Below are 72,089 nucleotides of genomic sequence, written 5' to 3' on the forward strand. Positions count from 1 at the left end.
CCCAATACAGAGATCTGGACCTAAATTCATCGTTTTTTTGCTCGCCATTCCAGTTTGGACACAGCCATATGCAAATCAGTTTTGACCCTGTGCCCAATGGGAACAGTCCAGCCTGAACTGCCAGGCCAGGTCCCCCCTGGACTGGAAACAAGCATCCTAGGACCGGTTTCGGGGTTTCACCCCTCTCCAGCCAGGGTTAGCAATTGGTGCCAACAGAGGATTGAAAATGGCTTTAAGGGGCTAGGTACACAAGGTCTAGCCTCCAGGAAGTACATGAACTATCTTGGAGCTAGATCATAACAAAATAGCCAAGCAAATGTAATTTCAAAAGGTAGGTTATGTGTCAAAAGAGTGTGTTGACACATACTACCTGGCAGTGTGTTGGTCAGAAAAGCAATTGCTAAATGGCTGACGCCAGAGGAAACAAGCCATGATGTTGATAGTCATTGGGTACCTCTTCATGTTAACGCCAGCCAGGGTATTTCATCATTTAAACCTACATTTGCAGTGTTCAAACGAAACACCCAGCGTTGCTCAATCCGGAGCAATTTTAGGGTGAGGCCAGATGTAGTAGCAGTCACAGGTTTATCAAGGACCACCCAATGCAGGGAGTCTGCTTGATGTAGCATCTCCAGAAAATGTCTGGTCAAGCGTGTATTCTGTTTTGCGCACCTGAGGGTGCTTTTGTGTTCCTGTATACGGGTTCGTACCTTCTGTGTTGTCATCCCTATGTATCTTAAGCCGCAGGGGCAAGTAATGAGATAGATGACACATTCATTGTTGCAATTAGTGTGGTGTGTTAATACCCACGGTCTGGCAGTGTCCATATCTATTGTTTTAGTGGTGCATGTCTGGGCACAAACAGAACATGTGCCACAGGGATAATGACCTTGTACAGGTGGTAGGTCCCAAAGTGTTCCCTGTTTCTCTATGTTTTGTACCCTAGGTCTTGTGTGAACTAGGGTATCTTTGATGTTGCCACTGCGCTTAAAGGCAAAAACGGTTTCTGTAGTGTTAGATTGCCTTTATTGAGAATATGCCAGTTCTTTAGAACAGACTTCTTTACCACATTGGACAATGTGCTAAATGTGTTGACACATACTAGTCGAGATTGTGATGGTACTTGATTTTTATGTTCATTGTCTAGTAAGGCATCGCGATTGTTATTGAGAACTCGCTTGTTAGATTTCTTAACTAACACCTTCGGGTAATATCTGTCTAGGAGATTATTCCTAAGGATGTTAGCATGTTCGTGAAATTTATCAATGTTAGAGCAGTTCCGTTGTACCCTAAGGAACTGCCCGAAAGGAAGGTTCTCACAAAGTGATTTAGGGGCATATGTATCAAGTTCCGTTTTTGCAATTCTCAAATAGCGATTTTTAGGGAATCGCTATTTGAGAATTGCAAAACGGGATGTAATGAAAAATTCGCAAATGTTTTGCGATTTCTTAGCATTCCTTAATTGCGATTAGCAAATTGCTAATCGCAATTAAGGAATACCTTCCCATTCATTCCTATGGGCCAGGAGGCCCATAGGAATGAATGAGAAGACATTCTCAATTAGCGATTCGCAATTAGAGAATCGCAAATTGAGAATAATTTCAAGGGTGCAAGGGTGTCATAAGGACACCCTGATGCACCCCTGAAATGAGCATGTGTGCGCATGTGGCGCACATACATGCCCTAAGGGCATGTATGTGCACCACATGGCACTTTGAAAGATACCAAAAAGTGCATCTTTCAAAGAAATCGCAAATTACCACCAACTTGAAGTTGGTGGTAATTTGCGATTTCTTAAGGAGAAATCGCACAACTTGGGTGCTTGTTACATTGCATTTAAGGAATCGCAATTTGCAATTTCTTAAATGCAATCGCAAAATAGAGAATCGCAAATTTGTGATTCTCTAATTTGCGATGCCCTTTTGGGATGATACATCCCAAAAGGCCTTTTCCCGTTCGCAAACGGGCCGATTCTGAGAATCGGCCCGTTTGCGACCGGGAAAAGGGCTTGATACATATGCCCCTTAGGATGATAACTCCCGTAGTGGAGTAATGCATTCCGGGCCATCGGTTTTTTATATAGTTCGGTCTCCAACCTCCCTTCTGATGGATATATCAAAAGATCTAAAAAAGCCAGTTTCTCCTTGCTGAATTCGCAAGTAAACTTCATGCTCATTTCTGGTATTTAACCAATTGTGAAATTCCTGCATGGTTGGCAAATCACCCCTCCAAATCACCAAGATGTCGTCAATGTATCTTTTCCACAGTAAGATGTGGGCTGAAACGGATTTGATGTGGATAGGACGACATCTTCCTCAAACATATGCATGAACAAATTCGCCAGACTCGGCGCGAAAGTGCTCCCCATTGAAGTTCCGGACACTTGTAGGTACATCTGGGTCTCGAATAAAAAGAAATTCTCTTTCATGGCCAAGGTGGCACATTTCATAATGAAAGAAAGGGGAGTGATGGTATCAGGTGGATGGAGAGTCAATAAATGTTCAATTGTAGCCAGAGTCTGGTCTTGGGGAATGCATGTGTAAAGTAACTCTACGTCAAAAGATGCCAGATAGTCAGTGGCAGGATCAAATTCTAACCTTCTAAGTAGTTGTAAACCATCCTTAGTGTCTTGCAAGTATGTTGGCATTTTATTAACTAAAGGACGTAGGAAACAGTTAACAAACTGAGACAATGGCTCGAGCACTGAGCCAATGCCTGAAATGATAGGTCTTCCAGGAGGAGGTCACTGCGGCTTGTTTATTTTTGGGAGGACATAGAAATAAGGGATCACTGGATCTTTAGTCTGGAGAAAATCAGCTTCTCTTTGTGTGATCCATCCCTCATCAGCTGCCTCTTTAGTCATCAGAGTGATAGTGGCAGTTAGTCTCCCTGTGGGATCTTGGCTCAACGGCAAGTACGATGTGACAACACTTAATTGGCATAGGCATTCTGTCCTGTATATTGTTGTATCCATCAAAACAGTGGCCCGCCTTTGTCAGCCGGCTTGATCGTAATCAGTCGGTAATCCTTGAGGGTACTTAGAGCTGTTTGTTCACGTTTAGGGGTATTTCGATAAGTCTTCACTGATGTAAATGTGTTAGCCTCAAGTTCTTTGAAAACAGCCTTCTCAAAAGTCGCCACTTCAACTGGAACCATCCCAAGTGAAGGATTGAAAGTAGATTTGGTGAGTAGATTGATATTGTGTACATTGTGTACCTAGCCCCTTAAAGTAATTTTCACTCCTCTGTTAGCATCAATTTCCATACCGGCATGGGGAGCTGTATAGACATCCTCAGTTCGGTGTCATTCCATCTATTTAGGTTCAGACGCGTGATGCACCTCTGTTACACAGCAGCTTTTGCAACACGTTTGTTAAAATGGCTTACTTTAGGCCATTGTTCTTTCACTGTACAGCTTTCTGCATGCGATAATTCGGTAGGCACGTTCGTTTCTCCAAGCTTTATGCTCGGATAAAAACTATGCCACTGAACTTTTCCCAACCTATGTCCCAGCGATGATCTGTTTTTCAACACATTGATAGCGATACCGTATCGCATTTTAATACGGCTGATTTACGCTACTAATTGCTTTGGCCCTTTATTGCACAGCCTTGTACCTGTGATTTGGTAGGCGTGATTGTCATTCCAGCCTTTTGCCTGGATACGAATCACACCGAACTACCTTTCCCATCATACTTTGGGCCAATACTACGAATCCCAGGTTATGTCGAGTTCCGGCAATGACCCGTTTTAAACGCCTCACCAGCGATAGTACACTGCTCCTGCCGGTCTGGACGCCCGCCATCGGAGACAACATTCTCTGCAACAAGTGAGCTTTTTCTTCAATTGATTCCTTTTAATCGATACATTCTGGTCGAGACGAGTGCGCGTTAGTTCCATGTATTTTACCTGATGTTGTGGCGTGGCTAACCCGCATGCTGATTTGTATTCTACTCTCCCGAGCACGCCGGCCTAGCCGGACACGCTCCTATGGTTCTAGGCTCGCATTCAGCGCGTTTAATAATATGCGCTTTTGAACTCCTAAGAGCGAGTTCCACTTACAACTTTGCTTTGCAACGTCAAACCTATTTCTTTTTTATTCTGTACTTTTGTTTGACCACTGTAGACAGACAAGGGACCTTGTTTCATGTACCAAGTTTACCCCTGCTGTCAGATGTGAAAACACTACTGTTCTTTACCTTACTGTTTCAGTGTTCAACCGACACTTCTAAGTACAATTAACATACGTAGCAGTCTCTTGAGGTTTTCTGCCCCTTTCTCCCCTTTCTTCTCCTGTGTAGTTCATGTTTGTTCTACTCTATGTTGTTGTTAATCTGACGCCACCACCTTTCTCATACAGGTTGGGTGGCGCGTGAACCTATGGCTTAATACAGCCCTGGACAGAAGAGGTAACATATTCACCTGAATGTGGTGAGTACCCACTTTTCAGTGTGCCACAATAAAACACTCAAGTGACATACATGTGGAGTTAAGCTAACTCCATTACTGATTGGATGTAATAGGACCCATAATTGATGTCTCTTTATTTTCTTTTTGACTCGCTTGTCTAGGTCCCATCGATGAAGTCAACTGGACACAACTCCTGGTTCAGTATAACATACAGATGCACCACTGCTTTCTATTTAAAATTCATTATTTTTATTATTATTTTTCTGACACACTTCACCTTTATTGCAGTAGCTTTATTTCCAACTGATCCTGATGAAAGCCTGAGGGCTGAAACATGTTGATCACTTATATGCCCCACCTCTAATGGTGGTTAGCGGCATAGATCAGCTTATTGCTTTTTAATCCTGTTGCAGGGTAGCTTAATAAAATTTGTTGTTAGCTAGCCTTGCAGGCAGTTTTAACTCACTTGCACTTGTTATAGCACTGCACCTTTTCGTATGTTCTCTTGCATACACCATGCTCACATAGGGTTTTAGTACAACCCAACCGCCAATATTCAAAACATCCCTGAGCTCCTCCCCCGTAGAGAGGGGGTAGTAGCCCGCGTAAGGACTAGGTCCTGTCGCGAGGAGGCCCCCTATGATGAAGCATGACACCATTGGTGTGTGAGGGGAAACCGTCCTAATAAGGGATATCCCTTATGTTCGATTTTGGTTTCCTAAATTAACGTCCCTTTCAGCTATTTCTGCAGGACCCGTGGGCCCGTGGTGTAGCCTGATAACGTGTACCCATTCTGCAGGTGATAGCTCATCCTTCTGTGCCTCCTTTGTTCAGTTTTCTGCCCAAGCAGTATTTTTCCATCAGGGGCAGGATTTGGAAAGGTATTGGTAGGCTTATTTTGTGTTACCAAGTGTTCTGAAGCCAGTCCCTTGACAGCTATCCCATGAGGCTGGCCAAACTGAGCTCCGCTGCACTGTATTTACTAGTATTTACTAATAAAGGTGTCAGATTGTATTCTCCACTGTTATCTTGACCATTCATTTTTGGGATGGCTGAGAGGTGGTTGCGAGTGACCCCGTGGCCCATTTTGGTTCACTTCCTTCATTGCCCCATTGGATGGGGTCACAGGGTAAAATCGGCCCAGGTGGGGGGCCTCATAACCACCCTCCCTTTCTAAATAATAAATAAATAAAAAAGGGACAGGCCCTGGGGGATGGAGTCCCTGTTGCTGAAATAGGCCTGGAGAGGGACCACGCAGCCCCCTCTCCATTTAATAAAAAAATAATTTTAAAAAAAGGCCAGGCCACGGGGGATAGGGCCCCAGGGGCCAAAATTGGGCCAGTAAGAGGGAATACACAGCGCCCTTCCCTAAAAACGAAATAAGTTTTTTTTTTTTGTTAAAAAGCCTGGGAAGCACTGCCACCTTTCTCTACCACTCTGCAAAAGCGCCATCAGTGATGACATTGGAGATATCATTAGTGATGTCATCAGTGATGTCACTGACCATGTCATGAGTGATGTGATATGTGAGGTCATAAGTAGTGCATTGTGGGGGTGCAATTTATAGTTAGCTCAGCTAACTATAACTGCTGAATTTCACTGGTTTTGTATGAGTGAAACCTGAGCCTAACTATAACGTCCCTCTAACCTTTGTTTTTTTCAGCGAATATATATATATATATATATATATATATATATATATATATATATATATATATATATCAGCAGAACGCTCGCTCTACTTCTCCTTGCTGAGCTGCTAGAAAAAGCGAGAATGGACCCAACTTGGTGCTTAGTAGATTTTATTATGCAAGCACACCTTCCACCATGACGCGTTTCGGCAGCTCCTCTGCCTTGATCACATGACCGCAGGTAAAGTAACTCCCTTTATTTAAGAAAGCAGGCAGCTTTCCATCCCGTTTGGCGTCCTCTAGGCCTGACGCGTTTCAGAGATTTCTTTCTCCTTCCTCAGAGGCCCAATGTCAAACCGGAAAGTATTTGCAAACCCACAGTACCCTGCGCGCTTTTCAAGTTCTCAAAATTGGCCTCAGGTGTGCCTTTCATTATAGTTACTGTTCCAACGCACGCTGGTATCTGTAGTTTAAATTTAGCATCAATTTAAGCTCAATATGGGCTTAGAATTATCCTCGTAAATAAAGTGTTTTAAACCGGAACCCACTGGAGGGTGAAATTGATGCTTAATTTTAACTACAGATACCAGCGTGCATTGGAACATTAACTATAATGAAAGGCACACCTGAGGCCAATTTTGAGAACTTGAAAAGCGCGCAGGGTACTGTGGGTTTGCAAATACTTTCCGGTTTGACATTGGGCCTCTGAGAAAGGAGAAAGAAATCTCTGAAACGCGTCAGGCCTAGAGGACGCCAAACGGGATGGAAAGCTGCCTGTTTTCTTAAATAAAGGGAGTTACCTTACCTGCAGCAGGAGTGCGGCCTTAATTTTGCTGGTGCATTTGTTGGGATTATATGACACAGCAGCTCCAGGCCGTGAAGGTGACGCACCCCCCATCAAGCCATCAAGGGGCCACTCGAGGGGAACATTCTTCTTGGTTGTGGCACTGCAGGAGATTTAAATTCAGCAGGCAGAGTCCCATCCGGGGGCTCAATATGGGCTTTGAATTAACCTCGTCAAATAAAGTGTTTTAAACCGGAACCCACTGGAGGGCGAAATTGATGCTTAATTTTAACTACAGATACCAGCGTGCATTGGAACAGTAACTATAATGAAAGGCACACCTGAAGCCAATTTTGAGAACATGAAAAGCGTGCAGGGTACTGTGGGTTTGCAAATACTTTCCGGTTTGACATTGGGCCTCTGAGGAAGGAGAAAGAAATCTCTGAAACGCGTCAGGCCTAGAGGACGCCAAACGGGATGGAAAGCTGCCTGTTTTCTTAAATAAAGGGAGTTACCTTACCTGCAGCAGGAGTGCGGCCTTAATTTTGCTGGTGCATTTGTTGGGATTATATGACACGGCAGCTCCAGGCCGTGAAGGCGACGCACCCCCCATCAAGCCATCAAGGGGCCACTCGAGGGGAACATTCTTCTTGGTTGTGGCACTGCAGGAGATTTAAATTCAGCAGGCAGAGTCCCATCCGGGGACTCAATATGGGCTTTGAATTATCCTCGTAAATAAAGTGTTTTAAACCGGAACCCACTGGAGGGTGAAATTGATGCTTAATTTTAACTACAGATACCAGCGTGCATTGGAACAGTAACTATAATGAAAGGCACACCTGAGGCCAATTTTGAGAACTTGAAAAGCGCGCAGGGTACTGTGGGTTTGCAAATACTTTCCGGTTTGACATTGGGCCTCTGAGGAAGGAGAAAGAAATCTCTGAAACGCGTCAGGCCTAGAGGACACCAAACGGAATGGAAAGCTGCCTGTTTTCTTAAATAAAAGGAGATACCTTACCTGCAGCAGGAGTGCGGCCTTAATTTTGCTGGTGCATTTGTTGGGATTATATGACACGGCAGCTCCAGGCCGTGAAGGCGACGCACCCCCCATCAAGCCATCAAGGGGCCACTCGAGGGGAACATTCTTCTTGGTTGTGGCACTGCAGGAGATTTAAATTCAGCAGGCAGAGTCCCATCTGGGGGCTCAATATGGGCTTTGAATTATCCTCGTAAATAAAGTGTTTTAAACCGGAACCCACTGGAGGGAGAAATTGATGCTTAATTTTAACTACAGATACCAGCGTGCATTGGAACAGTAACTATAATGAAAGGCACACCTGAGGCCAATTTTGAGAACTTGAAAAGCGCGCAGGGTACTGTGGGTTTGCAAATACTTTCCGGTTTGACATTGGGCCTCTGAGGAAGGAGAAAGAAATCTCTGAAACGCGTCAGGCCTAGAGGACGCCAAACGGGATGGAAAGCTGCCTGTTTTCTTAAATAAAGGGAGTTACCTTACCTGCAGCAGGAGTGCGGCCTTAATTTTGCTGGTGCATTTGTTGGGATTATATGACACGGCAGCTCCAGGCCGTGAAGGCGACGCACCCCCCATCAAGCCATCAAGGGGCCACTCGAGGGGAACATTCTTCTTGGTTGTGGCACTGCAGGAGATTTAAATTCAGCAGACAGAGTCCCATCCGGGGGCTCAATATGGGCTTTGAATTATCTTCGTAAATAAAGTGTTTTAAACCGGAACCCACTGGAGGGCGAAATTGATGCTTAATTTTAACTACAGATACCAGCGTGCATTGGAACAGTAACTATAATGAAAGGCACACCTGAGGCCAATTTTGAGAACTTGAAAAGCGCGCAGGGTACTGTGGGTTTGCAAATACTTTCCGGTTTGACATTGGGCCTCTGAGGAAGGAGAAAGAAATCTCTGAAACGCGTCAGGCCTAGAGGACGCCAAACGGGATGGAAAGCTGCCTGTTTTCTTAAATAAAGGGAGTTACCTTACCTGCAGCAGGAGTGCGGCCTTAATTTTGCTGGTGCATTTGTTGGGATTATATGACACGGCAGCTCCAGGCCGTGAAGGCGACGCACCCCCCATCAAGCCATCAAGGGGCCACTCGAGGGGAACATTCTTCTTGGTTGTGGCACTGCAGGAGATTTAAATTCAGCAGGCAGAGTCCCATCCGGGGGCTCAATATGGGCTTTGAATTATCCTCGTAAATAAAGTGTTTTAAACCGGAACCCACTGGAGGGCGAAATTGATGCTTAATTTTAACTACAGATACTAGCGTGCATTGGAACAGTAACTATAATGAAAGGCACACCTGAGGCCAATTTTGAGAACTTGAAAAACGCCCAGGGTACTGTGGGTTTGCAAATACTTTCCGGTTTGACATTGGGCCTCTGAGGAAGGAGAAAGAAATCTCTGAAACGCGTCAGGCCTAGAGGACGCCAAACGGGATGGAAAGCTGCCTGTTTTCTTAAATAAAGGGAGTTACCTTACCTGCAGCAGGAGTGCGGCCTTAATTTTGCTGGTGCATTTGTTGGGATTATATGACACGGCAGCTCCAGGCCGTGAAGGCGACGCACCCCCCATCAAGCCATCAAGGGGCCACTCGAGGGGAACATTCTTCTTGGTTGTGGCACTGCAGGAGATTTAAATTTAGCAGGCAGAGTCCCATCCGGGGGCTCAATATGGGCTTTGAATTATCCTCGTAAATAAAGTGTTTTAAACCGGAACCCACTGGAGGGTGAAGTTGATGCTTAATTTTAACTACAGATACAAGCGTGCATTGGAACAGTAACTATAATGAAAGGCACACCTGAGGCCAATTTTGAGAACTTGAAAAACGCGCAGGGTACTGTGGGTTTGCAAATACTTTCCGGTTTGACATTGGGCCTCTGAGGAAGGAGAAAGAAATCTCTGAAACGCGTCAGGCCTAGAGGACGCCAAACGGGATGGAAAGCTGCCTGTTTTCTTAAATAAAGGGAGTTACCTTACCTGCAGCAGGAGTGCGGCCTTAATTTTGCTGGTGCATTTGTTGGGATTATATGACACGGCAGCTCCAGGCCGTGAAGGCGACGCACCCCCCATCAAGCCATCAAGGGGCCACTCGAGGGGAACATTCTTCTTGGTTGTGGCACTGCAGGAGATTTATATTCAGCAGGCAGAGTCCCATCCGGGGACTCAATATGGGCTTTGAATTATCCTCGTAAATAAAGTGTTTTAAACCGGAACCCACTGGAGGGAGAAATTGATGCTTAATTTTAACTACAGATACCAGCGTGCATTGGAACAGTAACTATAATGAAAGGCACACCTGAGGCCAATTTTGAGAACTTGAAAAGCGCGCAGGGTACTGTGGGTTTGCAAATACTTTCCGGTTTGACATTGGGCCTCTGAGGAAGGAGAAAGAAATCTCTGAAACGCGTCAGGCCTAGAGGACGCCAAACGGGATGGAAAGCTGCCTGTTTTCTTAAATAAAGGGAGTTACCTTACCTGCAGCAGGAGTGCGGCCTTAATTTTGCTGGTGCATTTGTTGGGATTATATGACACGGCAGCTCCAGGCCGTGAAGGCGACGCACCCCACATCAAGCCATCAAGGGGCCACTCGAGGGGAACATTCTTCTTGGTTGTGGCACTGCAGGAGATTTAAATTTAGCAGGCAGAGTCCCATCCGGGGGCTCAATATGGGCTTTGAATTATCCTCGTAAATAAAGTGTTTTAAACCGGAACCCACTGGAGGGTGAAATTGATGCTTAATTTTAACTACAGATACAAGCGTGCATTGGAACAGTAACTATAATGAAAGGCACACCTGAGGCCAATTTTGAGAACTTGAAAAGCGCGCAGGGTACTGTGGGTTTGCAAATACTTTCCGGTTTGACATTGGGCCTCTGAGGAAGGAGAAAGAAATCTCTGAAACGCGTCAGGCCTAGAGGACGCCAAACGGGATGGAAAGCTGCCTGTTTTCTTAAATAAAGGGAATTACCTTACCTGCAGCAGGAGTGCGGCCTTAATTTTGCTGGTGCATTTGTTGGGATTATATGACACGGCAGCTCCAGGCCGTGAAGGCGACGCACCCCCCATCAAGCCATCAAGGGGCCACTCGAGGGGAACATTCTTCTTGGTTGTGGCACTGCAGGAGATTTAAATTCAGCAGGCAGAGTCCCATCCGGGGGCTCAATATGGGCTTTGAATTATCCTCGTAAATAAAGTGTTTTAAACCGGAACCCACTGGAGGGTGAAATTGATGCTTAATTTTAACTACAGATACCAGCGTGCATTGGAACAGTAACTATAATGAAAGGCACACCTGAGGCCAATTTTGAGAACTTGAAAAGCGCGCAGGGTACTGTGGGTTTGCAAATACTTTCCGGTTTGACATTGGGCCTCTGAGGAAGGAGAAAGAAATCTCTGAAACGCGTCAGGCCTAGAGGACGCCAAACGGGATGGAAAGCTGCCTGTTTTCTTAAATAAAGGGAGTTACCTTACCTGCAGCAGGAGTGCGGCCTTAATTTTGCTGGTGCATTTGTTGGGAATATATATATATATATATATATATATATATATATATATATATATATATATATATATTCACGCTCCAAGTTGCCCACAAGAGAACAGCACTCGAACTCGGTTGGAGGTGGCAAACCTTTTATTCACAGGGTACAAGCAGGCTCTGGTGGCAGTTTCAATCAGACAGTCACTGGTGCGAAAGCCTGACGCGTTTCGAAAATTTCTTCCTCAGAGGCAAACGCAGAGTGACAGAAATTAGTGCCACCATCTAAGGTTTTACTTCCTGGACTACGATTCCCATAGTGCTGAGCTGTCAGTGGGCAGGCCCATCAGAGGGCGGATTTCAGCGCTATGTAAAGAGACCAGGTGCACGCATTCACTCTGCGTTTGCCTCTGAGGAAGAAATTTTCGAAACGCGTCAGGCTTTCGCACCAGTGACTGTCTGATTGAAACTGCCACCAGAGCCTGCTTGTACCCTGTGAATAAAAGGTTTGCCACCTCCAACCGAGTTCGAGTGCTGTTCTCTTGTGGGCAACTTGGAGCGTGAATATATATATATATATATATATATATATATATTACCTACTGGCGGTCGCCAGTAGGTAGTTATAGTTAGGACCCCTTTTCCATAGGAAAACCTCAACATTCTATTTTGAATAACTTTGGCGCCGGTCGATGAATCCTCGCGAATTTCTCAAAATAGGTGGGGCGCTACGCTCCGCTCCTACCCTGAAAGTCTCGGGGGGATTCGTCAAGCGGGGGCTGAGATAAAAGGGGGGTCCCAAAACGCGTTTTTCCCATGCATTTTTCCATAGGACCTTTAGAACGAGCTACAGCCCGAACGGCTGAACAGAATTACTAGAAATTTGGCAGAGAGGTAGTCCCTAGGTCAAGGAAGTGCCTTTTGTAGGTTTGGTGTAAATCTGTTCAGTAGATTCTGAGAAAATAGCCTTTAAATCAATATATATATCTGAGCCCGCTTACGGTACGCTTACCGTACGCTTACCGTAAGCGTACGGTGGCGTGCGCGAGCGCGATTCTGATTGGCTCTTAGATCTTAGTAAACATTCGAATCGGCCGAAACCAGGAAGCGGCGGCAGCCATTTTGTCTCTCGCACTGAGTGTTGTTTATCAAACAAGATGGCCAAAAACATGTTACGGGGCTGTTTTGACAACTCCCTCCCACATAGTCATGTTGAGGGAGTCCCCAAACATCCCCCAAGAGCAAAAACGGTTTTATTTTTTTTTCGGCAATTTCGCCGAGTACGCTTACCGTACGCTTACCGTAAGCGTACGGTAAAAAAAAAAAAAAAAAAAACACTATCCACACTTACCCCACCCCCTGTGCTTTTGGTGGCCGTAGGCCACCAAATGTACAGGGCTTATTAATAGGTAAAAAAAACTAAATTTTGGCAACATGAAATTATAAAATCGAAATAAAAAAAACACTATCCACATTGACCCCACCCCCTGTGCTTTTGGTGGCCGAAGGCCACCAAATGTACAGGGCTTATTAAAGTTGATAAAAACCGTGCACGGAACGAACTGCGTTAAGTGGGCGCGCACGCCTCGAATGGCGTAAAGTAACTTAGCATTTAAAAAACCGTACAAATTCACTGAAAAAACCATAGGTTTCACACACGTTATAGTTAGGAATTAGCATTTAAAAAACCTTGCAAATTCACTGAAAAAACCATAGGTTTCACACATGTTATAGTTAGCGGAAATTTTACTGATAAAAAACCAGTGAAATTGCCCCGTTATAGTTAGTGCTGGCAACTATAACTCACGCGACCGCAATCTTCTGCTGATGACATATGTGTCTTTATGAAAAAAAAATATTTGTAATATATGTATAGCTAAAAATGTATGGAAGAAGACATGGGCAAATAAGTGTCTAAATACAGTATTAGCATCAGCAGAGGATTGCGGTCGCGTGAGTTATAGTTGCCAGCACTAACTATAACGGGGCAATTTCACTGGTTTTTTATCAGTAAAATTTCCGCTAACTATAACATGTGTGAAACCTATGGTTTTTTCAGTGAATATATATATATATATGGATATATATCTATATATCTATATCTATATATATCTATATATCTATATATCTATTTATCAACTTTAATAAGCCCTGTACATTTGGTGGCCTTCGGCCACCAAAAGCACAGGGGGTGGGGTCAATGTGGATAGTGTTTTTTTTATTTCGATTTTATAATTTCATGTTGCCAAAATTTAGTTTTTTTTACCTATTAATAAGCCCTGTACATTTGGTGCTTACTGTGCTTATAAGCCATGCACAAATGGTGCCCTTTGGGCACCATTTGCACACGGGGTGGAGAGAGTGTGGATAATTTTTTCTTTTATGATTTTTGTTAAAAATATTATGGTTTTTCACAGCGACCGCAATCCTCTGCTGATGACGTCAGATATTACATCACTGTATTTAGACACTTATTTACCCATGTCTTCTTCCATTAATCTTTAGCTATACATATATTACAAATATTTATTTTTCAGAAAGACACATATATCATCAGTGATGTAATATCTGACGTCATCAGCAGAGGATTGCGGTCGCGTGAGTTATAGTTGCCTGCAGTAACTATAACGGGGGAATTTCATTGGTTTTTTATGAGTGAAATGTCCAGCTAACTATAACATGTGTGAAACCTATGGTTTTTTAAGTGAATTTGCAAGGTTTTTTAAATGCTAATTCCTAACTATAACGTGTGTGAAACCTATGGTTTTTTCAGTGAATTTGTACGGTTTTTTAAATGCTAATTTATTTATGTAATATTTTTTTAATATATTTATTTTACAATAAACTACGTATTAAAAATTATTATTTTTATTTTTTTTGGTTTTCACCCTGCGAATTTTTTTTTTTTTTTTTTGTGTTTTTCAGGGTGCGCGCACTGTGCGCGCACCCCCGCGATTTTTTTAAAAAAAATTATTTTTTTTTGCCTTTGGGGTCCTTCAGGGACCCCCTGACAAAGGCTAGGGGGTCAGGAACTCTCTACCCTGCCCCCTTTTCACGTTTGCCACCTTCCTTTTTCACTCTCGCACTGAAAACAAACAAAATGGCGGCCGACACTTCCTGATTTCGACCGATTCGAACGTTGACTAACATGTAACCACCAATCAGAATTACGCTCGCGCACGTTAGGGTGCTCGCACGGTGCGCGCACCCTGCGCGCATATAGATATATATATGCTTTTAAATGCTATTTTCTCCGGAAATACTGAACAGATTTACACCAGACCTGCAAAAGGCACTTCCTTGACCTTATGGCTACCTCTCTGCCAAATTTCAAGTAATTCTGTTCAGCCGTTCGGGCTGTAGCTGCGACTAAAGGTCCTATGGAAAAATGCATGGGGAAAACGCGGTTTGGGACCCCCCTTTTTTCTCGGCCCCCGCTTGACGAATCACCTCGAGACTTTCAGGGTAGGAGCTGAACAGAGCGCCCCATTAGTTTTGAAAATTTCGCGAGGATTCGTCAACCGGCGCCAAAGTTATTCAAAATAGAATTTTGAGATTTCCTATGGAAACACGGTCCTAACTATAACTATCTACTGGCGACCGCCAGTAGATAATATATATATATATATATATATATATATATATATATATATATATATATATATATATATACATGTATATATGTATATATACATATATATATCCAGCTCCATAGACCACCTAAGGGGCGCTTGTCTGAACTCACGGCGGGTGCCTGTAGATGGTGGGGGTGAAAACCCGCCGTGTTCCACAACAACTCACAAAAAATGTTGCACACTCAAGGTGGATTTCATTCGCTTTAATTCCGCATACGCGTTTCAGCGATTATGCCTTCGTCAGTGCGGTTAAAAGCAAAAATATGGGAAAACAGGATAAGAGTCCTTTCTTTGTTTTTAAATACATCAAAGAGTCACTTGATTGGTCAATGTTACAGCCAATGGAAAGGTTTCATTTCATAAACACTGGTGTAGGAGCACCGTGCACTGTAATTTAGTAAATGACATGATTTGATTTGTTGAATTAAAAAAATTACGATGTAAATACTTGTCACGATGCTTTCCTCCAGATGCGTGCTTGTTACTCTTTCTCCTCATTCGAACACCTCTCGCCTGTCGCTGGATCACACAGAGGTTCCGTGGGTGTCAATCTTATTGAGGGACATCCCCGCCTTTGTATAAGCCGCGGCCACCATCGGTCGACAGATCCTCGCAGCAACTGTTCAGGCCGCCCATTTAAATCCAGCTCCATAGACCACCTAAGGGGCGCTTGTCCGAACTCATGGTGGGTGCATGCAGACGGCGGGGGTGGAAACCCGCCATGTTCCACAACAACTCACAAAAAATGCTGCACTCTCTAGGTGGATTTCATTAGCTTTAATTCGGCATAATCGTTTCAGCGATTATGCCTTCCTCAGTGCGGTTAAAAGCAAAAATATGGGAAAACGGGAGAAGAGTCCTTTCTTTGTTTTTAAATACACCAAATAGTCACTTGATTGGTCAATGTTACAGCCATATATATGTATATATATGTGTGTGTGTGTATATATCTATATGTATATATATACATCCATACCCACCCTAAAACACATCAAAAGAACCAACAGGGGACCCTGTGGAACACCACACCAGTACGGGGACACTACCCATGTGGCCACTGTGGGGTATGCGACCTGACAAAACATACCAAAGAACTGATCTTGGAAGAAGGCAAAGTTTGGACCCAATGCACCCACACAAACTGCAACACAAAGAATTGTGTTTACTTGATTGAATGTCCATGCCATTTGAAGTATATCCAGAAATGCAATGGTATAAAGGAATTAATACACACTTTAATTTTGAAAAGAGCACATTTAATTACTCTCTCTCTAGTTTGTCAATCTAACTGAAGTATATCAAAACATTTTTAGCAATCTACATAAATAATGACATCTAATCAGGAGGAAAACAACATGACATATATACAAATATTTGTACTAAGATTAAAGGAGAAAACCTAACACACAACACCTTGTACACATACGCTAACCCCACAAGTACATTCCACTAGTGTACTCCCACTGATTCAGGACGGATCACTAGGAGGTAGTCCAAGCAGTATACTGGAAATCTATCCGTCAATGTAGACCTTCTCAGAATACTGTCGCGCTGTATCCAATCATAACTTCATATCTGCGACTCCTCCTTCAAAAAATGTGTCTACGCAATTGCGTTTCGGCCTTAATCTTTCCTTGGCCTCCTCAGGACAGGGTTAATACAGGGTCCTGCTCAAAGCTCGGAACTGCCGCAAACGCCAACCGTGAGCGACGGTTGGCGTTTGCGGCAGTTCCGAGCTTTGAGCAGGACCCTTGACAATTTAGAAATTTTGGATAAAGTCAGACGGGGAAGTAAGGAGAGCTTTCCTGACACAGGGGTGTGTCTCTAAGGACAAGCCCGTTCATTGGGCCAGTAAGGTGCCCAGATTATTGCACCGAGGCAATTTGAATTGGGCCACTTCTATTATTCGTGTGGCAGGAGTGATCATATACGGAAGTTGTGGGCACAGTCATGTATTAACCCTGTCCTGAATCAGTGGGAGGACACTAGTGGAATGTACTTGTGGGGTTAGCGTATGTGTACAAGGTGTTGTGTGTTAGGTTTTCTCCTTTAATCTTAGTACAAATATTTGTATATATGTCATGTTATTTTCCTCCTGATTAGATGTCATTATTTATGTAGATTGCTAAAAATGTTTTGATATACTTCAGTTAGATTGACAAACTAGAGATAGAGTAATTAAATGTGCTCTTTTAAAAAATAAAGTGTGTATTAATTCCTTTATACCATTGCATTTCTATATATAATTACGTCCCATACCCAGGTATATTAAGGGTCAATTGGGTATTACCCTGTTGTTTTGGAATTTGAAGTATATCGGCATGACCACCCGCCCCGTTAAAACAAGAATCATGGAACACCGCAGCGACATAAGGTGTGGTAGAACAACAACAAAAATGAGTGCGCACTATCTCTCTCACCCACACAGATCGGAGGAAATGAATTGGACAGTGATTGAAAGCAACAATATGTGGGCTACACAAAAACTGTTTGAAACTGAGCAACGTTGGATCTTTCGCCTGTCTACTCAGACTAGAGGTCTCAACGACTAAATTCCTTGGACTGAACTGTAGACAATTCCGCTGGCTTCCAAGTATTCATATTATCCATTTCCAGGGTGTGTATTTAGACTGGACACCTGATTGCCTGGGGTATATGCACGAATAGACATCACGAGCTTTAGACACCAACACAGGGTGGTCTCTTACAACTATATGGGAGGCCTACTGACAAAGAGATATCCCTAGCACTAAGTGCTAATACCACCAGGCACGCTCCCGTTTACATCATATACATTACTTAGACACAGTTCCTGCACGTGATAACTCTCACACTATGAGGTCGACACACTATATGTGGCAAGTATTCCTATTTCTAATCTGGAATCCCCTCTTCCAACATGAGGGATCATAGTCACGATTCCCTACATTCACCAGTGTTTGTCCCCCACTCTTATTACTTTTTCAAATATAGCACCGCACCACTTTGAGGGAGAGTCAGGCTTTTTAGGTCTCGCCTGACCCAGCGCATGCGCTGGCCTGGCGAGACTTATTGAGAGGGCTCCAAAAAGTGCTACCAGGCCAGCCTAGAGCTACAGTGCATGTGTGTGGGCGCGCGCACCGCGCTTTACCGCGATTACTTTCGGTTTTGCAGCCACACGGCCGCATTGCATAGCCAATAGGTCTCGCTTTTGGGACCTTATAAGTATTTAGTTATGCAACTGTTGCATGGCTAAACACTTATAAGGTCCCAAAGGCGAGACCTATTGGCTATGCCAATGCTTGTTTAGATAGTCAGGCAGTGGTAGTTCAGGACAAGATGGCGGCAATGTTTTGAGCTGCGCTATCGCGAGACTTACAACTTCCGCATCACGTGGGCAGTACCTTTAAGATGGCGGCCTTCCTGCTATGCCGGTAATATCCAGAATTCGGGAAGACACATAGGTGTACTGGCAGTGCCCGTGCCCCTTATTCGGTAAGTGTAGACCGCCTTAGCGATCACTGCGCCTCACACGTGTTATGTATGGAAACAGTTAAGCTTATGCGCTCACGTTAGGTTTACCGCGTGATACTTTTAGCGGTGCCTCCATGCCTGTTTTGGGTTTCAGCCCGCTTGGGGCACACTCTTCCATAGGCGCGGCTTCTTATCTTATTTTAAAGGTCTATACCCATACACGCGGTATGCGGGTGTAGGCGTCTCTGTCCGATACCTGCAGCCCGGGATGGCTAATGTACCCGTGAGTTGCCTAGTGCCTAAGTCCAGGACAGAGTTCCTTCCGTTTAACTGCCCAGGCTTATTTGGGTTCCACTATGCGTGCCCCCCCACTCCCCATGCTTAGAAATTATCAATTTTGTGTTTTGTACTATAGAGAGTTGTGAATGGGGCATTATGAATCTTACATCGGTCCGAGTGACACACTCTCCGTATTCACATGCCTCCAGTTTTGTACAAGCGGGGCCTGTGCCCATACCTTTCTGTACGTTTGGCCATAATACATTGCTATCCTGGATACGTGCAGTCATTGCTATGTTTCATGTTGGCCTACCATGATTGTTTTTACTTCTCACATGTTTGCCCTAAGGTGGTCCCTCCAGTGGTCGGGTCCCTCCCCTACATCTATGAAGTAACACCCCTCCTCAATTAAGTTAAGATCTGCTATGCGACACTCCCCTCCCTCGTGGTAGGGGAGTGGATATTTGTCTGTTCTTTGTAGGCGATCCCAACTATGGGATCATATTACATGTGCGCCATGTTTTTAAACCCTCACTTTATGTCTGATTAACCTATACATTCCAGACAGCAATATATGATCTGTGTATCTGGGTCAGGTATGGCAGCCTGTCCTAGGACCTTCACCTCTCCCACAAGTTGGGGTTGAGGCCGTTTAATATGCCATTGCACAGCATTGATAGTTTTCCAAATGTTTCATGTTGCGATTTTTCTCCCACCTTTTGTCTCCCTCATTTTAGGTGGAGACGCACCGCTGGTTCCTTATACAGGATCAGACATACACCATTTGGACATCCCCACTTTACAGGGAGTCCCCCCGCGGTCCTCATCCTTTGGGACCCCATCTGTTCATTTTATGGTCCTAAAGAAGTGCCGCTCGACTTTTGAGCTCTGAAGGCACGAAAAATTTTGAACATATGTACATAACAGCTACCCGGTACCTTAGACCTCCTGGTAGCCCCACTGTTTTTACCTAGTCCTGGTCCCAATTTTTTTATTAAAACGTTTGTGGGTCCGGTACCTATTTTAAGTCCTCCAGTCACTTTGCACACACTATTGATCACTTATTTTTAACCCACATACACCCTTCACATATGGCGTCCTCAGATCAAAAGAACTCCGCCAAAGAAGCCACCAGGCCCGTCAGACATTGCAGCGCCGGTCTGACGAGGAGCGCCCTATGATGAAGCATGACACCCTAACAGGTGTGTGAGGGCATTACGATCTGAAATTGAGATCTCCTAGCGACTTGAACACAAGTCAGATAGCAACCTGAAGTGCATCTGCCCATTGGAGGAACTGACTCCTTTCTGTGATTTAAATATATATGCATACATACATATATATGTGTGTGTGTGTATATATACCTCTGTTGATTTTATTAATTCCAGGTTGGCTTAGGTGATATTTTACCAACCCAAAGCTGTAATACTATGCCTGGAGTGGTAAAAGGCTTTTGTCATTTTACAGCTTGGCATAGAGAGCACTGTGCTAATCCTATGCTTAAAGACTTTGCTGTAGACGTTGCAAAATACGTTGTCCCTTTCTATCTAAGAATGGATGGCAGTGTGCTAATTCTATGCTTACAAACTTTGATAGAAAAGCAGACATTTGAGGTTAACAAATCTAGGGTGTCACTGGTGTTTTAGGGTGCTCTATATAGGAGATGCTCTCCTCCTAAACTTGGGAACTACCCAGAGTTCTCTGATTCTTTTTTGCATACCTTATGTGGCACTTTACGCCTGAAAGGGTATTGTTTTGACTTATAGTCCCTACCATGGTGGATGGACCTAGCACAGCTTCCTGTTTGCAGCCAGTGTCCTTCCACTGGCCACTTGCTCCTCAAGATACATTTTTCTTCCACTTTTCACCATGCACTCTATAAAGCATTGCACTGTAAGGCTTCTCCCCCACCCCCGCACAACTCCAGCTGTCCATTGTTGCTTCTCCCTCCCTCTTCCCTGCAACGCCTTTGTGTTGCTTTCCCCACTCAACTTCCCTACACTTTCCATTGCTCCCTTCTCCCATGTTCTTCCTTGCTGTCCGTTGTTACTGTTCCCTCTCTCCTTCCCTGCACCTCCCTTGTGTTGCTTGTCACCAACTCCTGCGCCTTTTCAAACATATTGTACAGCAGCAAGGACTGCTCTGCAACATGACATACAGGGAAAAAGCACTATGACGCGGGCAGCACTGGCCACATCATAGCACTTTTTTTCTTTACTAGAAGCCATGTTGCACAGCATCCCGCGCTGCGGTGCAAAATGTATAAAAAAACTGACAAAGCCGATGGATCTCGCCTAGGTAAAACCTAGTGGCTCTGCCAATGCTTGTTTCTTTTGTTTTTATCAATGCATTCGATGTTTTTGTTTCTCTGCCTGTCTTCCCATCACTCTTTTTCCACTGCTATATGGTTTCCATGAATGCGTATTTCCCCTTGTTCCCTGTTTGAATTTTTCCATTCCTATCTCCATCTGTCTTTTATCCGTTGTTCTTCCTCATCCGTGTTTTCACAAACAACTCTTTGGCAATGCGAAGAAGTCATGCTGTTTCTACGTGTTGATACATGAAAAGCAGGCGTTTTGGTTTTGCCAATGCTCATTTGAGAAGGTCCACCCTTAATATAGTTGTGTTTTTAATGAAAATCAACGTAGTTAATGAGTGGATACAACGAGGAGAGAAGCGAAGCGCAAGCTGTAAGAAGAACACGTCCTCTGGAGGTCAAAGTGGGGCGCCGTTGTAAAAACTCCCCACCGTGAGGACGTAAGTCACGCACACGCACCGCGCAGCAGACGTGGCGCAAAGGGTATGACCTTACAGACACGCGCGGGTCCTGTGTCCTATAAAGGCAACCTGAGGGCCGCCCACGCTTGTAATCGAGTGGATACCGTTCGTGGCAGGCAGGATCCCGCGCTCTTGTCGCCCCCGCCCCTCAAGCACTTCACTCCTATCGCACTATCTATCGGTAATAGGAACAGAAGCAGTGTTAATGGTTTTCAATTTGTGTTCTTTCTGGCATTAAATATTTATGGCGATCGATCGCCGGGTTCAGGGTTTTACAGGCGTCTTAACACATCTCAAGGCGGGAGTCCTCGCTGGGTTATTTAGATAGCTAACTTCTGAGCCTTTGTGTGCGGTTTATCGACCCCTCCGCCCAGAATTCGTGTCCAGGACGCGAGGCTAATAGATTTTCATTAAACATACTCTTTTAATACTCACTAAAGTATTATTAAAAGCCATTAGCATGAGAAGTGCTGCGCTCTTTCCTCGACCTGCGCTCTGTCTCTGTGTAGCCTGAACCTTAGGGGGGTGGAGGCGGGGGCTGGGCGGAGGTACGAGTCCGTCCCCAACACGTATTTATAGCTAGTGAATGTACAGTGCCATATAAAATTGTATTACAGAAATCAACGCCCTTTATTTAACTTGCCTTCTTGTACAAAAGTAGTGTGTGAAACCATTTTTAAAAGTTTCGCGTAAAAATTAGCATGCTGGCCGAGATGTGCTTCGTGTACCACAGCAATGAGGATGAAAGTGCCCTGAAGCTGGACAACCACCGAACTGAGCCAGTGAAAAGGAAACCGCATCCTGTGGGCAGGCATGCATTCTTTCACCCGCCCATACATACATACAATCATCCATCCGTACACCAGTCCATCCGTCTGTCCATGCATTCTGCCCGTTCATCCATACAACAAACATGAATTCATCCACACAGGCATCCATTCAGTCACCTATCCATTTCAATATATCTAATCATACATCCACGCGTCCAGTTACCAACCTACGCACCCACCCACCTACCCATCCATCCATACCATCAAGTTCATCCAGCCATACATACATTCATTCACACATCCATTCCCCCTCCATTTCTTTTGTGTATACGAATATATAATGTATACCCTGTATTTTGACCCTACCATTCCTCCCAGAGGCACTGTTTACACCACAAAGGAGAAGACACCTGGCCCACGTGGGTACATTTCCCTAGAACCTGGAGGTGTTTTTAGGGAACAAAAGATTCGCTCGCCTGACCTTGTGTATTTTATACTGAATTAAACATCTTAAGGGTCTCTTTTTAATTTGCAAGTCACTGATTTGCTAAAGTTATTGTGAATTATGGAAAACAACTGCCCGGTGTGATATTGTTCCTGTGAATTTTAGGTACTGGGTACGGTGCTGTGCGCGCGCAATGATAAATGTTAGAAGAAATGACGTAATCATGGGCCGCCTTTAACAGACAGTGTCCATCTGGTGCAGTCGGGGAGGCCATCACTAGAAAAATGAAAACATTCCAAGAGTGTGCGTTGTGTACGTCACCCACGCGCAAAAACGCGCACACAGATACAAATCCACGCTGACACACGTACGCATAAACACACATATAAACAGTCATTCACATACATACAATGACGTACAGACACAAAGCATATGTCAATTTACATACACACAAAAATACACACAAGCAAATATGCACGCACACGGTCACAGGCACATATACATACACAGATAATACACACACACATGGAAACGCTCAAACACGCATATATCTATAAAGGGCAAGATACACACTTGAGTCATTGAGAAATAACTTAGTATATGTTGAGTTATCCGCAATACAAATTCTTACTCTGGTACACTCGGAAAAGCTAAAAGAAAAAGGGGCCATAATTATTTGGAAAAGGACTCATCTGTTTGTGTATACCGACTTCAGGTGAAACAAACATAGGTTTGGGTCAGTCCCCCTTGTTTCCTTTCATCCTGATATTAAACTTAGAGACGCAGGAAAGTCGACCAAAACATAGGCCTGACGTGCGTTAACTTCAGCAAGTAATAACAGTTTTTCATTTAAATAACAACGGCGCGGTGGGAGGTGGCGGTTTCTACAAACAAATACAAGCTGTAGCCGGGGACAGGACGTGCTGCCAGACACTGCAATTTTAAATGGCATGTAACTAACACAACATAAAATTTAGACTAATTGTTTTACTTCCGTCCTTTTTAGAAATTATGCAGCTTTGAAATAGTAAAACATTCGTGCCGGCCACTGACCCGAGGTGAAGGCGTCTTTAGAACCCGGGCGCCTGGCCTAAGTCCACAGGTATTAAACATGGACAAGAACAGAGCGGCCTGAAACCAGCACGGGTGTTATGCCGCTAAACGGGCCATGAGGATCGGGCAGAGGTCGCACTTCAAGCTACCCGGACCGAGGCCACAAACCGAGCAACACGGACCGGCCAGAGGTTCCTAACCGAGGAACCAGGACCGGACACAGGTCGCGAACCAAGGCCGTGTGCAGGTGAGAACCCACCCACAGCACTGGGAAATCGGAGACTGTGACAGAGTGGAAAGGGGTATAGGGGGGGGGGGGGAGGATGGCGGTGCATAGGCCGCGCACCGCCATAGTGGATCCGGCACTGCTGGGTGGCAGACACCGTGCACACTGAAGCTCTTATCCCACGGGTCGGGGCACAGACTCCAGAGCAGAAGCAAGGTTATATGCAGTCTCAAGGTGCATTATACATTACTGGAAATTAGCATTGTCCACTCACCGTCTAAAAAAGGGGCTTTCATACTTGAGGCAGGACGTGTTCCATTACTTTCACATTCCGGTCACAAAAACATATTCCCAAAAGAAAACACACTTTCCTTTTTCTTTTGTTTCAACAATTACAATTATTTAATGTTAAAGCGCTAAGGGTGTCGTATCAACTAAATGGCCAGACTCCCTTTGTAGTGAAAATTAACTCTACATTTTTTTACTTTTCTAGAATTTTCGCATTCGAGTTCAATACAAAGTATTTTCTACTTTAATGGCTACAACAAACTTGGTATGTCGAAAGAGCCGGCGGCATTTTGAAACTGTTTTCTTGGTCTCCACATCTCGCTGTTTGGATTGGGGATCGAGAAAGGGGCAAAGACAGCGCAAGTATTTTTTCGAAAATCTCCTCTTGGGAAAGAAACAGAAGTTTGCATCGCATGTTATTTCCATCTTACCCTGCCATGCGGGTTTGTCGCGGCTTGCCATGCCAGGGGCACAGGCAGTGCAATACGATGATATTTCCAGACACTATCAAGAGGGGGACAGCATCTATTTTTGGTAGCAGGCCCACTGGGCTGGTCAGCGCATGAGATTGATGTAGCAATGCATTTCAAAATACAGTTCACAAATCCGTAATTGCTAATTTAAAGAAGGGAAAAAGTGGCGTTGCTGCTTAAAAGTACAGTCCCACTCAGCCAAACATTTTGTAGACATCATATCTATCTATCTATCAATATATCTATATCTATATCTATATATATCTATATATATATATATATATATATATATATATATATATATAGATATATAGATAGATATATAGATATAGATATTAAATCTAAGATTTATATATGTGTGTTTGTGTATAGCATCTTTGCAGATGTCCAGAGTGCAATATGTTATGACTGAGGAGAGAGAGAAGCTTTGAGAAACTCACGATGCCCCCTCCCCCATAAAAGGGTAATGTATAGAATATTATCCATCTGCTTATCTACATATAAAGCAGAATTTTTTCCCCTGTGACGTGATTGTTACATGTAATCTGTGAGCCAGTGAAAAGTGTTTGTCTCAGTTAATTTTGCTGTACTGTAGTTATAAATTATAAACATTAATTATTAGAGGTATTCTCTCTCTCTCTCTATCTATATATATATATATAGATATATATATATATATATATATATATATATATACACACACACACACACACACAATCCTCCTAGGGCGCATGGGCAGCAGAGAAGAGCCCGCTGAAAGCCATAACAATAATGACATTTGACTGGAGCAGAGGCACGTCCAACATGTACATAGATCATGGTACATAAGAACAGAAAATTACAGAAAATCAAAGTTAAGAAGACTTTTAAATAAACAAGTAAGATTGTGAGTGAGGGAAGATGCAGCGTTGGGAAATTGTATCGCGAAGTAGAGACACCAGACCAAAACACTATAGTTCCCTTTTGCATTAAACTATTAACCACTTTTTTTCATTGCACTTTTTTGCTTTTGAGGCGCAAGGACAAACGCCGATTGGCCGAGGAACACATAGTTGCGCCAGTCTCGAAGCTGGTATCAGAATCCTAGTTTGATATTCTGAGGGGGGCAGTTTGGCCAGTCTTCGGTCACTTCGACTGTTGTAAAAGAAGCCGTGATGCATGTAAACTGCGCCACGTTTCTGACGCACACGGGTGCTGTTGAGGGAGGACGGCTATTATTCTAACAATTCCGCTGCACGAACAGCTGTCGTGTTGTATATGCGGCTCTGCTGGCACACGTGGGACCCAAGACAACGTTTCACAAGTAGTGATGCTGTGTGACAGACTGCCCTCACTCACTGGAGCGGTTATGTTTACTGATGTTCTAGAAACATATATGCTGCGTGGACAAATTTTGCACACACGTTTGCACAAACGTGCACAAGCGTTCACACGCTGTGCTTTGTTTGCAAGAAGAAGGCCTCCCCTCTGCATGCGCACTCAGTTGGGTGGGGGGTCGTGTGCTGAAAGTCAAGCTTCTGACCCGTCTCTGCTGACATACATAGGTGCCTGAAAGGTTGTATCACGTGCAGGGGGTGCAGCCACCCTGTGTGCACATGCTCTCTTCTCCGCCCCTGGTGATACACATGGGTGCACTGACTCTGCCATGCGGCGTGGACATGCTGTCACGCATGGGTGCCCAAACAGGCTACATCATGTGCAGTCATATGAACTGTCTGCTCCCTCTGTGCTTGCACACATGAATTCACTAGCAAGCTGCACGACAAGCAGCCGTGCTGTGTACACATGCTCTGCCCCTCTCCCCCTCTGCTGACACTTGCAGGTGTACACCCGTGCTTTATCATGCGCACATGCTCTGACACATCTCTGCTGCGGCCATGCATGGCTGCACAGAGTGGCCGTATAACATTCAGGATTGGACCGTCTTCACACACTCTCTGCCCCCCATCGCCCCCCCCCCCCCCCCAATACTTACATATATGGTGGAACTGCCAGGCCATATCACAAGCAGCCATACTGTGTGGATATGCTCTGCTGACACACATAGGTCCACAGACAAGTTGAATGAGGTGCAGCCATGTTGCGTGGGAGTGCTCTATCCCCACACACGTGTCCACATCTCAGCTGTATCACAAGCAGCCATACTGTGCGGATATGCTGACGCACATACGTCCACAGACAAGTTGTGTGACGTGCAGCCATGCTGCGTGGGCGTGCTCCGTCCCCACACAGCACACACACGTGTCCACATCCCAGCTGTATTACAAGCAGCCATACTGTGTGGATATGCGCTGTCCTTTGGTGTCACACATATGTCCACAGACAAGTTGTATGACGTGCAATCGTGCTGCGCGGTCGTGCTCGGTCCCCACACTGCCGGCAGAGACGGGTCCACAAAGAAAGTGTATCACGTGTAACCAGACTGTGCGGTCATGCTCTGTCTGCTGCTGACCCCACAGGGGCACACAGGTTGTATCACAGGCAGCAAAGCGTGTCCTTTCTCCACCTCTACTAACACCCCTGGATGCTGGCAGGAGGGACCCGTTACCGGTCGGTGCCTCTAATTGTCCGGCCAGAACTGCACTGCCGGTGGTGGGGGGAGTAAGAGGGGTCGCAGAGCGCGAGGAGGAGCCCCACCCCCTGCTTAGCTCCCTGCCCTCGGGCAAGGCTAGAGGCCAGAGAGACAGCTCTCCGGCTGAGCAGACACCAGCCTCCCACCTCGCAGCCAGAGAAGGCCTCCAAACACCGCGTGCGCGGACAGCATGGGGGTCTGACTTTAATTAAATAGGCCTTGGTACCCCTCGATTCGAATTACGAGGCTCGTCTTATCTATAGAAGTGATGTGTTTAAGTTTCAACATCCGTAGGTCCGTTAGTGACTCTCTGTAAATGCAGGTTGCTCATGCTAATATATGGTAATTATGTGTTAGTAATGTTGAGAAAGGGGCGGGGCCACGACTCAGAAGAGAAACGAAAACTCCTGTGTATCATGATGCTTTCCACCTCCCCCAAAATCCGCAATCCATAATGTTGCTTTATGCAGATCTGCATGCGTGGTTAATTCCACTGTGCTTTCAAGTGCGGTGCGCATGGGCAGAATTGTTTCACCACAGCCGGAGCACAAGGGTTGCATAAAATAGTGCACGGAGATGCCGTCTCATTAAATAGACCTCACGAATATTAGCAGAGTTAGTTTACCACCCTGCAAAGTCAATGTAGCATGGATCAATCGAGGCAATACGCAGAAGTGTATCAAGTTAGTTAAGTTAAAGTATGGCAAATACCTGGGAATTTAACCTTTACACTGTAGTGTGTGCGTTTGTTAATGCATTTCTATCACGCCAATTGAATCAAATAACGTTTTATTTGGCCACAATTCAATTGAAGGCGTAAATTGGCAGGAACCTATTCCCAGAGCAAGTAGTAAACTTACACTTGGATTTTTGAACCTATGTCTCAGTGTATCGTTATTCTATTCTAGAATCCACAAATTCTGATTGGAATTCACATGGAAAGCTGGGTCTGGCACAGGTTTCCGTGATGATTCCATAGACAACTATGCCATTTCCATTTGAGTTCGATTCCCTCTGCACAGTATTCCCTTGTGAATGACAACTCCACACAGAAGACTGAATTCCTCTGTGCAATGCACATTACTTTTTCAAAAAATGTGTTTTTCTCAGCTGAGAAACTGCTTTCCCCACGGAGAAAGCCTTTCCCCTAAACAACACCCAATTTGAGGGTGATCCACTCCCTTCCCACCCAGAAATAGATTCATGCCAGTACTTGGGTGCAGTACCTAGCCAACACTTTCTAGGCTTAATTAGGGAGGGGGTGAAGTGTTTGTTAATACACACAAAGCTATTATTTTCTGGGCGTTCACAGATTTCCAATTCTAACCATGCCTTCGGACACTCAGTTCTACCCCTAGAGTGGGATTTACAAGTGCAGAAATGTCCACATTCACGACGGATAACTCTACGTCAGCAAATGGGCTTATAACTACAAGGAAATGCTTTGTGAGTCCATGGCAGGCCTAATGGAGTTACATTTAAACTTCGAGTTATGTTTATGGGCGAATTTGCTGAGTGAATAGTGAATAGGCCCCCTATATATGTTGATGTGCGGAGTGTAATAGCATGTTACACTCAGCGGATTTGCATATCCGTTTTATGATATGCTAGTTTTTTTTATATTTTGGAGTCATAAAAATATATAACCACACACACACATATATATGTTTGTGTGCACATGTGTGTGTATATGCACACTCCTATATATCTATATATATATATGTGTGTGTGTGTGTTCATATATTTTTATAACTCCGAAATATAAAAAAGCATATATATATATATATGTATATATATATATATATATATATATGCGCAAAAATTCGCGTTCTCCACAGTCAGACAGGAATAAAGACTCGCACTCCAGGGTCAATGTACTCAGGGTAAATTTTACTGGCAACACGTTTCGATCAAGCGATCTTTTTCACAAAGCCAAAGAAACACCACTAGTGATCACCATATTAAAGTGCAAATACAAGGCGTAAACATAAAGGAAGGACCATCATGAGGTATAGGCATGGAAAAAATACAGTTTTTTGTAGTTTCTATGTTTGTTGTAAAGAGGAAGGATTTTGTGAGATAATTACAAAACACAAACCACAAAATTATTTGCACATTGTTAATACATAATTAACATTGAATGCGACGATATAATTAATTACATTGTATACCGCCCTGTTGTAGCTCAATCATGGCCTAGTGGCCTATTAAGGTAAGTTGCGACCAACTGACCGGTTTAAACCTGCTGCAGTGCAAACTCAATCCCAACAAAATACACTTATTGAGAAAACCAGAAAACAGTACTGCATAGTGATGGCCATGTGGCCAATTCAAGTTTAGGACAACCTTCCAGTCTAGTTGTCTCTAAATTTTCAAATTACGCCATAATTTAGGTCCCAATCAATATATAAAAAAAAAAGAGATAAATGAAAAGGAGTCATCCCTGTTAGATCCACAGGGACCATCGCGTGTCCCAAAACCAATGTCTCTTGTTACAGAGAAAACTGTATACTGAGGTGAAGTGAGGGGTACCCAATGCAGAGGGAAATGGGGGCCAAGGGGAATTGTCAGCAAGTGCCTGACGTGTGTGGAATAGTGCAAGTGAGTGGAATTTAAAATAACAAAAAAATGAAAAAGAAAAAGATTAAAAATGCAGGCTGGGCGGGCTGTCAACTAATGTCGTCTGTACATGAGGTGAGTCACAGTGTGCCAGAAACGAGATTGCTGAGAACTGCCGGAGCGATACATGTCCACCCAAGGTGTAGGGGACGTAGCAGGCTAGACTTCCTGTGAATTTTCCAACCTGCTTACACTGTGTCCCGGTGGAGAGCCCTCCCCGAGCCACAGTGTACACAGAGAAAACCTGTATCACCATGGGAACAGAAAAGGAAAGATAACTGGTGGAGTACTTATCCTATGTGGACAAAAAGTTCCTCATCCTCGTTAAGGCCTAATGGGTTCTTAGTGTCGAGGAGTATGATGTACTTCGACTCCAATATTCGCAGTTGTTTCTCGCGATTGCCCCCTCTAGGACTCGTTGCCATCCTGTCAACACCAAAGAAAGACAGATTGTTAGTGTTTTTGTCATGGTATTTTAGCCAGTGTTTAGCAGTAGAATAGCTCAAATCACTCTTCTTGATTGCTCTGATGTGCTCAAGAATTCTTTTCTTCACAGGGAAGATAGTACTCCCTATATACATTTTGTTGCAGGGATACACTATAGCATACACAAAGTAATCAGTGTTACAATTCATGAATTTAGTTATATTCCCAGTTTTCCCTGTAGGTAACGGGTAGGTTTTCCTATTCTTGCTAGTGCTGCAGGCTTTGCACTTCCCACACTTAAAAAAGCCCTTCTGCTGTTGTATCCAACTGTGTTGTTTGCTGGTGCCCATGTAGCTGCTGACTAACATATCTTTGAGGGAACGTTCCTTCCTATATGTGACCAACGGATGTTCACTAACTTTTATCCCTATCACTGGATCATTTTTAACAATGTGCCAATGTTTCTTTAGGGTCTCACGTACACTGTTTGACTCAACGTTGAGCTCTGTTATCATCCTTATGTCGTTAGTCTCACTCTTAGTTTTTGGTCTTTTCACCAGTAGGGCTGCTCTATCCTGTGAGGCTACTCTGTCACTCGCTAAGCTAAGAACTTTATCGGGATAACCTCTTTTCTTGAATCTGTGTAACATAGTGTTCCTTTCTTTCTCATAGCTTGAGTTGCTGTTGCAGTTGCGTCTGGCTCTGATTAACTCTCCGTATGGAATTCTCCATTTAAGCTTGGGGGGGTGGTGACTTTTGGCATGTAAGAGACTGTTCCCTGCAGTGGCCTTTCTATGCAGAGTAGTAAACGTAGCCTCCTCCTTTATATGTATTAGGGGTGGGCGTAGTTCGCGAAGTAGCACTTCGCGAAGCTACGCAAAGTGAAGTTCGCACTACGCGAGCTACGCGTAGCACTTTGCGAACTGCGTAGTAACATGTTCGCACTGTGCAAGATGTTGTTTTCAATGATTGCACAGTGCGGACAAGCAACCGGCACTGTGCAATCATTGAAAATGGCATCTTGCACAGTGCGAACTGGTAGTTTCTCATCGCGAGCGGTCGCGAGCATACGTGACCCCTCGCAATGAGAAACCTGACCTCCTCGCGTTGGGAATCTCGCCGGGAGGTTTATTTTCCATGCTCGCGATCGCCAACTTGATGTTGCTGATCGCGAACAAGGAAAAAGTCTCGCCAGGATGTCATTTTGCTTGCTCGCGGTCGCCAACTTGACGTTGAGGACCGCGAGCAAGCAAAAAATGACCGCAGCACTACGCAACACTACGCTACGCGTGTTCGCACTGTGCTACGTGCAGTTCGCGTAGTGCGAAGTAGCGCGAACTTCGCAAACTACGCGAGCGTAGCGTAGTGCTTCGCCCAGGCTTAATATGTATACATACATCCAGAAAATCAATTCTCTGCTGGTCACATTTGTGTGTAAAGCGGAGATTCACTTCATTCTCCCCTAGTACCTTAAGGAATTCGTCCAAGTCAGGTTTGCTGCCATCCCATATCATACAGATGTCATCAATATATCAGGTCCAGAAAACAATATGTCTAGTTAGATACTCATTCACATCACTCTACACCACTTGTTCCTCCCACCAACCCATTAGCATGCAGGCATAGCTCGACGCAAAGCAACTTCCCATAGCGGTACCGATCATTTCTTTATACCACCTATCCTCAAAGAGGAAAAAGTTGTTGTTAAGACAGAGGGTCAACATTTCAATAAGCATGCAAGCTTGTTCATACAGAAAGACTAATCTGTCTCTAAAAAAGTGCCTGCTGGCATTGATGCCATCATCGTGTTTTCTACATGTGTACAGTGACACAACATCTATTGTCTCCAGCCAGAATTCGTTTTGCCATGTAATCCCCTCTAGTTTATTGATGAAGTTCGTACTGTCTCTACAGTATGAGGGGACGCTAAGGACATATGGGAAGATACGTATATATATATATATATATATATATATATATATATATATATATATATATATATATATATATATATATATACACATATATATATATATTCATCTCCGTGTAACCTCTAAACCTTCCCAGCCAAACAGCCAGCATACGAGACAGGGCAAGGAAACATCAGCACAGCTCAGGTTTCTAGAAATCCTTTTATTTTATATGACCGTCGGGTGTGGACATGAGACCAACACGTTTCAACCATAGCCTTCAACAGGGTCATATTAGCATAAGGTGTTAAATTCATCTAGTAAAATAGAGTTACAATAACTAGGATTAGTGAATATGCCCCTAGTAGTTTTCTTCCTTTCGATAATTCTAAAGGTGAATTTCTGATGTAATAAGCATTTTTTTCTCGAATCAGCTGCACTGTAGTAATAAGATGGAATTTGACATGTGCACTGAAATAATACATGAATGAAAGTGTGCTTATTAGAACACTTGTTCCAAACCAAATGGTATTTGGGCACATTAACTTTCATAAGCCCTGGGCATGGCCAAAATATGTGTTTTTGGCATGCTCACTATGGCGAGCATGCCTTCTACAGACAGAGGGAGCACTGAGCAGTGCCTGAGAGGTGGAATTGTGTACTCAAACCTGGACCACCTACCACCACCTCTAATCACATTACACCTTATTTAATGGTTTACTTTAGGACACAGGCTGCTGAAAGGAAGAAAGGAGTTATTAAATATCCACTTATTTTTTGGGTATATGGTTCTGGGGCTTCGCACCCATTCAGGAACTCCAGTGCAGTCACAACATGGCTACAAGAACACACATTTACAAGCGCACAAACGTGCAGGCAAACACCCAGACATAAGCAGTGTGTTTCAAAATAATAACAAGGCAGGCACCATTGCTGCCTACAGCAAGAATAACTAATGGGACGGAAAGCCCTGGCATAAATTCCAGTTCAACACTTACACATGTTGGTTACTACATCCAGGTATTTATTTTTTATTTAGGGTTTGCTATATTTAGTCCATCTCAATTCAGCTGAGTTTCTGGGCATTGTACAGCAAATAATAAGAGAGTAGGTAGAAATGCAGAGTATGTTGAAAAATATCTATATTATCCAGTTTTGAAGGACAAGATAGTACATGTGTTTTTAAAATCCACCAATTTGCTATTGCAAAATTCAAATTGATTCAAGTATGTTGTTGGAACTAGTTATTGTTGTCTGTTGTTGACAAATGCAATGTATATTTAGCAAGTAGAATTTCACTTTGTTTGTACAGATATAGTTCAAAGCCTGCACACTCATGCTGTAACTGGGTCCAGTAGAAACAATTTGTAACTGGTCCACTGGAATTTCCACCATGCAAAAACATGTTAGAACCAAACGGTACAACACTGCAAGAGTTGTTGAGCGATACAAAACAAATTGGGAGCCTAGAGTAGGAAATGAAGGACACAGTAATGAGATCATTAAAAGTCTCTACTGCAAACACATAAATCAGAGGAGGAAGTGCACACCGCAGCCAAGAGTACTGGAAAATGAAACATAATATAAATCGACCCTAAGATTGTGATTAGTCAGCCGTCACCCTTTCTCGTCCAGCCCTCTGTGCTTGCAGTCCAGAGGCACGGCTAAGTACGCTCTAGTCCCCGCAACAGCATACGTAATCTAAAATGGCCATCATCTGGAGCCATGTAGTCTGCAGCGGTATGCCTTCACTGACAGGCTAAGACTAGTAACTGAAAATATCAACATTAATAAGAACAATAATAGGAACACACAGAGACAATACACCTATTCTAGTTTGTAACAAATTAGCATCCAGATTTACCAACATTTGATGAATCTCAGTGCAGTAAGACAACTTGCTTGCTGCGGCAAATGGAGAGAGTAAGAATGCGCCATATTTACGAAGATATGACCCATTCATGCTCTCTGCACTGGCGAACTGAGTGCAGCCTAGCACCAACGTAGGCCTCCTTGCCCCATGGAGCAAGGGTGAATGCATTACAGGCAGGTTCATTTTTTTTTTGCAGTTAGGGAAACATTCCTGCACAAAAACAATTCTCAGAGGCATTTTTCTCTTTCTGCAAAAGAGGATATACCGAGGACAAATAAACCTATTTCTCCTTGCTATGCCTCTGTTGAGATGGCATAGCATTTTGTATCACAATTCTTTATTGATTTTTTCATTCAAGAGTACATAAAAATCGAATAACTTACATAAAGCAGTCTAAAAACAGAAAAGCATTTTGTTCATAAATAAAATAGGCAATAGTAAAAAAATGGAGAAAAAAAAGCTGATGCATTCCCACATTTACTAACGTAGTAATCTGGGAGTGCAGTAAAATGTAGGGGTGGATGCGCGGGAACGCCCACACTCCACCCAAGGAACCCCTTCCCAACGCAGAGTAACGCAAGACAAAAATTTGCACTGCCTTGCGTTACTCTGGATTTAGTAAGCTATTCAGAACCACAAGGTTGATTTGCATGGCTTAGTAAATATTACTTACATTTGGGCCCTAGTTCGTAGGCCTCTTTGGTCAACAATAGTGTCTTCACCAGGGTCGTGAGAAGACTACTGCAGAGCTGTAAAGGACCTCTGAAGGATGACGTCTGGGATCTGGACCAATCCAAATAAAATAACTGGTAATATCACGTATGGTCACTTTTTCTTTGCCTAGCATGGACATATGATCTACCACCTGTGTGATTAAATAACACGATTTAATGTCACTAAATGTCATTAAGTCAACATACTTAGTAGCATTTACTTAGAAATAAATATTTATATTATAGATCGTTGGCTACTGGGTAACTTGTTTGAATCCTTGTTTTATATGAATAATTCAGAGGTGGCTGAGCACGCAGCGCACAAGGACCAGTGTGACACTTTCAACTACAAAACACCGTCATTTAGGTCCACTGCCACCTCGAGGCGCTAATCACAACAAACACACCAACAACAGAAACAGTGTCACATGGCAGTCACCAAAGTCAAGACCTGTGAATTAATTGGCCCAGCGCCAGGGCGGTGTGAGGCGGAAGGTTGATCCGTCATCAAAGCCAGCCGGCCTCGCGCGGCACGGGGCGCCTTTTCATGCAGGACGCGCGCGCGCTTCTGAGGCCTAGCTGTGGTGATTTACCGGTAGGTTATCATCCACGGAGACCGAAACAAAAAGGCCGGCGTGTTTTCAATAACCCGCTTTGATAAGGCAGGGGGAACCCATTAATCATAGCTACAGTCGACACGTGGCCCAGCACCCCGAGACGCCCCGGACGCCTCCCCTGGGCCCCCGAACACGTTTATCAGTTGCCACTCGCACAGCTAGACACAATTTGAACTGCGCAGGCCGCAGCCCCCTTCCTCTAACAACCCTGCCAGGTTTTATGGGGCCTGGAAATTAAACAGCAATTACTGGGAGCAGTAAAGGGCTTTTACTACCTGGAAACTAGTTAAAGCAGAAGTGAGCGGTGCTTTCTGTCACAGAGGGGTGACGCCGAGGCAGGCATTTACAGGCACAGAGAGGCTACACATGGCGTTCAGGAGAGCAGGCCTGCTCGCTGTGCCCTCGTTATCACCCGCACTTTAGGGCCCAGCCATGTCTAGTATTAGACAGAGGTGCGGTTATATGGGCGTGATTATTGTCAGGATTATACAGTAATAATGCCGGGCAGAGTGCTCCAGGCCGGTGGACACAGCATGTTATGCTACAGCTCATTAAGCACAATAGATGATTTATTCGGCCGTTTAAAACCGCAGGCGATTTAGAGTTACTAAAATGTTGAAAAAACCCAGGATATTTGCGCTGCACATTCTATAGTGGGCTGGGGCCTATAAAAAGCACCACTTAAAAAACAGTCACGGTGGAATTCCTTGTAGTATGTATTTTGCTACAAATGTAGATGGCAGGGTATGCCAATTAAACTAAAATGTAACAACATTCGCGGATGTTTTAACAGCATTTGTTTTTATTTATGTGTCTGCCTATTTGTATTTATTGTAGCACATATCTGTAGTATTTTTGAAGGAACATTTTGAAAAAGAAACACTGTTTACAACAAACATAAACAGCACTTAATTCACAGTAGTATTTGCGTGGAAACATTGTTTGCATCCGTCTTTCCATCTATTTGTCAGTCTGTCCATCCGTCCCTGCGGTCCTTGCATCTGCTCGCACATCTATCTGTCTATCTGTCTATCATTCATTCCTGCTATCTATCCTACCAACTCTTTATTTGCGTTATTTTGATAAAGCTGTTTCTTTGGCATACACTACACATTTAATTGTCTTTAATCACCAAGACCTAGATACAAAAAAAAAAACAGCATTAGTGTGCTGAAAAAGCCAAGACAAATGTTGGCCCGTAGATGCCTGAACTTGTCATTATTTGTGAAACAAAAAGGGTTTTTATGCTTTTTTTTATAGTTACATTACCCCATTTGGCAGGGGGTATACCTTTATGAAGATGCACACATGTTAAAAGTTCGGCCAGGCCTTAGCTGAATGTTTCTATAATCTATATTCACGTTTTGTCAACTTGCCTTTTCTAAGGACTGTGTCTAGGGCCGGTTCCTTTGCTGAAACAGGTGCCTCGGAATTTTACCACACAAATTGTTCTGCAGCAAGTTCTTCTGAAATCATTTAAGAAGGTGAAACCGTTATGTTAGGAGATTTTGGGGTCTATTACGATGGTGGGCGGACAAAGTCCACCCGCCACCGTAACGGAATGCGGGACCGTCCGCCAGGAGTTCGTCGATCCCGCACCTGCAATTACCGCAGCAGCACCGCCCGCCACAATGCTGGGAATGGGACCGCGGTGCCTGCCACCTTGTCCATGCCAATGCAGGGGGGTACCATAGGTACCCCACCATGTGCACCTCCCACCCACCCAACATCCTGCGGGTCCCCAACAGCGAAGACCGCATGCCTTTCCATGGCAGCAATGCCGCCATGGCAAGGCTCATCTCCGCCCGCATTATAATATGGATGGCGGAGTCTTGCAGACACCGCCACCATATTATTTAGGTTTTCCGCCCAGACAACGAGTCGACCGGCAGAAAAGCGGCGGATGGTCTTTCTGTCCACCGCTGACCCCCCAGCCATCCTAATGTGGCGGGGGGGTCATTCATGGAAGGATGGCGGGCGGATTGTCCCCGCCGGGCCGGCGGTGGCTACCGCCAGCCCGGAGGGGGCAATCCGTCCGCCATCCTAATGGGCCCCTTTGTCTGTGAAAATAGGACTCTACCAACTTTTTAAATGAAAGATTACCTAACTGAAAAGCGATTAGTATTGTTTTTAATTTTTGTTTTATTTAAACCTTTTACAGTATGTCATATACACATTACGATACACGCACATATAGGCTGAGTGAAGGGTGGTCCTCCAGCGGGACCCTGGTTCATACTTAAAATCACAACACAAGGAATAAGACAGTATAATGGCATGGAAGTGGACATAAGGAATATACATCCTCCGTTTACATGTTATTGGGTTTGCAGTATATCTCCCCGCCGTCGTACAGAGTATGACAAAACAATCTGAACGTGAACCAAATCAAGATACATCTTATCTAGTTATCATCGCCTCCTTCCGCCTCCCCGGTTTCCTTTCCCACAAGATATTGTTTATATAGTGCCCAAAAGCCCTTGGGTCGATTCTGTGGGGGTAACCGCTCATTGTAACTTTCTGACTGCGTGTTACAGTATAGCATGTCATTATCGGGGTGGGCCCATAGCCCAACGTATCATTATTCTGCGCTTGGTAACCAGTAGCCCAATAGCAACTAAATGCCTGCCTTCTTTGCTTAGGTTTTTATTGAATCCCAGCCGGGCAAGTGGCAGGTTTGGAGTGAGCGAAAAGTCCTGTGACCTCATTTAATGTATTGTAGACTCTATCCCAAAATGTTGAAATCCCAGGACAAATCCAGGTCATATGCATAAACCCAGCTACGTCTTCTCTGCAACGATTGCAGGCCACCGAGTCTCCTAATCCATACCGGCACAGTCTCTCGGGCATGTAATAAACCCTGTTGAGGAATTTAAAATAAATGAGGTGGTGCCTTCCGTTGAATAAAATGCGTTTGGTAATTTCGCAGCAGTATCTTTACGTGCCGTCATCGATAATTATGCCTAAATTGGCTTGCCATCTAATCTAGCTTTGATAGAGTACGTTCTCTTAGTCTCCTGCGTCAAGTTGTAAATAGTGATCACTGTTTTCAAGGGGGAGATGGAGCGTAATAGGAAGGAAAGGGGTAGCAATTCCGGGGGCTCCTGCTTGTCATCCCCTAACATCTCATGTAGTTTGTGCCTGACTCTGTAGAAGTGATATTGTGTCAGTGTCGTGGGGTAATGTCCTTCAGGCACTACGTCTACCTATCTGCGGACCTCTCCTCCCTGGAATAGGTCGCCCAGCTTTGTGATGTTAAATTTTTTTAGTGCAAGTATTACTTCCTTCTCCTTGCTAACAGTGAGCCATTGGCACCAGTCTAAGGGTATCAAGGGTGAGTACATAATGGCGCCTGCCTGTCTATTTAAAAAATTGTGCCAGGCATGTACCGTGGAGTTAATGAAGTCCAGTATACAAGGTCTCCTAGTTGGAGTCTGCAACAATTTCTGCGGAAGGGTGCCAGATTCTGCCGCAATCCCTTCAATTAGGAAATTTGGGAGATTCTGTGGGCCGTGAATCCAGTAATATGCGTGGGACCACAGTGCCTATCTATAATATAGCTCTAGATCTGGCACGTTGAGGCCACCCATAGAATATGGCAATGTAAGTGTATCCCATTTAATTCAAGGTTGCTTTCCCACGCAAGCAAGCTTTATCAATATAGATTGGAGAATCTTAAATATTGAGTTTGGGAGCAACATCAGTATATTTTGGAACAGGAATAAAAATCGGGGAAGAACTATCATCTTCATAAGGGAAATGCGCCCCATCATTGATAATGGTAGGCGAATCCACCGATCGTCGTCATCCTCCAGCTTGGATATAGCTTTCCCATAATTCTCTTTGAGCACCAAGTCTGAATCTGTGTGTACTTGGATGCCTAAATAACATACAGGTTCAGAAGCCCATTGCAATGGAAAGTCCAGCTTAATGGGCAACATGGCAGGGGTCAGAGGAAAGATGGTGGATTTTGCCTAATTGACTTTTAGGCCTGACATCGCTCCGAAGCGCACCACTTTTTTGAGCCCTGGTGTGAGATTTGTTACCGGGTCTCGGACATATAAGAGCATATCATCAGCATATGCTGATACTATCAAAAGATAACTAGGGAAGCACATCTGTCTGTGCCCTTGATACTCTCTCAGAGCGCACGCCAATGGTTCTGCCACAATTGCATATAGCAAAGGGGATAACAGGCAGCCCTGACAAGTGCCTTTCGAAATTGCAATAGGGGATGTGACTGCATCACCCACCCATATCCTGTCCACCAGTGAGTTATATAAGACTGCCACTAGTCTAATAAAGACACCACCTATGCCGATGCATCGCAGCACTGCTTTCCTAAATACCCCCTCCACTGAGTCAACTGCCTTCTCAGCGTCGAAGAAGACTGCGGCAGCCCTGACCACTGGCTTTATATGCTGTATGGCTCCAAATACAGTTCGTAGGTTATATGTTAAGCTGCGCCCTGGGACAAAACCCGGCTGCTCCGGACCAACCAGTAATGGCACCAAAGGAGCGAGTCCATTTGCCAAAAGTTTGACAAATATCTTGGTGTTGACGTTCAGAATTGATAGAGGCCTGTAAGAGGAGCATTCAGTCAACGGCTTACCTGGTTGCAGTAGAGTACCTTTTAGAGCCTCTCTCACTGAGGGAGTCATCTCATCTGCCTCCGCCACCTCCTCAAACAGCGTTGCTAAATGCAGAATAAGTAACTCCCTAAAAGCCTTGTAAAAGGACACTGTTTGTCCATCCTGGCCCGAGTCACTGCCGTCGCGCATTGCGTTGAGTGCAGCACTGATCTCAGAGTGATCAATTGGGCCCATCAGGTGCTCTCTGTGCGCGTTAGTGAGCCAAGGCATTTGTATGTGTTTTTGGTAATCCTCCATTGCTGCTTCATCTGGGATCACTCTAGACCTATAGAGCTCCGTGTACTAGCTATGAAATCTATTAGTACTCAGATCTGGATCATGCAGTGAACTGCCATCCTCAGCTCGTAATTCCACAATTGAGCTGGCCTCCCTTCTATGACGCAGCAAGGCAGAGAGGACTGAGTCGGGGCGCTCTCCCTCACCATATGACCTAGCAATAGTGTATTTGTCCATATGTTTCACCTTGCTATCTGCAACTTCCCCATACTCCTGTAGAGCCTTCTTCAGATCTTCGAGGACTTGAGCATTACCGCCTTGTGGTGAGTTTGCTCCAACCAGACCAGCTGACTGTCAATAGTCGACAACCTGTTGCGTATTGAGCGGAGTACTCCTGCATGTTTATAAATAGTCACTCTACAAATAAATACGTTGAATGTCTCCCATACTGTAGAAAAGCTGTCAACTGTACCAATGTTATCACTAAAGAAAGTTTCAATGGAGCTGGCTAGGTCCACCTTAAATGCTGAGTCCAGCCGGGAGTATGGGGGAATCTCCATGTGAAGGGGGCATTCTTCTTTAGAGGACCCTCAATGTCAATCAAAACCAGGGAGTGATCAGAAAATGTTCGGGGGAGCGGTTCACATGCTACTACTTGGGAAAAAAGTGATCTGGAGATCAGCCAGTAGTCAATTCTGGTGTAGGTGTCATGCGGGGCAGAGTAGTGGGTAAACCATCCTGTAGCCATGGATCTTGTGCGCCAAACATCCAAAAGGCCCAGTTGTCTACAGATATCCACTATTGCCCTAGTAGCCACAGAGGGGCGCCGAAGGGGGCCCTTAGAGCGGTCTAAAGATGGATCAAGCACACAGTTGAAATCACCACTCTATATTTGAGACAAATCTGGTGCTTTCAACAGTCGGGCAGATAATGTATGAAAAAAAAGGGGTAATCGTAGTTAGGACTGTAAACGTCAACTACATGAAATTGCAAACCCTCCCTGTGGCATCTAGATATCACATATCTACCATTTAGGGTCAATGGCCACTTCTTCCAGTGTGATACCCGACCCAGGTCTAACCCACTACCCTTGCATGCGTAGTTAACCCCGCCGCGCTATAATGTCCTTGCAACCTTTTGCTAGTGAGCATGCTGCTATTAGGAGGAAGGTGGGTTTCCTGAATTAGTGCAACATCCACCCTATGTCTCCTAAGGTATGCCCAAACTTTGCGCAGCTTCTTGAAATCGTTGAGGCCCCTAATATTCCAGGTCAAAAATCTAAGCTTGTTGTGAGTATCTTGTGTTGTTGTGCTAGAAGCCATACAACCTGCTACTGGACACCCAACACCCACCCCACCCACTGCGGCATCAGCCAGGCTAGGGATCTGTGCACTCGCCTCTTGCATACTGTAATGTAACAAACAATAACCCAAGGGGGAGGGATCACTAGTTACTGGCACCAGGGTTCAAGTGGTTGTCTCTGGTATAGGTAAAAAACCCTCAATCACGTTAAACGTATGTCGGGGCGGTATATCTTGATTCTCCGCCGTTTAAATACGTGATAGCATCATCATTGGGTTGATTCCATGCATCCTCCACCCGGAGGGAACCACTGGGTTTTTCAGCAGTGATCAGGGAAAAAATGATAAAATAAAAAAGTGAAGAGTGCTCAAGTGAGTGATAAAAAAGGAGTTATTCCTCATGCTACCTATAAAAAACTTTATTCTGATAGGTGCTGGGGAGACGTTAAAAAGAGATAAAGTTGCAGGTAGGATGAGTAATGGACCCTCTGCAACTTTAATCGTGGTGATTGGTCGACATGTTTCAGCTCATACATAGCCCAAAGGTCAGGGAGCTTTCTTCAGGACCACAGGTGAGTAATGTGAATTGAGGAAGTACATCAATTGGAAGTTCTAAGGTTGATTCAAATGAACTTCAAACAGGACTAATACCTATATACAGAGAAAAAAACCTTAATGAGGGTAGAAAAGGTGCCAAATGAAGTTTTTTAAAAGAAAGGGGGGGGAAATGTAAAAGCAAATATAAATGGCAAATCTTTATATACTTATTGGCATACATTTTGATCTGCAAGTGAGGTTGCGAACCATCGCTCTTACTTAAGAGAGTAAACAGCAAAGTCCCTAGGAGACAACGACTGGTGAGAGAAAATTCAAACATATAACAATTCATCAGACATACATGTAGAATAAATATATGCAGCGGAGGTGGTGAAGACTGCTCGTAATGTACGTGTGTTCAATTCGCAGGTAAATTGTTTAGCCATACCTATTGGGAGTTAGAGGTTCCTTAGGTCTAACGTTTGTAATTATAGACATGCGAAAGAATTTATAATCAAGTAAGGTGTGCTATTTGAAGACAAGTATCAATAATACCTCTAATATGGAATTAGCGTGCAATATTCACTGTTAAATACCTGAATGTTTCAAAGTACGAACTCCGTACGAAGATACAAGGCTGCGTAAATACGCATGGTCCGCTACGACTTGTGCTGACTCTAGTTTCCTGTGTGAGTACGTAGGCATAGGGGTGTGTCTTAAATAGTTGGTAGCGTAGAGACAGTGAAAGGACTAGAGAGGGCCGGTTTGTAGCCTTGAAAACTTTATTCAATTGTTGTCTACGGTTGCCGTGAACAGAGTACCAATCAGCGTATCAGTTTTATTCCGTCTGCTGCGTGGTTTCGGAAGAAGTTTCTTAAGAGATAAAGCGGCAACGTTGTTTCAATGCCAAATGTAGTTACCAAGAGCGGATGTGACCTAAATAGTTACTAATATAAAAGGGCCATCGTTTGGGGAACCTCGTTGTCTCCTAGGGACTTTGCTGTTTACTCTCTTAAGTAAGAGCGATGGTTCGCAACCTCACTTGCAGATCAAAATGTATGCCAATAAGTATATAAAGATTTGCCATTTATATTTGCTTTTACATTTCCCCCCCCTTTCTTTTAAAAAACTTCATTTGGCACCTTTTCTACCCTCATTAAGGTTTTTTTCTCTGTATATAGGTATTAGTCCTGTTTGAAGTTCATTTGAATCAACCTTAGAACTTCCAATTGATGTACTTCCTCAATTCACATTACTCACCTGTGGTCCTGAAGAAAGCTCCCTGACCTTTGGGCTATGTATGAGCTGAAACATGTCGACCAATCACCACGATTAAAGTTGCAGAGGGTCCATTACTCATCCTACCTGCAACTTTATCTCTTTTTAACGTCTCCCCAGCACCTATCAGAATAAAGTTTTTTATAGGTAGCATGAGGAATAACTCCTTTTTTATCACTCACTTGAGCACTCTTCACTTTTTTATTTTATCATTTTTTCCCTGATCACTGCTGAAAAACCCAGTGGTTCCCTCCGGGTGGAGGATGCATGGAATCAACCCAATGATGATGCTATCACGTATTTAAACGGCGGAGAATCAAGATATACCGCCCCGACATACGTTTAACGTGATTGAGGGTTTTTTACCTATACCAGAGACAACCACTTGAACCCTGGTGCCAGTAACTAGTGATCCCTCCCCCTTTGATTATTTATGATTAGCCGGAAGACGGTCGGATCACATCTTCTCTTTCCCTATCCTGATTGTACCACAAACAATAACCCCCCACCCACACTATGCAACCCCCAACTTAGCTTAGACGCTGCATTCCCTACCCTACAAAAATGAAGCTTTCCCCAGATGATTACATACGGCCTGTGTCTCATTATTAAGTGAGTAATGCGTAGGGGCGGATGTTGCCAAAGAAACGTTTCTTCCTTTAACCGGCTAAAACAGTTCAAGTACATCTAAGACACTTTTCAGCCTAGACATTGTAATAGAACATTGTGAAATTGTTTATGAAATACCACCGCAGTCCTGTCCCCAACATTCAGGACCAGGTATCTGAGGTGAGGAACCTGGGAAAAAAATCGAATCCGTTCTGCCTTGTGGCTACCCCTGCCATCAATAGTCAATTAGCTATTAATATTGTCGGTATGCCCTCATGAGCATACAAGTATACACAACAGGAGTAAACCCATAGACCAGGTTGAGATCTGGGTGAGGAAGTACAAACAAGCAACAATATCTCTACCAGTATTATTGAGAGGACTAGTTATCAAGCATGCACAAAACATTGCAAGAAAGGAAGGTCAGGACACTCAGAAGAAATTTCAAATATTCCAAAGGCCTCATATATTTAAGAGAGTACAGGGCATTAGAAAAACAATTGAAACAAGGGTTGTGGAAAATTGGAAACAGTTGTATCAGTACTGTAAGCAATTGTTGCGTGAGTAACCCGAAAACTTTGTGCACGCAGGTGCTCGTTACACTCAAAGGTGGACGGCGCAAGTAACAAGTGAAAAAACAGCAAAGGCGCAGAGTAGAGAAGTGACAAAATTATTTATAAAGGGACTTGTGGTTCACAGATAATTATTTACATCAATTTGACAGATTTACAGCATTTATTGTGAACCATAGTGAAGAGGCTCCGGAGTATGTGCTTGTATATAACCTACTCACCTACTAGATAGGTGTTGAGCCAGTCGAAATAACATGTTGAATTCCCGAGAACTCCACAATATAATTTGTCACCAGAAACTATAGTTGGAAATACTCCTGTGAATGAGACAATGATTGAGCAAAGAATCCAGAAAGAGATAATAAGGACTGCATGTAATTCACCAATTATGGGCTTACAGAAGCCAAATGGCAAGTACTGAATTGTGCAGGATTTGCACAAGGTTAATGCCATTGTAATTCCATGTTGTCCTGTGGAACTGAATCCAGCTGTGATCTTAATTTAAATTCCATGTGAAGCTGAATGGTTTTCAGTGACCGATTTATGCCAGGCATTTTTTTGAGAAGTGCAAGTTTTATTGGGATTTAGTTGTGTGCTGTCCTTTTTAGATGTTTTCCACACACTAATGAGATTTTGGTTCACAGTTGGCCTTGAGTGTACCACAGAGGTGACAACAGTTGATGTTAGTGGTGCTACCTTTTCTCTAACTTTTCTTCTTAATATTCTTTTATCCTTTTCTTTGTGGTAACACAAACTTGTTTGTGATGGCATAGTGTCCTTCCTCTACTATACTTGGTCTGCAGCACTTGATTCATCTATGGAACACCCCGGAGCAACTGAGATTATTTAAAAAGTGTATGTTCTGACTGGCTGATCATAATATTTTTATTATAGATTACCCCTCTCTGACCACCTTTAGAAGTATCCTCAAATAGTGTAGTCCTGAAGAAGGTGTTTGGACAAAAGCAATTTCCACACGGAAACATACAGTGATCGTTTTTAAAGTGGTCTCAGCCCACAACATCTCAACGGTTGAAAGAAAAATGACTTCCCTGTTGTTTTATCGTTATGTGTATGTGTGTTTGTGCTGAGATGAGGTATGTAAGGAGGGTATGTTTGTCATATGGATGAATGAGTGCAGAATGAGGGTTCTATGTATCATCTTTTGTTTGTTCTGCATAGTTTGTGTCAAATAAGTGTTACATGTTGATGTAATGATACAACAATATTGCAATATCAATGAATATATGAAAGTAATACATTTATTGATATCAAGTTGAAGTAAAGAATGTCTAAAAAATGTTACATAAAAAAACTTTTTTTACAAAGTATGTTCATTGTATAGTATTTCCCAGGGCAGAACATAGAGTACTAATTAGACATAAGATAAACAATGCAGGTCAGGTAGTTTTTTTCTCTTACTTTATTGGGTTTCCACCTTATCCCAGACCTAGAACTACTTTATAGGGGGTACCTTATCAGCCGAGGTGGAGTCACAGAGTGTCGCCTGCTCCATCTAAAGGGTTGCAACAAGGAGAGCTGGCTACGAGAGGTGCAGACTTCAACGAAGGGCACAATGCATGGAAAAGATGAGTATTAACAGGAGACCATTGCCCCAGTAGAAGTGATATCCTGAAACTCTGCCTAACTGCAGAACAAGAACCACCATCAACTTCCGAAAGATCTGAACAATGAGATACAAGTGATACTGAGAGTGAGCAAAGAGTTGTAGTAAGAAGGTCAAAAAGAGCAAAAGTATCAAGTCAAAGGTACACATCACTTGCGTGGACTTACTTGACTGCTAATGAGTGGGAACAGGAATACTAAAAGTTTGGTCTTAACAATACGAATTCACCTGAAACTCCCTGAAGTGAACTGTGTTGTTGAATTGAACTTTGATCTGGAAGTACCTACTGAAGGACTGACACAGCTTTTCTTGAATTTGCTCATCAATGAACAAGATATGAGAGGTTTTCCGTACCTGAGACGATGAAACTCCCTGAAGTGAACTGTGTTGTTAAATTGAACTTTGATCTGGAAGTACCTACTGAAGGACTGACACAGCTTTTCTTGAATTTGCTCATCAATAAACAAGATATGAGAGGTTTTCCGTACCTGAGACGATTTCAAGGTTTGCAATAGAATTTAGCACAAAAAGAAAATTGCCCCTAATAGCTCAAAGCATTACTGCTAGTTTAAAATGTTATTTGGCTTCCGGTGTGAAATCTGAGTGATCATGCAATCCGGGGGGAATATCTGCTAAACGCGAATTTGTATATACTGTTATTCTTATATTTACTGTGCTGATGATTAGTAATGATTCAGATTTCAAAGATTTCAGCATTGATTCTTTACACAATGATACTTTGATAATTGATTTCAGCTCAAATGTTTATACAATGATATTGAATGAATATGTAAATACTATGGATGTAGGTGATTACTACGTTTGTATGCAATTACCGACATCAGTTATTGGGGGTGTAACATATCATAGCTTACCTTTGACTTATGGGATTTCATGTAGCTTGCTAGCTAGTTTATTCTACAGTACTAATCAGTTGCAAAATTATTACTCAAATCAAGATCGGGTTTTTTCCGAACTCTGTGTTGAAAAATTTAAACATGCATTCTGAAGTTTCAACAATTGAAACAATGGGTTATATTTTCAGACCAACTCAATCATTTACTATGGTTTCTACACCTAGAAATAATCTAACTTGTAAATTAGTGAGAGCAGAAAATAATTGTATAAATACTGTTGAAAGCAGAAGGAATAAAACAATTAGTGAAGAGGATGAGTTTCCAATGAGTCCTTGGAGCATGAAACAAGAATAAAATAGAATGGTGGAGGGATTAGGTTTACTAACCATTGATTGGCAGCATAAAGTTAAACTTTGTATATATAAAGGAAAAACAAATGAGAAGACTGCAAATGTAGGAATGAATCAGTGTGAACATACCTTTGAAATGTACGAGAGGTGGGGATGATATTTGGAGAGAGTGGATCACATTTTTCCAGGATATATGTTGGAAAATGCTTACTACAGATTGCCAAGAAATTTGTGTGGCGTTTGCAACCTTGTAATAGTGTATTAAAAAATGTATCAGGGGGAAATAATAAAAATGTAATTGTAGACATTCATAAGAAAGCAAAAAGATGTGCAAGTACAAATGAAATAATTGGGGATATATTTGGATTTGTAATACCCTGAGTAAGAGTAGTATTAAATGCACAGAAAATTCATAAGCTGTCTACAATTGTAGATCAATTGGCAGTTAGTACATCTGGAGGTTTTACTGTAATGAATGAAGAAATGACTGTGATGAGTTATGTGGGTATCCAAAATCGACTTGCACTTGACATATTACTCGTAAAAGAAGGCAGAGTCTGTCATTTACTGAAGATACAAAATTGCTGTGCATACATACCAGACAGAAGTAAAGATTACAGAGTTATATTTAGAAACATTACCTATATAAACAGTGACCTAAAATAATGAGAGGCTAACAATTTATGGGAAACAATTGGTAAAGGACTATCAAATGCTAGTAAATTTATTTATTTATTTATACATTTATAGAGCGCTTGGTTACACCAACGGTGTGTCCCCACGCTAGAGAACTCTCTGGAGGATGTGTCTGTTACCTGAGAGCCAGGCTGCGTTTATAATGTCATTGACCAGGCCTCTCCATACTGTGGTTGTACGAATAGCCAGGTCTTTAGTAGCTTGCAAAATCTCCTTTCGCATGGCTCTCTTCTTAATTCCAATGGAAGACTGTTCCAAATTTTTGCAGCTCGGTACCTGAAGGAACGTTCCCCCATTCTGGCTCTGAAAACTCTTGGTACCTTCACCAGGTCCTTGTCTAATGATCTCAGGCTACGTTCTAGTATGTATCTGGTAATTAGAGGTAACAGATATCTTGGGCCTTTCTTTAGTAGGATGCGGTGACAGTGTCACATTGCCTTAAACATGACTCTTTTCTCCACTGGAAGCCAGTGGAGAGCAGTCACGGTCTTTTTTCGTGTTGGCTCTTCTAGGCATGCCAAGTACTAGACGCACTGCCACATTTTGTACTTTCTGCAATTTGGATAATCCTCTTTTTGTAGTACCCAGATATAGTATGTTACCATAGTCTAGTTGTGAGGTTATTACTGAGTGTATGATGGTTTTCCTGGCATTGGAAGGCAGGATATCTAGAACTTTCCTCAAAGTTTTCATAGCATAGTAGCATTTCTCGGCAACCTTCCGGATTTGGCTCTCAAAAGTCAATTCGGAAACAAACCAGACCCCCAGATTTTTTACTTCTGCTTTAGGGTTCGGCAGTTGGCCTAAAGAGTCAGGCCACCATGCGGTAGACCAGATTTATGGCATCTTGCCAACAATCAGTACCTCATTTTTCTTTCCGTTCAATTTGAGGCAGTGATTGGACATCCAGTGGGTTACATCTTTTAGACAATCGGAGAAACGTGCCACAGCTTGCTCCTTGTTCTGTGATAGCAGCACAATAAGCTGTGTGTCATCTGCATAAGATACAATTGACACCTCATGTTTCTCTACACTCCCCGCCAGTGGTCCCACATAAATATTAAATAGAGTGGGGCTCAGAATTTATCCCTGTGGTACCCCTTGGGGTAGGGGGATGTTATCAGATATATAGCTTTGTTGTGAGACTTGGAAACTTCGTGAGGAGAGAAATGATGTCAACCAGCTTAGAGCTGTGTGCCTAACGCCGCACGTCTCTAGCCTAAGGAGGAGCAGTTTGTGGGAAACGGTATCAAACGCCGCACTGAGATCCAGAAGGACCAGTGTGGCTGTCTGTCCTTCGTCTGCAAGCATTCTCAGGGTTTCAGAGGCCATGAGCAGTGCTGCCTCGGTGGAGTGAGCCCTTCTAAAGCCTGATTGGAACGGATGGAGTAGGTCATTCCTATCTATGTGTTCCACCAGTTGTTTGTTTATTACTTTCTCCGCAATCTTTGCCACAAATGGCAGTAATGAGATAGGGCGGAGATTTTCTAATATGCTTGGTCTAGTGATGTTATCTTTTTAAGTGGCTTAACGATGGCCTACTTCCATTTAGTAGGGACATTGCCAGTTTGGAATGAGCGATAAATAAGCTCCGATATATATGGCATAATTGCCTTAGCTCCTTCCATTATTATTTCAGGTCGGGCTGGATCCCGAGGAGAGCCGGATTTGATTCCTTTTGCTATGGCTGTGAGCTCTTCTACTTCTGGGATTTTAAAGGTATCTAGCGTTACACCTATAAAGTTGGTCTGGCTTCTGTCTGTAAGACCTATACCTTGACGTGCTTCTACCGGGAAGGTGTCCTATATTTTAGTCACCTTCTTCGTGAAGAATTCTGCTACCTTATTGCAGCTCTCCGCAGATATGGTAGAGTCGTCTGTAGTCTCATGTATTCTAAGGGACTTGAGTATGGTGAACATTTCCTTCGAGGAGTTATTGGCCTTTTCAATTCTTTCTGTGTAAAAGGTACTTCTGGCTTTTTTAATTCATGCATGGTATTGTTTTAATTCCTTTTTATGGTTTTCCTTGGCTCATTCAGCCTCGGCGCATTTCCTTGCAGCGCTTTGTCATTGTGTAGCTCCTGCTTATTTTAAAACTCCCGTTTTGTCGTCTAGGTTATTTTTGGTTAGCACTATTTTTCCCCTGTTTTTAACATTGCCGGCCACGCTTACCTGCATGCTGTCATCCTTACTTGCACGGTAATTTGGAAAGCACCGCATTTCGCGGGTCCCTCGCCATTGTCTCGTTGGCGGCCATATTAGGTGAGGGGTGAGCCACATCGCGGTCTAGTCCTCATTTAGGAGGCTCGACCAGCATAAATAGCAGGCAAATCTTAGGCGAGCTCTCATTCAGCCTCGGCGCATTTCCTTGCAGCGCTTTGTCATTGTGTAGCTCCTGCTTATTTTAAAACTCCCGTTTTGTCGTCTAGGTTATTTTTGGTTAGCACTATTTTCCCCTGTTTTTAACATTGCCGGCCACGCTTACCTGCATGCTGTCATCCTTACTTGCACGGTAATTTGGAACGCACCGCATTTCGCGGGTCCCTCGCCATTGTCTCGTTGGCGGCCATATTAGGTGAGGGGTGAGCCACATCGCGGTCTAGTCCTCATTTAGGAGGCTCGACCAACATAAATAGCAGCCATGCCTACGCGCAGCGTCATCGCGCAGCAGGATCGCCGGACTTTCGCCGGAGTTACGCGTGAGTTCAGCCCGTCTGCGCCCGTCCGCGCTGAGGACGTGCTGCAGGGCGGGCTGGACTCGGCTGGCACCCCCCCTCCACACTATGAGGTGCCTAGGCAATACTCTATGTCGGAACTCATGGCTTTTAGACCATCAGTGCAGCGATGCTCTCACCGCTTTTCTCCTGAAGGCATCTTACATTCCCAGCGATGCATGACATGTAAGGTTTCCTTTCGCTGCCCCGCTCCCAGTACTATTAGATCCCATTCGCGCTCGGGATGCCTTTCTGTTTCGCTGCCTAAAACCGGTTTCCTAATTAATGCGCGATCGCTGATCAAGCACAATGTTGCCTTCCACGAATTTGTGGAAGAAAGACAGCCGGACTGGGTCTTTATCACGGAGACCTGGGCTTCGGATTCTTCCAGTCACGATCTACTCTTGGCCATTCCTGATGGCTATTCTCTCCATAGGCAGGATAGACCACTGCGTAGAGGTGGAGGAATTGCCGTTCTTTTTAAATCTTCTTTTTCTTGCACTGTTAAATCTCTATCAATGCCTGGAGATCGCTTTGAGGCACTCTATTTTTGCATTTTGTGTGCTCCATCTGTCTCTTTCACTGGGATACTCATATACAGGCCACCCGGCCCTAGGGCTAGTTTTTCTTCAGATCTCCTCAGAATCCTAGAACCTTATTTTGGAAAATCCTATCTTTCCATCTTGGGTGATTTCAATTTCCATCTTGATGAAATCAACTCAAAGGATACCCTGACATTAATTGAGTCACTTGGAGCTTGTGACCTCGTTCAGTTGGTGAGCAGCCCAACACACAAGGCTGGCCATATTCTTGATGGGGTATTTTCTAGTGATTCTAGGCTATCTACTGGCCCGCCTCTGCCGTTGGTCTGGACAGATCATTTTGCAGTACCGTTTGAACTTGCTCTTCCTGCCCTGCCCTTAGCTAATGATGTCGCTACTTCATTTACTCTTAGGAGAAACTTTAGAAATATTACCGATGACACTATTTCTTCTCACATTCGGATCTCGGAATCTTTCTCCTTGAAGGATGCGGATGAGGCAGCTCAAGAACTTATGGACTCTATTACCAATGCAGTGGAAAAGCTTGCCCCCGCCTCCCTTCGATATGTAGCTCGGCAGAAACCCACTGCACCCTGGTTCTCTGAACATCTGAGACTCCTAAGGCAGGGGTGTAGGAGCAGCGAGAGAAGCTGGAGGAAATCCTGGGATCCAAAAGATCGAGAGGTTCATAAGTCCGCTTTACGGGACTACAAACAGAGAGTTGTAGTGGAAAAGCAGGAGTACTTTTCCAATCTTACAGGTTCCCTAACCTCATCCAGGGAACTTTTTAAAATTGCTGATTCACTATGCTCTCTCCAACTCCCTGATCCTGTAGTTAGCTCTCAGGATCTTTGTAATAACATCTCTGACTTCTTTCACAGCAAAATCTCGGACATTCACATCGCCTTAGAAGCCCAATGCCACTCCTTGGATAAGGATATTCCTTCTGCTATAGCCAGTCTGGACACTTTGGGTGAAGGCCCTTCCAAACTATTCAGGCAATTTCCCTTATTGTCTTTGGAAGGACTGAACCCCCTACTCAATAGGACTAAATCTTCCTCCCCAATGGATCCTTTACCGCTAAAAATACTGAAGGAGTGCAGAAACAGCATTCTTCCGCCCATGTTGGAAGTCATGAATAGGGCTATTGTTCAGGGTTCCTTTCCACCAGTGTGGAAGAAGGCTATTGTAAAGCCTCTCCTTAAGAAACCGTCTTTGGATCCTGGCCTACTTAAAAACTTCAGGCCAATCTCTCTGCTCCCTGCCCCTGCAAAAATATTGGAGGCACACCTCAACTCCCACCTCTCCACTTTTCTTGAGACCAGTGAGTATCTTGATAACACACAGCACGGATTCAGAAAGTACCACAGTACCGAATCCGCACTCACTGTTGTAGTAGACAACATCCGACGTAAAGTGGATAGTGGCCAAACTACAATACTGGTCCTATTAGATCTCACAGCCGCGTTCGATACCCTGTCTCCCGCCATTTTAACATCTCGGCTTAGGGAGGCAGGGGTTACTGGGCCGGCCTTGAATCTTCTTAACTCCTTTCTCCTTGGTAGAGAACAGAGAGTAAAGCTTGGAAATTTCCTCTCCCCTGCCAAGTCATTGCAATGTGGGGTGCCACAGGGGTCGGCCCTTAGTCCGACCCTGTTTAACATCTATGTGGCCCCCCTTGCTAGACTAGTAAGATCGCAGGAGATGGAGGTGGTGTCCTACGCCGACGACACCCAGATCATGGTGTCACTGGCTCATTCCTCTGTCCATACATCTGCCATTAGCTTTAGGTCATGCATGCAGCATGTGGCAGATTGGATGATCATCAATTCCCTAAAGCTAAACGGCGACAAGACAGAGGTCTTGGTCTTTGGGAAAGACTAAGATGTTTGGTCGAACGAGTGGTGGCCTTCATCTCTTGGCACCTGCCCCACTCCCTCCCAATCAGCCAGAAATCTCGGCGTGGTCTTTGACACCTCACTCTCTATGATGCTCCAAGTAAATAGGACCGTGGCCACATGCTGGGGTGTTATCAGGATTCTAAATAGGATCCGTAACTATCTTTCTCTCCAGGCTCGTAAGCAGATTGCAGTCGCTCTTGTTGGCACCAGCCTCGATTATTGCAACTCCCTGTATGTGGAGTCCAACAAGGGCCTTATCCATCGACTGCAAATCGTGCAGAATGCTGCAGCACGTTTTGTTCTGGCCCTTCCCTTGGCATCTTCAGCCACGACTGCTAGGAGAGATCTTCATTGGCTCCCTGTTCAGCATAGAGTCTTTTTTAAGATTCTATGTCTTACATACAGAGCTCTTGCGACTGGCACTGACGATGCACTTGGGTCTCTGCTTACCCGCTATATCCCAACCAGATCTCTTCGATCTGCTGTGTTATTTCAACTGGTAGTGCCCCGCACAAGGCTAGCCAGATGGGGAGCGAGAGCTTTTTCTGTTGCCACTCCTAAGCTCTGGAACTCTCTTCCAATTGAGGTCAAAACCCTTCCCTCAATTGATATGTTCAAAAAGGCCCTTAAGACGTGGTACTTTACCAAAGCCTACCAATGAGAGAATGCTGGTTTGATTTGCGAGCTGTATTATTTGAATTAGGCGCCTTGACGCCCATTGGGCAAAGTTTGCGCATGACAAAACTCATTTCATTCATTCATTCATTCATACTACAGTAATCCTTCCTCCATACTCTCTCAAGCCTTTTACAAGTTTTTTGGGCTATCTTTAGCTCAGCATTGAACCAGTGGGCAGTTTCTTTTTGTCTCCTTGGGATCCTAGTACTCCAAGGTGCTGTCCTGTCAAGTGCATCTATAATCCATGTTTCCAATTGATTATTGGCTAGGTTAATATCCCGGTCTAATATAGGTCTTCTTACTGATAGCTCCTGGGTGAATGAGGTAGAGTTGAAATTGTTCCATTTTCTAGTAGTAATTTTCTTGGTCAGTTGGTCTGATCTTTTCCTGCGGGAGGGCACTGTGAACTGGATTAAATGGTGATCTGACCAGGGGATTGGCCAGGGTGTATATACCTCTATCTCCGTAATATTTGAAAAGATTGGGTCCAAAATATGTCCCCCTTGGTGTGTTGGTGTCTGAACTTTCTGTACTAGGTTATGTGTCAGTAGGTCCCTACATATCGAACTGGCTTCTTGATTCTGTTTATTGTCGAAATTTATATTTAGGTCTCCTAGAACCAGGAAATTCTTGTGACGGAGAGCTGGGTGTATTATTTCCTCTTCTAGGCTCGTAATAAATTGTGCTTTTGGTCCTGGCGGGCGGTATATAAAAAAAACGGCTATGGTGTTATCCTCCGTAGCCGCTAAGGAAAATAAGAGTGCCTCGCAGTTAACTACGTCTGCTCTTTTAGTCGTGCACTTGAGTGTGGTTTTGTGGATTATCGCAATACTGCCGCCTCTTTGACCTACCAGGTCCTGCCTTGTTATTGTATACTCGTTGGGGGTAGCATCCAGAATGTCTGGGGTAGAGCATTCATTAAGCCATGTCTCGGTCAGAAAAAGAGCATCCAAAGCTCGCTCACTTAATAGGTCATGGATCTCAAATTTATGTTTAGCTAACGACCTGCAGTTTAGTAATGCTAGGTGTAGCTTCCCCTCTGTTTTATCATTCGATTTGAGTGTTAGGATCATATTGCAATGATTACATTTCATTTCCCTGCTGTCTGCATTTATGGTGTGTTTGCATACAGTGTCACATATCTTCGCTAGTTTGCGTAATTCCTGCACTGAATATCTAATCCTTCCATTCGGACCAGGGGTTCTGGTCTCTGGGCTCTGTTAGGCGCGGACGGGCGCAGACGGGCTTGCCTTTGGCGCGCCTTTGGCACGCCCGCTTCACGCGCGCGTGCACATTGGTCATATGAGGAGGAACGGGGAAGAAGTCCCGCCTCCCCAACCGGAAATGGAATTCTGTGAGGCTTAGCCCTGCCCTCCACACAAACGGCACACAGCCGGGGTTGCCTGGGCGGGTGACGAGGCAACGCGACTTGTGAAAATAAGCAAAAAGATCAGTACAACAGTATTCACAGTTCAAAGATTAAAATTGTAAAATAAAATTAAAACAGTCAGGATGTTAAAAGCTACCACACGCAGCACACCGGTAATCTTCTAGAGTGTCTCGATGCGCTCGCGTGCACAGTGATCTTATGAGGAGGAACGGGTAACAAGTCCTGCCTCCCCAACCGGAAAGGGAATTCTGTGAGGCTTAGCCCTGCCCTCCACACAAACGGCACAGAGCCGGGGTGGACCGGGGCGGGTGACGAGGCAACGCGACTTGTGCAAATGAGCGAAAAGGTCAGTACAACAGCATTTACAGTTCAAAGATTAAAATTGTAAAATACAATTAAAACAGTCAGGACATTAAAAGCTACCACACGCAGCACACTGGCAATCTTCTAGAGTATCTCGATGCGCTCGCGTGCACAGTGATCTTATGAGGAGGAAAAATGGTTAGGAAGTCTAGGTAATGGGTTCCTAATCTCAATATTAAGACCAATGATAATAATTTCCTTGTGAATATTGCTATTGTTTATGTCAATTACATTTTGTAAATTTGAAAAAGAAAGAATTAAAGGATTATAAAGGACAAGGACTGATCTTGAGCTGGAAGATGCTCAGTGCAGATTCTATGATGTAGTAAAAGCTGTAGAAGAGTTTAGGAGAAAAAGACAACCCATCGTAATCTGTGATGTTCTGATGAGATAAGATACAATGATGGCTAGATTGCCATCAGAGGGGGGATTGATAGAGCGTGAATCTTAAAAACATGAACACAAGCAAGAACAATAAAAACACAAATTTGGAAATTACACGTTGCACACATTAGATATAAAACTTTAATGAAAAGAGAATTGAGAGTAGTTGAAGCACCATAAAAGAGTGCTTTAAAAGACAAGAGAAAAGTATTCATATACATTTGCATATAATAACATGAAAGAGAAAACATGGCCTAGTGTCATGAAGAGTGCTATGGAAAATTAACATGGGATATAAAATGAAATGGTATTGCTACTAAATATTGAGTTGGAAACTTCCAGTTTTAGGGAATGATATTAGAAGTGATATAGATTATAAAAATGTTAAAAAGATTTCATCTTGAAAATAGAGAAATATGAGTTTTTGTACAATTAATAACATTTGCGGTAATCTAACATACTTGAGCATAAGTAATGCAATATGATGATAGTAAATGAAATATTAATACTGATTTATGAAAGTATTATTAGTAAAGCAGAACTCAAGTTACAGGCTTTGTGTTGAGGCATGCCTGGTGTTGACTTTTGTCCTGAATATTAACAATGGCTTAGTGACTACGAATAATGTTGCATTTCATATTTACAAGATGTGCATTCCATATTTTCTACATAATTCTTTTTTCTCATGGCAAAGCAAGGACTGTGAAATGTGTTACCTACAACACTGTATATTGCTAGTATATTTCTTTTCAGCCAGCTAATGTGGACTTGTGAATCCATCCATTCTCATGGCGTACATGATTAACTTTGCGAATGTTGCTATTCTCTAGCTTACTTAGGGGGTTATTACGATAGCGGTCGGTCGGACTGCTGACCACTATCGCGGCAGTCAAGCGACCACCTGACAAGCAGGTGGCGGTCCGACCGCCGCATTAGGATGCAACTTCCGGGCTGGCGGTCGGAAAGTGATCCTTTTCATGGTGGCTTGTCTACCAGCCCAGGAAAAGGGCCGAAGCACAAGCCGCTGTGAAAATGAGCAATTCTTGAGCCCCCCATGGACCGCGTGCCATGCACCATGTGCTGCAGGTGACACGGTGCACGGAGGTGAGTGGGGGCACTAAGATGCCCCCCAGGGCCACATTGCAATGGCCCACGAGGGACAGGGGCCCTGTTTGGGGCCCTCATAGTCTGTTTCCAACAGCCTTTTCATGGCAGACTTCCCGACATGAAAAGGCTGTTGGAAAGGGATATCATAATCCCGACAGCTGTGTCTGTCTCGGCACTGCCTCCATTTGGGACTATGATTTTGAGCGCTGCCCATCGGGATAACTGATCCTGGCATAGGTCTTCCCCCCCCCAACCGTAGTGCATCCAACTGCCGTAATTGTAATCCATTGGTTGGACTGCAGGGCTGTCGGCGGTTGGACCGTCACCTCCATCCAAATAAGTCCCTTAATGTGCATCAAGAACTGATGATGGTGATGTGACACCACATGACATGGACATTCTTTACGGAACTAATAAAAGAGGAAACCCCAGAAGAAGGGTACTGCACTCCATTTATTTTGCTAAACGCACTCCTTTTGTTCCTTTGTGTATCGCACGCAAATTATTTTTCTTTGGGAAGGGCGCTCAATATATTTCTATGCACTTTGTTCTTTATGCACTAGTGAAATGCTTCATTGCATTTTGCCTATTTTCTATGTTGACTGATCTTTGAGGATTCAAGCTATTTTCTTAGATGTATGCTTTAATGCTGCAGTCGGTAGCAGATGACTGAGAACCTTTCTTGTTGAACCTGAACTTGAACTTTTCCTTTTTAGCTTATGGACAATGTCCCTAGAGAATTTAAGTCATCTTTTTGCTGGATCAGAGTAGCCAATTCATGTTAGTTGAGGAACCATCCTACTATCATATTGGACTCATGTAGGACTCTGCATCTCTGTCGGGTTCACTGACACAACATCGATGTAAAAAATATTGAGGTTAAAAATATTGAGTAAAAAATATCGACTCCTATACTTGAACAGGTAAGTTCAAAAATATCGATTAAAAATATAGATGTAAAAAATATAGATGTATAAAATATCGTCTTTTGTAAAAATATAAATTAAAATAATAAATATTAAATATATTGAATATTACATATAATTGTAACAATATTAAATAAATTTAATATACATTTTAATAAAACATAACAAATAAACTTAATAAAAAAAGATAAACAAACATAATAATTTACACATATATATTTACTTTAAAACAATTAATAAACAATTATTTTTAATTTATATTAAAACTTTAAAATAATATTAAAAAGTAAACATCTATAATAAATGAAAACAATAAACTATTAAAAAATATTTAAACGTCACTTTCGAAATACAATCAATGCAACAGTAGGGAAAATGTTGGATTGCAAAGGGGTAAAAATAACTATTCCCACTCCAATGAGTGCATCAGTAGGGTAAGTGTTGAAATGGCGGAGGGGTAAAAATTACTATTCCCACTCCACTAAATGCAACAGTAGGATAAGTGCTGGATAGCGGAGGGGTAAAAACGTTTATTCCCACTCCAAAGAGCTCAACGGTAGGGAAAGCGTTGGATAGCGGAGGGGTTCAAATTACTATTCCCACTCCAAAGAGTGAAACAGTAGAGAAAGTGTTGGATAGCGGAGGGGTAAACATTACTATGCTCACTCCAAAGAGTGCAACAGTAGAGAAAGTGTTGGATAGCAGAGGGATTTAAATTACTATTCCCACTCCAAAGAGTGCAATAGTAGAGAAAGTGTTGGATAGCGGAGGGGAAACAATTACTATTCCTACTCCACTGAATGCAACAGTAGGATAAGTGCCGGATAGCGGAGGGGAAAATTTTTTATTCCCACTCCAGTAAGTGCAAAAGTAGGGAAAGTGTTGGATAGTGGAGGGGTAAAAATTACTATTCCAACTCCAGTGAGTGCAACAGTAGGGAAATAGTTGGATTGCAGAGGGTAAGATTAACTATTCCCACTCCAAAGAGTGCAACAGTAGAGAAAGTGTTGGATAGCGGAGGGGTAAAAATTACTATTCCCACTCCAGTGAGTGCAGTAGTAGGGAAAGTGTTGGATAGCGGAGGGCTGAAAATTACTATTCCAACTCCAGTGAGTGCAACAGTAGAAAAAGTGCTTACTAGCGGAGGGGTAAAGATTACTACTACCAGTCTAGTGAGTGCAACATTAGGGAAAGTATTGGCTAGCGGAGGGGCAAAAATTACTATTCCAACTCCAGTGAGTGCAGCAGTAGGGAAAGTGTTGGATAGCGGAGGGGTAAAAATTACTATTACTATTCCCCCACTCCAGTGAGTGCAACAGTATGGAAAGTGCTGAATAGCGGAGAGAAAAAATTAAAATTACTAGTCACACTTAAATAGTAAAAAAATATATATATATTAAAAATTTAAAGAAAAACATCAAAATAAATAAACAATATTTAAAACATGAAAACTAAAATAAAACATATTATAATATTAATATCATATAACAAAAAACTTCAAATATTATATAAAATAAAAATAAAGATTGTAATAAACTAGAAATATTTACAAAAAAAATTAATCAATAAATACATGTATTTATTTTATTTCCTACCCTATATAACCACACCAAAAACAAAACACTTCAACATTTTGAATAAAATGTACTTCCATAATTAACATAATTAATAATTAATTAAAAAATATTAATAATAAAAGACTAAAAAACATTAATTGACTACACACACTTTAAAACTATAATATCCACAACACACACCTAAATTAAACTATAAAATGATAAAACACAATAAAAACTTATTTTTAAATTAAACACTATTAATATTTACACCTAATAATAAAGTAATTAAAATGTATGTAATACCCACCCTTTACCACTTTAAAAGTAAAAACAACACCTAAAGAAAGCAACCAATTATTAATTCATAAATTAAAAATTAATTACTTCCCACCCTTTTCACCTATAAACACCACAACACACACCTAAAATTAATTATACAATTACCATCATTAATTATCAATTAATTAATTAATTAACAACCAATTATTCATTCATAAATTAAAAATTAATTACTTCTCACCCTTTACACCTATAAACACCACAACAAACACCTACAATGAGTTACACAATAACCATAATTAATTATCAATTAATTAATTAAAATTAATTAACCACAAATTATTGATTATTAATAAATTACACATTTAAAACTATCACATCTCAATTAAACAAATATTAATATTTAAAAAAATAATTAATATAATAAAAACAAAATTACTTCTCACTCTATTCCCCTATAAACCCACAACCCGCTACGGAACTAAAACGCAAAATTCAAATGAAAAGAATTAGTAACTACTAAAAATTTAACACATATATTAAAATTACAAACAATTCTTATACAAAATACATACATATAAAATATGTACTGAAATACATAACATTAATTTAAAATAATATTTTTAACAACTATGGTGCCGATTCCGATCCGGTAAAAAAAATACCGTACGACTCGCATCCGTATTTTTTTACGTACGAGTCGCACAAGTACCGTACAAACTGCCAAGTACGATTCGCATGGGAAAAACTCCATACGAATCACATCTGGAAAAGTCCCCCACACGTCCTCAGGTCAGAAATTGTGTCCGACACATCCCCGGACGATTTACCGTACGAATCGGAAAAATGAAGTCCGACCGCGCAAGTACGATCACTCCCGTCCTTTCGATTTCACAACTGTATGCAAAAAACACCGTACGGACTGAACACCCATAGCAAGCATGGAGACACATGCCCGCATACGTGCCGAACACCCCACCACAGACCCCGCATGTACGCGCAAAATGCCCCCCGGCCACGGATGTACGCGCCGAACCCCCACCCGTGTATGTACGAACCGTACCCCCACCCCACCTGTGTATGTACGGACTGTACCCCCACCCCACCCGTGTATGTACGGACCGTACCCCCACCCGTGTATGTACGGACCGTACCCCCACCCCACCTGTGTATGTACGGACCGTACCCCCACCCGTGTATGAATGGAGCGTACCAACACCCCACCCGTGTATGTATGGACCGTACCCCCACCCCACCCGTGTATGTACGGACCATACCCCCACCCCACCCATGTATGTACGGACCGTACCCCCACCCCACCCGTGTATGTACGAACCGTACCCCCACCCGTGTATGAATGGAGCATACCAACACCCCACCCGTGTATGTACGGACCGTACCCCCACCCCACCCGTGTATGTATGGACCGTAACCCCACCCGTGTATAAATGGAGCGTACCAACACCCCACCCGTGTATGTACGGACCGTACCCCCACCCGTGTATGAATGGAGCGTACCAACACCCCACCCGTGTATGTACGGACCGTACCCCCACCCCACCCGTGTATGTACGGACCGTACCCCCACCCGTGTATGAATGGAGCGTACCAACACCCCACCTGTGTATGTACCGACCGTACCCCCACCCCACCTGTGTATGTACGGACCGAACCCCCACCCATGTATGTACGGACCGTACCCCCACCCCACCCGTGTATGTACGGACCGTACCCCCACCCGTGTATGAATGGAGCGTACCAACACCCTACCCGTGTATTTACGGACCGCACCCCCACCCCACCCGTGTATGTACAGACCGTACCCCCACCCCACCCGTGTATGTACGGACCGTACCCCCACCCGTGTATGAATGGAGCGTACCAACACCCCACCTGTGTATGTACGGACCGTACCCCCACCCCACCCGTGTATGGACGGACCGTACCCCCACCCCACCCGTGTATGTAAGGACCGTACCCCCACCCATGTATGAATGGAGCATACCAACACCCCACCCGTGTATGTACGGACCGTACCCCCACCCGTGTATGAATGTAGCGTACCCCCACCCCACCAGTGTATGTACAGGCCGTACCCCCACCCCACCAGTGTATGTACGGAGCGTACCCACACCCGTGTATGAATGGAGCATACCCCCACCCCACCAGTACATGTACGGACCGTACCCCCACCCGTGTATGTACGGACCCTACACCTAGCCCCCCTTGTATGTACGGTGCGAAACACCACCACCGATGGACGGTGCGGACCAACACCCTGCCCGTGTTCTTACGCACCCTACCCCAGGCGCATATACCATCACCCTCACCCAACATCGGGCATGTACGAGTCGTACTAAGCCATAGCAAAGGACAGCACTGCACAACAACATGGCCCATGTACGCACCGTACAGAGGCTAAAAACACTCCTACTGAACCAGAACTAACCAAAAAAACACAAGGACAGTCAATCCGAGGCACACAACACCACAAAACATATCCAACAAGGCCAAATACATCCTATACACTGTCCTGCAACTGACAAACAGAGAAACAGAGGCCCAAACCACTACCACTCCTTATAACACACCCACCCAAAGTTCAAACACAGCCACACCCACAAATGGACGAATAAAAAGGCCCAACACACACAAACCATGATCCTTTGCAACAGATCCACTGCTTCCAGACCCCAGAGACAACGCACTGCACCATACTTCAACCATCAATACACCTTACACTTGCACTCCTTCACACAACCACCATCAAAAACACACCCTCATCACATTCACACACACACACCTGCACACCCACAACCATCCACACCCACACCCATCCACACCCCCACCCCCACAACCATCCACACCCACACCCCACACCATGCCCACCAACAAGAATCCAAAGTTCACAAAGGACGAGCTGGAGTCCCTTGTCGACGAAATCATCAGAGTCGAGCCACAGCTCTTTGGAACATTGACGGACCAGCATATCAGAAAAAACTGCCATGTGGGAGAGGATAGTCAATTCCGTGAATGCTGTTGGGTCCACCAGAAGTACCAGGCATGAGTGCCAAGCCAGGTGGTACGATCTGCGGAGGACGGTCCGCCGCAAAATGACGGACGAGCACAACCAGGCCAACATCACTGGAAGAGGGCCGGCCCGCAGACCGGTACACTACCATCCCTGGGAGGAGAAGGTGATGGCCATGCTGCCGCCGTTGGTAGTAGACGGACTAGAAGGAGTCTGAGAGCCTGGTGAGTACACAAACAACTCACCTCACATGGGGGGAACGCCATATACAATCCAAATACCAATCATGCACGCAACCCCCCCAAAGCCAGCACCGGACACAACCACACTCCAAAAACACACACATGCCACTAGCGCCTCCATGCCCCATGCCCCAAGCAAGGCCATGCCAAGTCACAGGCCACACAAAACACCAACACAAGACAGGATGTCCCTGATGCCGGGAGGGTGGGCCTCAAAACTAACATAGAGCAACTCTGAAGCACACAACAATGCCCTCAACCCATATGGCTAAGGGCACAGCCATACAAACAGTGTGTCCCCACACAGTACTGTTTTGCCTACTAATGGTGGCCGCGTTGCAGGACGACATGGGTATGAAGGCACAATTTGCACATAACAGCAGCCAATCAAGACGCAGCACACTGAAAGAGTGTCAGCACACACCGCCACAGCAGCAGCGCAGACTCAGAAACTCCGCCCAATGGGTGCCCGCAGAGAAGAAACAAACCCACATGAACAAGCCAATGGCCTTTGCAAGACCTGCAAACTGTGTGTGCCCAGGAAGCTGGGCTGAGGTGACAGAGGGTGACACACAGAGGGAGGAAGAGGGGCAGAGAGAGGGACAGAGACAGAGTTGGACACAGGGAGACAGACAGAGGGAGGGAGGAGGTTGACAGAGGGAGGGAGAAGGGGAGACAGAGGGAGACGCACAGAGGGAGGAGGCTGACAGAGGGAGGGAGAAAGGGAGACGGACAGAGGGAGGAGGCTGATAGAGGGAGGGAGCAAGGGAGACAGAGGGAGACGGACAGAGGGAGGAGGCTGACAGAGGGAGGGAGAAAGGGAGACGGACAGAAGGAGGAGGCAGATAAAGGGAGGGAGAAAGGGAGACAGAGGGAGACGGACAGAGGGAAGAGGCTGATAGAGGGAGGGAGCAAGGGAGACAGAGGGAGACGGACAGAGGGAGGAGGCTGATAGAGGGAGGGAGCAAGGGAGACAGAGGGAGACGGACAGAGGGAGGAGGCTGACAGAGGGAGGGAGAAAGGGAGACGGACAGAGGGAGGAGGCTGATAGAGGGAGGGAGAAAGGGAGACAGAGGGAGACGGACAGAGGGAGGAGGCTGATAGAGGGAGGGAGCAAGGGAGACAGAGGGAGACGGACAGAGGGAGGAGGCTGATAGAGGGAGGGAGCAAGGGAGACAGAGGGAGACGGACAGAGGGAGGAGGCTGACAGAGGGAGGGAGAAAGGGAGACGGACAGAGGGAGGAGGCTGACAGAGGGAGGGAGCAAGGGAGACAGAGGGAGACGGACAGAAGGAGGAGGCTGACAGAGGGAGGGAGAAAGGGAGATGGACAGAGGGAGGAGGCTGACAGAGGGAGGGAGAAAGGGAGACAGAGGGAGACCAAATCACCCATGGGTGGTGTGGCCATGTCCGCTCGTCAGCAGGTGGACTGTGTGCATGTAGACAAGGTTTGGCAGTGCCTTAACCCCCCCCTTCAACCTTTGATAAACACTAGGCCATGTGTCAATCTGTGCACAAGTACATCCTTGCTGCAGGCACAAACAGAACCTTACACCCAGTATACCTACCCACTGTGTTCGTCAGAACCCTGTCACAAATTGTTAAGTTACCTACCTGCATTCTCAAATAGCATGGAAAAAACACCATTTGGCCACGTACAGTGCAACACGTAAGGCGGCTCTGCATGGCTTGCTACGCCCGCTCACTACACTGCTGACTGCGTTCCCAAAAGATGCATCAACTAAGATTGTGTCACACATAGGTAAAGTGTCGACAGCTGTGGCCAAGGGACATAACCATGCACAAGTGCACTGTGTGAGGAATGCTAGCCAAATCCAACCACCCAGAGGAACTGTGCCAAATCAAAAAAGAATGAAACATGGATGTCGCATGTAACACAATTAACACTGTCTCTATCACACACAGGTCAACGTCATCGATCTCCCCCCAACACTGGGGGGGAAGACTCACAGGACCAGGCTCTGCGTGAAGAGGACCCCACCAGCAGCGACGACTCTCACCACTCTGTGGATGACCCAGACCAACCTGGCCCCTCTGGTGTCCAACCACCTGCAGCACCTGCGTCAGGTACAACTGTGCCAACCACCACCCCCATTCCTGCCACATCCCAGGAGACACCCAGGAGCCCTGCCCGCACACAACAACGCAGCCAGTCTGTCCAGGAGGGGCAAGGTTCTCCGGGCACCCAGGAGGAGGCAGCGACACCGCAAATGCCATCCCTCAGGGGTCCCGGAGACCCGCTGTGCCCACAACGGCAGGCCAGGTGCAAGTGGGCAGGGGTGGTGGGAGTGGAGGACGGCGGAGGCCCGAACCTGCCCAGTTGGCTCAGGACCCGGCTATGGCACACGTCAGAACCATCCTGGACGCATACCGGCGTGACTCCAGAGGCATCGCCCAGGTAGTGGAGACCCTCAATGAGATGAAGGCCCTGCAGGTTGAGCATCATGCCAGGATGGAGGCAAGACTTGCAGAGCACTTGGCGGTGCACAGGGACGTGAGCCAATCCCTCCGTCAGATCGCCCAAAGCCTGGCAAACCCTCCCTGTGCCACCAGGCGTAGAGCAGCACCACACACAGGGAAGGAGGAGGATTCATCTGACAGAGCGTCCCTTGCACCGTCAAGCCAGGCGTCTGAGGGTCCCCGCAGGAAGGTGGGTCGTCCACGCAAAAGACCGTGAGAGTCAGCGGAACATCACCATCTCCCAGGTCACCTGGCCTGGCACCTGGCCCTCTGGCCCAACAGCAGCACAGCAGCAAAGGACATTCTCTGCCACATGGCCTTGCTGGTCACTGTCTGACCAATGTTAACAAAGACTGTGGCACAGACTCTGATGACTGTCAATGGCAAGGACACCAACTCCCACTGTGAACTTTGGATTCTACACTCCCACCAAGCACCTCTTGTCACCCCCCCAATCACCTACCCCAGCACTAATAAAATTCATCACAATCACAAGATGATGCCGTCATTTTGCATTATTCCACTACATGTGTGTGTTGTAAAGTCAAACCATGCCTGATTTCTGAATTAACTCCGAATCACCATACCCTGGGGTCTGAGTCTGGCACAGGACACACATGGGTCACAACGTACCATCCAAGACAGACATGGAGCACCATACTCACCCGTGATGGGCCCAACCAGCAGAGGGGGTGCCCGCACAACTGTGCCCACAGACCTATTTAGAAGAGCAACAGTCATGCGTAGAGGTCAGGGATCATGTGGAGTGTCCTGGGGTGGGAGTCCCAGGTATGTGTAGACACGTGGCAGAACCATGTCCTGCATGCTTGAGTCAGGTGGATGTGGAGAATGGTGGGCCAGCCAAGGTTGGATGCATTGAGATGGCACAATTGGGTGTTGGATCACAGTGCCACAAGGTTGTGTTGTGGGTGTGGGCTGCATCCTGAGGGTGTGCGTGGATTGAGAAGGTCATCCTGCAGCTGGCAGTGATCCACTCCCCCCATCTCTGTTGGACGTTGATGTGTCCTGGTCGCCGGATGTAGTAGCAGAGCTGTGCAGATGCACCCTGGATGTGGACAAGTATCATGGGATTTCTAACACACATGTCCGTAGAGTGCAGGGTAGGAGTAGACACGGATGTCATAGTTGACCTGGGGGATGGTCTCCCTCTTGCCTTGAGGTGGATGGAACTGGGGATCTTGTGCATAATGCAGACTGTGCTGCCGTATGAGGCACAGATGCTGCTGATCAGCATAGCACATGTCAGCAAGCAATCCATGATGGACACCAGCTCGTTTGCGTGGACACTGGGTGCCCTTGCAGCAGGGCCTGCAGCAGCATGCGCCATGTCAAGGAAACAATGCCACAAGTAGCACACAAAGACAAGGATCTCAGGAAGGAACCATGCAAAAGGTGTATGTCAAGGAATGAATGTCTGGTTCAACATGGCACACACACAATGGATTCACATGCGGCACAGTGGCCGTCGTGGAGACTGACATGCCACAAAACCTACACAGCCATGGACATCATGCACAATACAGGATCTAATCCCTGATAAACAGCTTGCATCTTGCTACTCTACACATTGACTCATATGCACCATCTCTGAGAACAATGCCAGACATGCCGCATGCACAGTGGCAACAGACCACCATTGACAGAGATGAGGCACCTTGGAGGCAGAGGGACACCTTTATTACTCATGTGTGTCGGAATGCTAATGCAACTCTGTCAACACATACACAGGTCATGTGGATGAACACGTGGGACCAACACTGGCACCCCCCTTACCACCACAGATGCTGGAAATCCATGGCACTGGCACACAAGTGACGGGTTACAGCTAAACACCCCCTACTGCTCACGGAGAGCCTGCTATACACCAATGAGCCCCTAATGGGGAATTCACACACCATGTCAACCCGGTGCAACCCTTATGTTTCCGAGGCCAGTGTTACACATATTGATGGCTCCATCACAATCCCATTACAGATGACTGTCACCAAGTCTGACCATCAATTCAGGTGAATTCTGCTCCAGGTCATGTGCCCCATGGTGATTCTACATGTATGCTAAGTAACCAAACATGAACAGGAGCAGTGCACACACATTCAAAACAAATACCACTCCCAAAAAGCCATGCTGCATCCCTTACCCGAAGGAGATTTTCAAACTTGTCCGTGCATGTAACGCTGATTCAGCACATGTTGCTGGGTTCATGAGGAAGAGCAGGAGCACAACAATGCCACCAGCAGACAGCATGCGCAAGTGCCTGTGGATGGGAGACACACCAGAAGTCAGCCAAAAGAAGTACATCTGCATGCATGTGCATGTACTCAACACGTATTAGGTTGTCAACATGCTAGGTGACAATGATGACTCTGGAAAAACATTCTTCTATTGCACCATCACTCGAGTGACACATCCAAACACACCTCAGACTCACTTGGAAGACATGCAGATGGACACACACATTGAAACACATGCCACACACAGCCCAATGCGTGCACACTCAGACACTGGAACTCACCACTAAGCAAAGAACTCGCGTATGAGCCGACTCCGCATGTCCTCTACCGCCTCCTTCACATCACTTGCCTCGTGCCCAAGCCCATCATCCTCCACGGGTGGATGGTCCTGCTCATCTGGATCCAGGATGAGTGGCACAGCTTTCTCCACTGCCATGTTGTGCAGCATGCAGCACACGAGGAATATCTTGCAGATCTTCACCGGTGCATATGGGAGTGCGCCACCGGTCTTGTGGAGGCAACGGAATCAGCTCTTCAGGAGGCCAAACGTCCTCTCTATCACTCGCCTGGTCCATCCATGGGCGTTGTTGTAGCGGTGATCGGCAGCCGTGCTGGGGTTGCGGAGAGGCGTGATCAGCCATGGCATGTTGGGATAGCCAGCGTCCCCTACAAGGAAACATCATGGACAACAGTGGGTCAGGAGAAGCAGTAAGACAGGAAGATGACGTTAAATACAGGACTGCCAGAGTATACCCACCAACAATATATGCTCATTCGTTGCGCAGCTGCAGCATAATTTCAGGCACCCTGCTACACCTCATGATGTACGCATCGTGTGCTGATCCTGGAAAACAAGCACAGACATGTGAAATCACCATGTTGGCAAGACACACCGCAAGGGCATTAATGGAGTGGTAATGCTTGCGGTTACGGAAGGCTACCTCCTGTGCCTGTGGTGGTACCAAAGCCACATGTGTTCCATCTATGGACCCAATGACATGGGGCATCCCTCCCAGGGCATAGAACTCACGCTTGACAGCTGTCAACTGCTCAGGAGTTGGGAATTTTATGAACTCATCAAGGTGCTCCAACATGGCCTCTAAAAAATCATGCAGAACACGGCTTAACATGGTTTGGGACATCCCACCGACATGGGTAATGGTATGTTGAAAGGTACCCGTGGCCAAGAAATGTAGGGCTGCCATCACCTTCACCTTGGGTGTCAGTGCACCAGGATACCTGTGTAGCGGTTGGAGGGGTGCTGCCAGCCGTGTCGTCAAGTCCTCAATCAAACGTTGGGGGAAGCGGTAGCGGCGTATACAGTTATTTTCCCGCATGTCAGCCAAGTCCGGAATTGCTCGAGGGAGAGGCTGATCTCTGCAGTGAATTAGAAGGGACAACGAAGAGTGAGTACAGTACACCACCAATGTCAATGTACTGAGCACATGGTCAACAGGAAATACACATATGCTACATACAGAGTCAGGTCTGTGCAATATGCCCTGGACACGTATGCCAGCCATGTGACACTCCTACCAAGAGACAGCTCCAAACGTTTATTCTCAAACTCATAAGGCCATGCCATGAAACTAGCTGTGGGCCAGTGTAAGTGAGCAGGCAGACGCATTACAGGAGTTACAGACAACCAAATATGTGCAGAGGAAGGATGTTTATTGTACAGACAGGTTGCGGAACACTAGAGGCACAGGTCACATGTAATAGAAAAAGGACAGACCACACACCTTGCCATGAAGGATTACATTTCAAGAATGATCCCACATACATTGAGAGTATGCAGATATGTCCTTGTTTTGAAACTCCGTGTCGATGCATACACACACATCTTACGTCGGATTCCACATGTGGCCTGGTATGCGTAACACTGTGCCATGGCCATCTACACACAGACACATGTTGGTTGCAGCAACTGCAGATGCATTTGACCAAACACCACAGCAAGCTAATGGGAACACACGACACATACATGACATAGTCACATCGTGCAACGCGGGTAGTCACATGTCAGGTGAGAAAACCCCTGTAGCTGGCATCAGGGGACAGTTGCGTGTGTTGTTGACTGTGCCATGGCAGTGACGCTTTTCACAAGTGTTCTGTACTACATGCACACATGTCAAAGGAGTGAAGGGGATGTCTGGCACATAGTCCACCATCACACATGACATCTGTACACATCTCATCATTCATCTATTGCCTTCACAACTCAGGAGTAATGTGCCACATTACAGCCTGACACACCTGTGCCCCACACATGTAGTACTGCACAGACAATGCCTTGATGTCCAGCCTTGGACAAGTATGTCAGCTCTATTCCTTTCTGTGTGCTGCCTGTCACCACTGTCAGGTGTGAAATGCACCGTACATGCGCTCTGAGGGCGTGTGTACGTTCCCCATCACTATGGGAGTGCTGCCGTAGGCCTACCCATAGTGAAACAGCCCGTACACGCGTGTGTACGGGGCGTATCACTATGGGTACGCATACGCGAGCAAAGCCATAGTGAAACCGCCCGTACACGCGTGTGTACGGGGCGTATCACTATGGGTACGCATACGCGAGCAAAGCCATAGTGAAACGGCTCGTACACGCGCGTGTACGGGCCGTTTCACTATGGCTTTGCTCGCGTATGCGTACCCATAGTGATACGCCCCGTACACGTGCGTGTACGGGCTGTTTCTATGCATTTGGGGTGCCCTAGGGCCCTGGAACTCACCGTACCTGTGTGTGAATGTCCAAATTACATAGGGGACACATGAGGGACAAGTATAAAGCCCTACATGCATGCTGGTTGTCATGGAGACCGAGTTTAAAGTTTGAATTTTTTTCATCAGGTGCACAGCTAAAGTCGGTTTGAAAGAATCTACTTTGTTGCAAAGTGGTTGTTGAGTTGACATCATGCTCAATAAAAAAACAAAGCAAAGCCACTGACTGTGGTAGGTTTAAAGGGATTGGAGGAAACATAGGATGCAAATGTGAGTGACCAATCACTCTGTACTCCTGTGAATGAAACAGTGCAGCAAGGTAGATATAAGGCAGCCAGGTCCCATGAGAGAGCACTTGCCTGCACATCCTTTGATTCAACTACACTGCTGCTGCTCGTGAATCCTCTGGCACCATGTCAGATCTGTGGAGAGGGCCCAGCCTTTCACCCAGGAGGAGAACCAAGCCCTTCTGGATGTGATCCTCCCACAGTACCCCATGCTGTATGGTCGACCAGGGGTTCAGGTGAGTGCTGAGTCCACTCGCAAAGACTGTGCCCCTTTTTTGTGACTGTGACTTCTGCCATTGTGTCCAGGTGTAACACACATGCAATGTACTGTAGGGTGGGTCCCGGGTGGGGGAATGCCTAATGTCTCCCAGCCAGAGCATGCTGTGGTGCATGTCTGCTCTCCTCACTTGCATTGTGTGTACTGTGACAATCACTGCATGTGGCATTACACATTCTGCCTGTCTAATCCTCCTGGGAATGTTGTTACTACAGTCCTTATGTGAATCTGTGGTCCCCCCAGTGTGACAGGTGGCAGTACCCACAGATGTGTGTTTGTTTAGTGTACATGTGCTGAGAGTGTACAAATGATGTGTTTGTCCCCTGGACATTGGTGTGTGTGTGTAAGTCCCCTGTCATGTGGGTGAGTGCATATGTGGAGTGTAGCACCCCAGCTGCATGAGGGATGGATATACCCTGCCCATCTGATGTGAGCAGGGAGCAGTGCTGTGTGTCTGCGGTGATGGGCCAGCCCCACACCTGTGACAACCCCCAGTCTAGTGGCACATGTGCAGAGTGAGGTGTTTAGCTGCAGTTGGCAATGGCAGGTGATTGTCCTGTGGCTGTGTGTGTCTGTGTACTCTGCTGAGGGCGCCTCAGTGGCCTGTGGCATGTGACTGCTTTGAGGTGCTGCACATAATCCTGGTGTCGCTTGTGATGCACAGTGTGAGCCTGGATGATTGATTGTGTCGTACCCCTCATGCCACCTGTGTACTCTACAATGCCACCTAGTGCTTTTTGCCTTCCACAGAGGAAAGTGTCCCTATGACACAGGTGTAATGAGTTTGATGCATTCTATGCC

The sequence above is a fragment of the Triturus cristatus genome, chromosome 8, assembly GCF_964204655.1.
Source record: "Triturus cristatus chromosome 8, aTriCri1.1, whole genome shotgun sequence".
In the NCBI taxonomy this organism is placed as follows: domain Eukaryota; kingdom Metazoa; phylum Chordata; class Amphibia; order Caudata; family Salamandridae; genus Triturus; species Triturus cristatus.